Genomic DNA, 72,089 nt, shown 5'->3' with positions numbered 1-72,089 from the left:
ACTAGGCTACTCCTCCACACAGAGCCACTCCAAGTTGTGTCTGTTGCAACTCCTCTCCGGTTTCTCCATGCAAGCTGCCTGTAGTGAGTGTGAGATGATCTGAGATCTGGGCAGACAGCAAGAGAGACGATGAACAGTCCAAGTCAGGGCAGGCGGCAAATAGCAAGACGAGAGGCAATCCGTGGTCTGAGCAGGCAGCAAGCAAGGGAGATCCGAAGAATAATCCAAGTCAGGGCAGGTGACAACCAGCAAAATGAGAAGCAATCCGTGGTCTAGGCAGGCAGCAAGCAAGGGAGATCCGAAGAACAATCCCAGTCAGGGGCAGGCGGCAAACAGCAAGATGAGAGGCAAGGGCAAACCAGGTCACACCAGAAGACAATCCAGGAGCACGCTTCAGGAAAGGGCACAAGGAACCTGTTGCTGAAGAGTCTGGTGAAAGACAGAGCTGCCCTTAAGTAGGGACAGCTCGTTGACATCACTCAGAAATGCTGCTGATTTTTCCTAACGATGGCCTTTTAAAAACAGGACTGCCGCATGCGAGCCTAAGCAGTCTAACACCATGATGTCCCTGGTGCGGCACGGCAGCGTTTCCAGAAGTCGGCTGCGTCATTGGCCGATCAGCCAGGTGAGGGCAGTCAGCCGCAGGATGCGAAAGTGGCTTGCCGAGCGTAATAGTACCCCCTCCTTTAAGACCCCTTCCCGAAGTCTCGGCTTCTTGGGGTGAGATGCATGAAAAGCTTTTAGAAGAACATAAGAACATAAGAAATTGCCATGCTGGGTCAGACCAAGGGTCCATCAAGCCCAGCATCCTGTTTCCAACAGAGGCCAAACCAGGCCACAAGAACCTGGAAGTTACCCAAACACTAAGAAGATCCCATGCTGCTGATGCAATTAATAACAGTGGCTATTCTCTAAGTAAACTTGATTAATAGCCGTTAATGGACTTCTCCTCCAAGAACTTATCCAAAACTTTTTTGAACCCAGCTACACTAACTGCACTAACCACATCCTCTGGCAATAAATTCCAGAGCTTTATTGTGCGCTGAGTGAAAAAGAATTTTCTCCGATTAGTCTTAAATGTGCTACTTGCTAACTTCATGGAATGAAGTTCCCAGGCAGGTTCTCACGTGTTTTCCTCAGGACCAAAACCTTCCCAAGAAAGCAGATATTCCCATTTCTTTTCTCTACCTCATACATCCAACATTTCCCTTACTTGATAGACTTGATCTTCGGATGAGATGTCCGACGGTTTGTGGATTTTTCCGGGAAAGCCATGTAAGAACTAGTGGCTTGAGAAGAGATACATGAAAGACATTATGAATGTCCATGGAGGTAGGTAGTCACGGGTCCAACTTGTATTGTATTGTGCTAGTATTGTGGTGCTAGTTTCATTGAGGGCAGACGAAGCCGAAGATATGGGTGCTTAACCATACTTTATCCCCGGGTTTGAACTGAGGACCTGGTCGACAGTGCACGTCCATGGCTTTTTTTTGCCTTCTGTGCTGCTCTGTAAGGATTTCTTCAGTATGTATCCATAGTTCCTGCAGTCCTTGGGCCAAGAGTTGAGCTGCAGGTGAAGGTACAGATAGTGGTATAGGTATAGCGGAGGTAAGGACTGTTTCCCATACACAATCTGGAAAGGTGAGGCTCTGGTTTCCATGCTAATATGAGAGTTATGTGAAACACTCAGCCCATGGTAGGAGAGCTGCCCAGTCATTCTGACATTCATTACTGTAAGCTCTTAAGAAGGTTTTCAAAGTTCGATTGGTCCTTTTTGCCTGCCCATTGGCAGGATGATAAGCTGTGGTATGATCCAGGTTAATATTACATTTCTGACAAACAGAGCGCCAGTACTTAGCCGTGAACTGTGTCCCTTTATCTGAATTATGTGTTTGGGTAGTCCATGTAACTGGAATATGTGAGGAGACTAACAAGCAGGCCAAACTCAGGTGCGGAGGGAAGGCATGCCAGGAGGGGAACAAAGTGTGCCTCTTCAACAATCTGTCAATAACGACCCAGATTATGGAGTTGACATTGGATAGAGGAAGGTCCACCACAAAATCAGTGGATATGTGCATCCAGGATTCGTTCGGAGGAGGGGTAGTGGTTGCAAAAGTCCCCAAGGTCTTCTACCAAGTTGAGCACAAGTAGGAGAAGATTCTACATAGACTTTTACATCCCTATGCATATGAGGCCACCAATAATACCACTGAAGAAGAACAAGGGTTCTCACTTGCCCTGAAGTCCAACAATTCAAGAGTCATAGGTCCATTTCAGTACCTTAACCCGAAGACTGCGTAGAACAACTATTTTCCCGGGGGTACTGTCAATGAGGAGGCCAGAAGGATATAAGCTGGATCAATCACATGTCTTGGTTTCCTCCAGTACTTCTCACTTTTGAAGGAGCAAGATAGGGCACCTGCTTGGATATTCTTGGAGGCAGGATGATAGCGTATCTCAAAGTTAAAACAAGTGAAGAACAGGGACCATCGATCTTACCGAGCATTTAAGCATTGCGCCTGGTGAAGATGTTCCAAGTTCTTGTGGTCTGTATAAATGGTGATCCGATGTTGAGCACCCTCCAGCCACTGTTGCCATTCCTCCAGTGCCAATTTAATGGCCAAAAGCTCCTTTTTCTCATATCCTATAGTTGCGTTCAGCAGGAGTGAATGTCCATGAAAAGAAGGAGCAAGGATGGAGGATTCCTGAGAACAGAATGCTGACTGAGAACGGCTCCTACTCCTGAATCGGAGGCATCAACTTCCAAGATAACGGGATGAGACGGATCTGGATGACAATACATGGTTTGTGAAGGAAGGCCTTCTTCAGTTCATGGAAGGCCTTGACTGCTTCCTGTGGCCAATCCTTCATGTTAGCTCCCTTTTTAGTGAGAGCTGTAAGAGGTGCAGTAATTTTAGAGTAATGAGGAACGAAACTCGGTAACAGTTTGCAAAGCCCAGGAATCTTTGCAAGGCGCAAAGCCCTGTGGGTTGAGGCCAGTCCAGAATGCTTTGGACCTTCTCGGGATCTATGTGGAGAAACTATGACTCAAGACTATATATCTGAGGAATGGTATGCTCTCTTCCTCGAATATGCACTTTTCAAGCTCAGCATATAATTTGTTCTCCCGCAAGTGTTGGAGGACAAGGTGGACGTGAAGACGATGAGAGAGAAGATCTTTAGAGAAAACAAGAAATTATCGAGATAGATTACCACACAGGAGATCTTGGAATACAGCGGGGGCGTTACCAAATAATCATAATGGCCATCTTGCGTGTTAAAGGCCATTTTCCACTGGTCTCCAGATCTTATATGCACAAGATTATAAGCCCCTTGAAGATCCAGTTTGGTAAACAGTCGAGTTCCCTGAAGATGGTCGAATAATTCAGTGATGAAAGGTTAAGGATAGCAGTCCTTCTTAGTGACGGCATTAAGGCCATGATAGTCTATGCAAAGCTGCAAGGAACCATTCTTTTTTAGAGACGAAGAAAAAGCCAGCTCCTGCGGGAGATGTAGAGGGCCTGATAAAGCCCCAATCTAGGTTTTCTTTAACATATTGAGTCATAGCCGCTGTCTCTGGAAGCGATAGGGAGTAAACCCTGCCACATGGAGGAGTAGTGCCAGGCATCAGATTGATGGCACAATCGTAGGGCCTATGAGGAGGTAGTTCTTCGGCCTTGGTCTTTGAGAATACGTCGGTGTAGTCTGCATACAGTAGTGGTATACTTGAGAGGGTCGTGGCCACTAGCAGCGGAGATGGTGGTCAAACTTGGTCCAAACAGGAGTCATGGCACTACGGGCCTCACTTAGAAAGTTGCAAAGATTCCCAATCGAATTGGGCTGAATGGCATTGCAACCAGGGAAGCCCCAGGACAATAAGATGGATAGCCTTTTCAATGACCAGAAAGGTGATACTCTCTGTAAGAAGAATCCCGATGCGAATATGGAGGGGAGCAGAACTGGTGATAATACGCCCCAGGAGTGGCTCTCCGTGGCTGGAAGAAATAGTCAGCGGATTCTCCCGGGTCCACTATTGGTAAAGCTAAGGAGTGAACAAGCACCCTTGGGATGAAATTTTCCCCTCAGCACCAGAGCCAACAAGGGCTAGTGTGGAGTACTCTTGCCAGTCTGATTTTAGGGTGAACAGACAGGATGAGATGGGGAGCAGGAGAGGTAAGACCCAGGAGCAACTCCCTTTCAGGTCCTAGGTTTGTCCATTTCCCGGTTTCTAAGGGCACTGTGCTAAGTGATGTCCTGCACCACCGCAAGTAGAAGGCAAAGGCCCAAGGTTAAAGCGGTGAATCCTCTCTTCTCCATAAGCTGGGATTGTCCCAACTGCTTCAGTTCCTCAGCTCGTATCATGCTGGGAGTATTAGAGGAGGTTGATGCTGGTTCCACTTGAGGATGAGAAAAGGCAGGAGCCAACAGGCACTGGCTAACATGGCTTGACCTCCCGAGATCGCCGCTGTAGATGGCGATCAATCTGACTGGCCAGGTCGATTCAGTTTGTCTAATGAGCTGGGCAGCTCCCGGGTGGCCAACTCATCTTTAATTCAAGATGATAGTCCCTCCAAGAAAATGCACCGAAGATGCTCCCTCCAGTTTAGTTCGGTGGCTAAAGTCCAGAACTCGATGGTGTAGTCCATGAGCGGGGTGTACCCCCTGGTGAAGATTGTAACAGATCAGTAGCTGCGATAGTGAGTCGTCACAGGCTTCATCAAATACCTGTTTGAAGGTTTTAATGAAATCTGCAAATTTTGTAGTAGAGGATCTCCACGTTCCCAAAGAGGAGAAGCCCATGCTACAGCCTTCCCATCCAGGAGAAAAAGGATGAAGGTAGTTCTTGAGAGAATCAGTGGGAAATTGCGCCGGCTGGATGGGCGAATTGCATAAAGCACTGGTTCAGGAATTCGTGACATTGGGCCAGATCCTCAGTATATCGTGGTGGTACTGGCAGATGGAGCATAGGCGCGGTGGGTTAGGGGTTAGCAGCCATCGGAGGAGTCTCTTGGGGGGGAGTGGGTACCAGAGACGCTGTGGTGTCCAGCCACGTGCTGTGTTCCAAGGAATTTGGTAAAAATTCCAGGCACTGTTGCTGCTGCTGGACTCTTTGAGCCAGACCAGGAATGGCTTGAAGACCTGAGAGATTCGCCGGGTCCATGGCCTCAGCAATCTGTTACTCACGTGGACCCTGAAGCTGAGATGAGATTGGTGCAACCTCACAACCAATCTCACAATACTCTGAGATGACTTGCCAAATTATAATACTTAAAATTGGGAGCACCCATACCTCAATCCTCTAAGGGCATCATCAATGCTCAATAAAGGATCTACGTTCTCCTATCCCTCCAGAATAATGTACTGAGGATTCCATTAATAAGGTGAATATCTTACACAAGTAAGGTCAGTAGAAGATCTGCAGAACATACAGCAGCCTAGGCATTAAAATCATTTTCATTAATGCTATTCTACCTTAGTGAAAAATTGGGAGTAACTTCCTACTATCAAGTTTCTTTTTAAAGTCTCTAATAATATGTTTAATGGTAACACAAGCTTTGGCACAAGGGTTGGTGAAAAGAATGTTGATATATTCAAACATTTTCCCTACAAACCCATATCTATGCAAAACATGCTTTAGAAAAAAGACCAATAAACCCTATCAAAGGCTTTCTTGCATTAAAATCCACAAGCATGGAGTTTTTAGCAATTATCCTATGTCAGGTTTCTAAGGCTGCATGCAACTTATGGAGATTAAATGATTAATGCCTTCCTTAAACAAATTCCACATGATCTGGAGAAACTAATTTGGGCATAATGAACTTTAATCTATTTGCCATGATTTTAATGTAACATTTGAAGTCTACATTTAATAATGAGATTGTTCTGTAAGAGGCTGTATTTAGCATGGGTTCTTCTTAGTGTTTGAGTAATTGCCAGGTTCTTGTGGCCTGGTTTTGGCCTCTTTTGGAAACAGGATGCTGGGCTTGATGGACCCCTGGTCTGACCCAGCATGGCAATTTCTTATGTTCTTATGTCCAGAGAAGAACCCTGAAGGTCCTCACTGTCAGCAGCGGCGCTGATCGAAAACAAGGCACGAGATGATCTAACATCTGGGCAAACAGCAAGCAAGAGAGATGATTAACAGTCCAAGTCAGGAACAGGCGGGTAAACAGCAAGACGAGAGGCAATCCATGGTCTGAGCAGGCAGCAAGCAAGGGAGATCTGAAGAACAATCCCAGTCAGTGCAGGCGGCAAACAGCAAGATGAGAGGCAAGGGCAAACCACATCACATCAGAAGACAATCCAGGAACACGCTTCAGGACAGGACACAAAGAACCTGTTGCTGAGGCATCTGGTAAAAGCCAGAGCTGCCCTTAAGTAGGGGCAGCTCAGTGACATCAATCGGAAGCGCTGCTGATTTTTCCAACCGCTGGCCCTTCAAAGCCAGGACTGCCACGCACGCGCCTAAGCAGTCCAACCCCATGACATCCCCAGCGTGGTGTGGCAGCATTCCCAGAAGTTGGCCGTGTTGTCGGCCGAGCAGCCAGGTGAGGGCGGCCAGCTGCAGGTCGCGAACACGGCTGGCCGAGCGTAACAATAGCAGTTTATGGAATTTTCCTCTAGGAACTTATCCAAACCTTTTTTAAATACAGTTACACTAACTGCTGTTAACCAAATCCTTTGGAAATGAATTCCAGAGCTTAACTATGTGCTGATTGAAAAATAATTTTCTTCGATTTTTTTTAAATGAGCTACTTGCTAACTTCATGGAATGCTCCCTAGTCCTTCTATTATCTGAAAGAGTAAATAACCAATTAACATTAACTTGTTCAAGTCCTTTCATGATTTTGTAGACTTCTATCATATCACCCCTCAGTCATGTCTTCTCCAAACTGAACAGCCCTAACTTCTTTAGCCTTTCCTCACAGGGGAGCTGTTCCATGCCCCTTATCATTTTGGTTGCCCTTTTCTGCACTTTTTCCAGTGCAACTATACCTTTTTTGAGATATGGCGACCAGAATTGCACACAGTATTCAAGGTGTGGTCTCACCATAGGGCAACATAGAGGCATTATGATATCCTTGGTTTTATTTGCCATTCCCTTCCTAATAATTCCTAACATTCTGTTTGCTTTTTGACCGCCACAACACACTGAGCAGACAATTTCAATGTATTATCCACTATGATGCCTAGATCTCTTTCTTTGGTGGTAGCTCCTAAGATAGAACCTAACATTGTATAACTACAGCAAGGGTTATTTTTCCCTATATGCATCACCTTGCACTCGTCAACATTAAATTTCATCTGCCATTTGGCAGCCCAATCTTCCAGTCTCACAAGATCCTCCTGCAATTTATCAAAATCTGCTTGAGATTTAACTACTCTACATAATTTTGTGTCATCTGCAAATTTGATCACCTCACTGACTACCCCTTTCCAGTTCATTTTGGAATTTTCACTCATTCACACATACACCCACTTCCTCTTGCGATCTCAGCTCCATTTCCTTTACCCTGATCATTGCAGGAAAGTACGTCCCTGCCTCTCACTGCTGATTGGCTCATTGTTGCGAACGGCACTTATTTCCGGCGAGTTCGGGCTTTTTATTTATTTTTTTTCAATTTGCAGGTTGCTTATTATTGGGCATTTTTTCTGTCAAGCACATTTTTTTGGGCTTGGTGGGTTGGACATGAGCCCAGCTGTCCCTGTGATTGGTTGCTACTGCCGATGAGGCTTGTCCATCGTCAGAGGAGCACGTGAGCAGACAGGTACTGACGACAAGCAACAGCATCCGGTGACCCAGGAAGATTTTATACAGCACAGCAGGCTTGAATGCTGAAGGGAGTGAAGCACTTAACTGGCAATAATGAAAAAGAAGTACCTGGAGGGGGAGGAGTTTGAGGAGGGCAGACGTGCTTGGGTGGGAAGGGAATGAGTGTTCCCCACAAAATGTCTTGTTTTTGTTTAAATGTCTCGCTGGCATTGTCATGGTTCTAGACTATGTGGAACTGTCTGGTTCATTTGTTTAGACATGGTTTCTTTTTCCCTGGGACTGAAGATCTTTTGATGACATTTTTTCTACTGCTTTTGTTTTAGCCATGATACTGGAAAAGAATGAGATGGTCCTTCTTGTGGATCCAACGGCAGCAGAGACCTTGTAGCACATGCACTATATTTTATTCTCCTTTTTGCTTTTTCTATTTTTATATATGCTTGGGGGGAGGGAGGAGAATGAGGGGGGGGGGGGAGTCGTGCTTGGGGGCAGGAGAATGAGTGGTGGGGCAGACATGTGCTGGGGGGAGGAGAATGAGTAGGGGGGGTAGATGTGCTGGGGGGAGGAGAATGAGTAGGGGGGACAGATGTGCTGGGGGAGGAGAATGAGTAGGGGGGGCAGATGTGCTGGGGGAGGAGAATGAGTAGGGGGGGCAGATGTGCTGGGGGCGAGGAGAATGCGTGGGGGGCAGATGTGCTGGGGGCGAGGAGAATGCGTGGGGGGCAGATGTGCTGGGGGGAGGAGAATGAGTAGGGGGGGCAGATGTGCTGGGGGCGAGGAGAATGAGTTGGGGCAGACATGTGCTGGGGGCGAGGAGAATGAATGGGGGGGCAGATGTGATGGGTGCGAGGAGAATGAGTGGGGGGCAGACATGTGCTGGGGGGCGAGGAGAATGAGTGGGGGCGGGCAGACATGTGCTGGGGGTGAGGAGAATGCGTGGGGGGGCAGCCATGTGCTGAGGGCGAGGAGAATGAGTGGGGGGGGGCAGACATGTGCTGGGGGGAGGAGAATGAGTGTTGGGGGGGGGCAGCCATGTGCTGGGGGGGAGGAGAATGAGTGGGGGGGGGCAGCCATGTGCTGGGGGCGAGGAGAATGAGTGGGGGGGGGGCAGCCATGTGCTGGGGGCGAGGAGAATGAGTGGGGGGGGGGCAGCCATGTGCTGGGGCGAGGAGAATGAGTGGGGGGGGCAGCCATGTGCTGGGGGCGAGGAGAATGAGTGGAGGGGGGGCAGCCATCTGCTGGGGGCGAGGAGAATGAGTGGAGGGGGGGCAGCCATCTGCTGGGGGCGAGGAGAATGAGTGGAGGGGGGCAGCCATCTGCTGGGGGTGATTGTGGGGTGGGGTGGGGGGCAGACGTGCTGGGGGGAGGAGAATGAGTGGGGGGGCAGCCATGTGCTGGGGGGAGGAGAATGAGTGGGGGGAAGACATGTACTTGGGGGGGGAGAATGAGTGGGGGGGGCAGACATGTGCTTGGGGGGCTGAGGAGAATGAATGGGGGGGGGGCAGACATGTGCTTGGGGGAGGAAAATGAGTGTGAGAGGCTGGTTTTTTTTCACTTTGAAAGAGCTACAGCAGTGGCTGAGACAGTGGTCGCACCAGTCAACCATACAACTGGCCTGCATGAGAGGGTGGCTAGATAGAAGCCATTACTGAATAATGAATGCATTGTGAGTTTAAAATTTTACTTTTAGTGCATACTGTCCAGAGCAATCTATGTAATGTCATTTAATCCACAAAAATCTGATGGGCATTTTAGGGGTTAAATACTATTGCAAGCCACTGTTTCCTCCATTACACTCACAAAAGTATTTTTTAAAGTGTTTTCTGTGTATAAATACCTTCTAATAAAAGTAGTTTTAATCTAATCTGTTTTGGGCTTTTCTTGGGCTTGTTTTTTTTTTTTGGAAAATAGTGCTTGTTATTTCATGAAAACCTGGCAACCCTGAGTTAGAAGCTGCAACTGAAAAGAGTTGGTGGCTTCTAGGACCAGAAGGGCTGGAGCTACCATTCCATGATTTAGGACGCAGCTGAGGGTACAAGCCAGGGAGTTGTAATGTAGAGTGGTGTGCCAGAAAGGAAGGAAAGAGGAAAAATGCTGGGGTCATATCTGGAGGAGGGAAAAGTAGTGGTAGTACTAGCGGAGAGGAAGCGGAACAGGGGCAGTTGATATGCATTATTCCTTCTTCCCCTGGGCTAATCCACGAATTGACAACTCAAAAGTTCCCAGCTATGCTTGTGTGCAGTTTTTCCTTAACGTATTCTTTATGGCTAACACTAAGAACATACCCTAAAGAACAGGAAATTAAATACCCAAATCCAGTTATACATAAAACTCGGGGAACCTATATAATATTTATGCAAGTCTTCACCCGACCGGTTATTTAGTTTCTAAAACGACCAGCCTCGCAAACAATCATATGAACAAGATCGAGGAATAGGTGGGGGGCCTATTTCAGACCGTAAGAGGAATAGGTGGGGGGCCTATTTCAGACCGTACGAAAGTGCCCGGGAGAGGGGCACCAGCCCGCTCTCCCACCGAAAGAGACAAATAACTGTGCCCTGCATCCCGCAGGGAGCACAGAAGAGAAGGAGGAATAGGTGGGGGCCTATTTCAGACCGTACGAAAGTGCCCGGGAGAGGGGCACCAGCCCGCTCTCCCACCGAAAGAGACAAATAACTGTGCCCTGCATCCCGCAGGGAGCACAGAAGAGAAGGCCTGAAGAAAATCACACGGATGTGATGCAGCTGACAAGGAAGGTACACTCCCTGCGCAGAGGCTAGGGAGAAAGGCGAAAGGGGGGGGTGGGGGAGGAGGGAGGGAGGGGCAGCCAGCAGGGGGCCTATTTCAGTCCAAAAGCAAAATAGACCTGGGGGGAAGGCAAGGTGGCCGTCCCCCCCCCCCCCCGTCAAAACAAAGAAAGACCAGCCAGCAGGGGGCCTATTTCAGACCGTACGAAAGTGCCCAGGAGAGGGGCACCAGCCCGCTCCAGCCAGCAGGGGGCCTATTTCAGACCGTACGAAAGTGCCCAGGAGAGGGGCACCAGCCCGCTCCAGCCAGCAGGGGGCCTATTTCAGACCGTAAGAGGAATAGGTGGGGGGCCTATTTCAGACCGTAAGGAATAGGTGGGGGGCCTATTTCAGACCGTACAGAAAAAGGAATAGGTGGGGGCCTATTTCAGACCGTATAGAAAAAGGAATAGGTGGGGGGCCTATTTCAGACCGTAAGAGGAATAGGTGGGGGGCCTATTTCAGACCGTAAGGAATAGGTGGGGGGCCTATTTCAGACCGTACAGAAAAAGGAATAGGTGGGGGCCTATTTCAGACCGTATAGAAAAAGGAATAGGTGGGGGGCCTATTTCAGACCGTAAGAGGAATAGGTGGGGGGCCTATTTCAGACCGTACAGAAAAAGGAATAGGTGGGGGCCTATTTCAGACCGTATAGAAAAAGGAATAGGTGGGGGGCCTATTTCAGACCGTAAGAGGAATAGGTGGGGGCCTATTTCAGACCGTAAGAGGAATAGGTGGGGGGCCTATTTCAGACCGTAAGAGGAATAGGTGGGGGGCCTATTTCAGACCGTAAGGAATAGGTGGGGGGCCTATTTCAGACCGTACAGAAAAAGGAATAGGTGGGGGCCTATTTCAGACCGTATAGAAAAAGGAATAGGTGGGGGGCCTATTTCAGACCGTAAGAGGAATAGGTGGGGGGCCTATTTCAGACCGTACAGAAAAAGGAATAGGTGGGGGGCCTATTTCAGACCGTATAGAAAAAGGAATAGGTGGGGGGGCCTATTTCAGACCGTAAGAGGAATAGGTGGGGGCCTATTTCAGACCGTAAGAGGAATAGGTGGGGGGCCTATTTCAGACCGTAAGAGGAATAGGTGGGGGCCTATTTCAGACCGTAAGAGGAATAGGTGGGGGGCCTATTTCAGACCGTAAGGAATAGGTGGGGGGGCCTATTTCAGACCGTACAGAAAAAGGAATAGGTGGGGGCCTATTTCAGACCGTATAGAAAAAGGAATAGGTGGGGGGCCTATTTCAGACCGTAAGAGGAATAGGTGGGGGGAGCTTAATTTCTTTAGAAACTACAACTCCCAAAATGCTCTTGAACGGCCATGAAACCCACGCTGCCGGGAGGCATAATGGACTTTCCCTCTTCTGCATTATGACTGCAGCGCGTCTCACCGAGCACAAGACAAACAATGAAAGACCTGCACCCCCCTCCCCTCATGCTTTACAGAGTGGGCGCTGGCTGGAATTACAGTAGTCGATTCTCACCCCCCCGGGGTTCTGCCTCGGAAAGGCTTTCAAATAAGGCAAAGAATGGAAACAAAGATGAATTCTGAGAGGTGGCGAGAGCAGGTGTTGTGCTAATCTTGCGACAAGCGATCGCACGGCTCAGCATGCAGAATCAGCACTGGCAGCTTGCGAAATAGATTTTTTTTTCTTTCGTAGTTCCTGCTTTCAATTTGTAGAAAAAATTAAGAGACCTTTGGTAGCCTTAAATGCCCTTTTTAGGAGATAAAGCTGCAGGGGGTGGAGCCCGAAGACTTGGGGGGTGGGACAGAGATGTTTCACTGCCTTATTTGGAAATGAGTGAAAAATCTTTTTATCAGGCGTGCTCAGAAGAAAATATGCAGTGAACGCTGAAGGCAAAAGGTAGGAAGAGCAGAAAGAAATTGCAGGGAGTAGGGGATGATGGTGAGATAGGAGATGATCTCGTGTCCAGCAATCAGAGCACAAGGCAATAAAAACAGTTGATGAGTGCAGACAGAGCAAAACATTGAAGTTAGGGGTGGGGGATAAGAGTGTGTGCAAACTACAAGAAAAGGGGAAGTGGTCTAGATTTGCCAACAGCAAAAAGCCACTCTGGCCAGGAAAGGCCCTGCATCCCTGTATGCACCCTCGAGCCCTCCTGTATTAGAAGTGACAGGCTTTATATGCCTGCATCCCTCTGAACACTTTAGTCCTAAAACTGACAAGCTTGGTATTTCTGCACCCCTACCCTGAGGCTTCCTGGCTTACAGGCCGATGCAATATTGTGCGCTGAGCCTAGCGTACAAGTTAACGAGCACGTGGGCGTGCATTTTGGATGTGCAGCCATAACCCCTTATGCAATAAGGGGATTAGTGCTTCCAAAACCCGCATAGCTAATAGCGCTCATCATATGTAAATTCAGGTTGATGAGGCTGTTATTACCCACTTGTGAAACCCAGACCACTTTTTGGGTTACTAATAGGTCATGTAACAGCCTAATGCAGTTAGGGAGCTAATTAGGGGAATATCCATTCATGGACAGCCCTCCCACTGGCAGAGCTGTAATGGATACCCTTGGTCCTGAGGTTTTATAGCAGAGCTCTGAAATAGGTCTGGGGGGCAGTATTATTTGGAAGTCAAGAGAGAGAGGTTGTATTTTTCCTAAGTTGGATTTTGAGCCTACGTAGAGCCTCAGAAACCTCCGAGACTCCTTCAGGATAGGCCAAAGGGGCTCCACTGCTGCATTCTCCCCACTAGATGCAGAGTGGCTGCTCCAGGACTATTTTGGGATTTTGAGCCTTATTTGAGAGGAGCCTTGTTGGAGGCCAGGGCCTTTCTGAAGCCAGGGACTGGGAAACCCAGAACTGAAGATGCTCAGTGTTTAGGGAAGATCTGCCCTACAAAGATGGTGACCCGCTGCAGAGATTTTCCCGACTATCTGAGTTGGAGAAAGAAGATTTTTTTTCCAACATCTGGGAGGAAGTTTTTTCTGCCCATCTTGGGGACTGGCAAGAACTGTAGTTTGCAAGGATTCCTACCACCAGAGATCCCAACAGAAGATTAGTCGACTTACTATGAGAAAAGATCCACTTCAAGGGAGGACACCCATCCGGCATCTGCCAAAGCCCTGAAGGATTGAGACATTAAACTCTGTGCTAAGATAGATTTTTGTGCCATTGGGAGCAGTTTCCCATCCATCCAAGGGGCCTAACCTAGCGGGACCACTGTACAATCTAATCTCGAAGTGGCCTAATAAAGACCGATGCACAGATAGAGAAGAAAAGATCTGTAATTCTGAGAGAAAATGCAGAAAGATTGGTGTGATTTACCATATTTAATTGTGCCATTCAACACAGCTGTATCGGTAAAGCATTATTTTGGACACTGCCTTTGTGGTCCGAGTTTGGTTTGTTTGGCACACAACACACAGCAGAATGAGGGAGCTCTAACACAGCTCACTAGTCACCCTGTACTGGGACTGGAGAGGACTCCTTTCCATCCCTAGTCCGAAGGACTTACACCTTGGGATGGGAGGAGAAGGAAGAGCTAGCCAGGGTCCCTGTCCCAAACAACTTATAAATAACTTTATGTCCTCCTCCATACCCAACTTGTATGCTAAGAAGAGGTTAAGAACATAAGAACATAAGAAAATGCCATACTGGGTCAGACCAAGGGTCCATCAAGCCGAGCATCCTGTTTCCAACAGTGGCCAATCCAGGCCATAAGAACCTGGCAAGTACCCAAAAACTAAGTCTATTCCATGTTCCCATTGCTAATGGCAGTGGCTATTCTCTAAGTGAACTTAATAGCAGGTAATGGACTTCTCCTCCAAGAACTCATCCAATCCTTTTTTAAACACAGCTAGACTAACTGCACTAACCACATCCTCTGGCAACAAATTCCAGAGTTTAATTGTGCGTTGAGTAAAAAAGAACTTTCTCCGATTAGTTTAAAATGTGCCCCATGCTAACTTCATGGAGTGCCCCCTGGTCTTTCTACTATCCGAAAGAGTAAATAACCGATTCATTTCTACCCGTTCTAGACCTCTCATGATTTTAAACACCTCTATCATATCCCCCCTCAGCCGTCTCTTCTCCAAGCTGAAAAGTCCTAACCTCTTTAGTCTTTCCTCATAGGGGAGCTGTTCCATTCCCCTTATCATTTTGGTAGTCCTTCTCTGTACCTTCTCCATCGCAATTCTATCTTTTTTGAGATGCGGCGAACAGAATTGTACGTGTTTATTAACTCCTTCAAAAAAGTGAAGCAGATTTGTAAGGCAAGACTTGCCCTGGGTAAAGCCATGCTGAATTTGTTCCATTAAACCATGTCTTTCTATATGTTCTTGTGAGACTGGATAATTGGACATCCAAATGGCAGATGAAATTTAATGTGGATAAGTGCAAGGTGATGCATATAGGGAAAAATAACCCATGCTATAATTACACAATGTTGGGTTCCATATTAGGTGCTACAACCCAAGAAAGAGATCTAGGTGTCATAGTGGATAGCACATTGAAATCGTCGGTTCAGTGTGCTGCGGCAGTCAAAAAAGCAAATAGAATGTTGGGAATTATTAGAAAGGGAATGGTGAACAAAACTGAAAATGTCATAATGCCTCTGTATCGCTCCATGGTGAGACCGCACCTTGAATATACAATTCTGGTCGCCGCTTCTCAAAAAAAGATATAGTTGCGATGGAGAAGTTACAGAGAAGGGCAACCAAAATGATAAAGGGGATGGAACAGCTCCCTTATGAGGAAAGGCTAAAGAGGTTAGGATTGTTCAGCTTGGAGAAGAGATGGCTGAGGGGGGATATGATAGAGGTGTTTAAAATCATGAGAGGTCTAGAATGGGTAAATGTGAATTAGTTATTTACTCTTTCGGATAAAAGCAAGTTTGCTTACTGTAAACGGTGTTTCCATAGATAGCAGGATGAATTAGCCGTGCTGTCATGGGATCTGTCAATCAGGTCCAGGAGGCGGAGCTTTGCTCTCTGCAGCTGCGCGTGTGTTCCCGCGCAGGAAAGTAACGGAATCTCCTCAGCCTGTGATTAAGCATTAGTGTAGTCGAAGACTTGGTGACTGCCAGGGAGGAGGGTGGGTCAGCATGGCTAATTCATCCTGCTATCTACGGAAACACCGTTTACGGTAAGCAAACTTGCTTTTTCCCGTCGATAGTAGGGCTGAAATAGCCATGTGGTCATGGGAGTCCCAAGCTCCCAATCACGTTGTTTTTGATATATATGTTGGTACGTGATCTTTGACAGGGTGGCAGTCACCGTGGACTGCCACCCTGGAAACTGCTGCGATTGCGTAAGATATTTCCCAGATTTCTGTAAGACTGAATGCAGGAGCTCTTGTGATGGAAGAGATGTTGGTTCCCCTGGAGTCTTAAAAATTTTTAGGAGACCAAGGGTTTCTGACCTAGGGTCTCTCTCTTTTTGGACCTCTAGATGCAGTATTGTGCCCAATATTTCTAGAAATTTTGGGTATGTAAGTTCTTCCGGAGGGGAATACGGCTCCTGAGGTTGTTCCTGCGGATCAGATGGGAATCCCGTAGATGATGATGGGGATGTATACGGTGAAGGAGAATCAAATGATATATTCTGTTTATAACTTGGTGAAGCTGGTCGGTTTGCTATGGGAGATGTCGGAGGCTCCACCGACTGTTCTCTATTAATCTGCGTCATATGTTCCGGAGAACTGTCAGCAGCAATATTAGTCATTTTGAATGATGACTGAAGAGTTTCATAAAAACCTGCCAAGGATTGGGACAATTGATAGAATGCCTCTTTTGTACGAGGGGGCATTATTGCACAATCATCTGGTTCTTGTGACTCACATGCTTTAGGGTGCATTGGTGTGTTCTGAGGTAAAGTAGTGTATACTTTATGGTCCTTCTGTTTTGTGTCGCATATGATGTCCCTCGAATCCTCTGAAGCTATAGAAGCGGTAGAGGAAGCAACTTGTATTACCTCTCTGTGAGAGAAGGTATTTGAAGTTGGTATATGAGATGATTTAGAAATCGAAGGGCTTACTTCCTATGTTGCACTCCTCTTTGCCGACTTTTTGTGGTGGGAGTGTCGTGAGTGCTTATGATAATAGTGTGACGACGAATCTGTATGAGTTCTCCATGAAGATGGTGATCGTTTTCTACGTTTTATTGTAAACTCTGTCGAATCATCTCTCGATGAAAGGGAAGTACCCGAACAAGGTGAGGGTATTGAAGAAGAGGCTGAAGACCTGTGTGAGGGTCCACGTCTTCGTTTCAACTCATTTTGTAATATATGAGATGGGTGCTCATGTATCTTATGCGCGGATTTGGATTTATGCGCGGATCTAGACTTATGCGCATATCTTTCCGTTTCCATACACGCAATAGTGATCGGCGCCGATGTCTCCGGCACCGTGCACATAGAGATGGTTGGCGCCGGGCGCACAGGTGTTGTCGGCGCCATGCGCACAGATGTTGACGGCGCCGTGCGTGTAGAATTTCCTCTGGTTGTGCGCACAGACTGCTTTAGCCCCCTTGCGCGCCGATATCTTCGGCGCCCTGCGCCGTGCGCACAGGGTCCTTCGGCATCGTGCGCACAAGTGTCTTCGGCGCCATGCGCATAGAAATGTTGGGCGCCAATACTTCTTCAGTCGCCGAAGTGTTATGTGCCGGCACGTTTGTATGCGCATAAGGCGCCTTAGGCGCAGAAGTTTTGGGCGCCGAGATTTTTGGCACCACTGTGTCCTACGCCGGCGATTCTGGCTCTTTGGATTTTTGAAAATCCGATGGCCTTGGTCGGCTTGCCACCTCCTTACCTCCAAATTTGGAGGACTGAGGATCCCACAATGATGCCCTCTTTTTTGAGGGAGCCGATAAAATCGCAGGGCCAGGCGACGAATGAGCCTCCGATGGCTCCTGTGAAGCAAAAAGCAAAATGGGGATGTACCTGGAGGAAGTCAACATGGTATCAGTGTCAACAGGGGTTTGAACCTGCGACGGTGGGATGTCTAGGCCAGGAAGGCTGCAAAGGTTATTGGCTTTCCTAGACGTTCTATTATATTTGTTCTGTTTCTTGGGAGACTCAGACACGCCCCCTGCAGTTGTCTGATTGGACCAGCACTGGGTGTGCCCTTTATTCCCAGCAGTACATACCACCATTGTGGGACGGGTCTCCTAGGCCAAGGATCATAGACTGCTGCCATCTAATCCACTCTCTACTGCCACGTCTGATGGACCTCACTAGCTGTATAATAAAAGATCTATTCTCTGTGTTTGAGCATCTGAGTCTAGCCTGGTGCTACAGTTCCCTACGGGGCTTCTCCCCGTGGGAGAATACCATCACTGTAGTCCCTGAGAATCCACCAAACACCTCGAGATCATAACAGTTATATGGAGAAAAAGCTCACGGCAGGAAAGAGCCTGCAGCTCATAGACTCAAAGTGCCGAACAAATTGTTACCAGAAAAACTGTCTTCAAGGTAAGCAGCTACAAGGAAAGAGTATGCAGCGGTTGAAAAGTCAGACCTGTCAAAAACTCGAGGACCAAGTTAAGGACACACAGAGGCACCAGAAGGCACAACGTGGGGGGGGGGGGGGGCAAGATGCTTAATTCCCTGCAAGAAACAGGACACGTCCAGATGGGAAGACAAAGGCCCTGGGACCAAACCCTTAAGCAAACTGACTTGTAAAAATTCCAAAATCAAAAGAATATCCACCTTGAGCGGTCGCTCAGAACTCCAAGCCTTAAAGACCCTCCAAACTCTAACACAGGCTAGAGAAGTAGAAAATTTCCGGGCCTGAAGAAGAGTGTAAATTACAGCAGGTGAATAACTCCACTTCAACAACTAAGCCCTCTCAATGGCCAAACCGTAAGACAGAATTGACAGTAGCCTGAGGGAACTGCCCACCAGAAGTCTCTGGAGATCAGCGTACCACGGCTTTCTAGCCCAATCTGGAGCTACTAAAAGGACAGTATTTGTTTGACTTGCAATCTTCTGGACCAACCTGTTTATCTGAGGCCAGGGTAGAAACGCATACAGAAGGGCACTGCATGGCCAGTCCTGAACAAGAGCGTCAATGCCCATCACTTTTGGGTCCTGCCTGCAACTGTAGAAACATGGAACCTTTGCGTTGTTGAAGGTCACTAACAGATCTAGATCCGGTAGGCCCCAGCAGTTCATCAGGAGCTGAAAAGCCTTGTCTACTAGTTCCCATTCTCCTGGGTCCAAGTTTCTCCTGCTGAGGAAAATCGGCTCTGATATTGTCCTTTCCGACAATGTGAGAGGTGGATATGCTTAAGAGATGCTGCTCCGCCCACTCATGTGTGCATCTATCTCCTTTGACACCTGTTGACTCCTGGTTGCACCTTGATGATTGATGTAAGCCACCGTTGTTGCATTGTCGGACGTTATCCGGACCATCTGAGCCGCTAGCTGCTCGGCAAACTGCAGGTATGCCAACTGAACCATTTGTGCCTCTCCAGTCTGTTGATGTTTCACTGCCGATCTGCTGCAGTCCAACATCCTTGCACTACCGGCTCCTGAAAGTGAGTCTCACAGCCCTGGAGGCTCACATCTGTCATGAGTACCAACCAATCCGGCATTGTAAAGGACATTCCCTTCCTGAGATGACCTGGCATATAACTACCAGTCCAATGGAAGGAGCAGTCTCACTGCATAGTTCTGCAATGAGATCGATCTAAGTTTGGCTGTAAAACAATATTTCAGTCCCACCAACAATCAAAGCTGAAATGGAGTATTTCCCCAGATTCTGAAAAAATGTTTGAAAAAAATCCCCATGACTGAAATTAGGGCCATAAATATTTACCACAGTGAGAGGTTTACCATAGAGAATGCCCTCAAGGAGAATGTATCTGCCTTCACAGTTTTATAAGAGTGATCCACCATATAAGGCAAAGATTTATGAATGAGGATACAAACACCTCTGATTTTGTAATTATAAGCAGCAAAAAATATCTGTTTGACCCAGTATCTATGGAGCTTGGAGTGTTTTTTAGTCAAGTGCGTTTCTTCACCAGAGTAGAGATGCCTCTTACAATTAAGAGTACCAACTTAATATCCACACTCATGCTACATGTGCAATATAATAATCTGAAAAATATACCCAGTGATGTACCAAGAAGTAGGATACCCAAGCATATATAATAGAAAGACAAAAACTTCAGTAGAAAAGCAGTTTTCATTTTGATAAGCCATAATACACACCAGTGAGTTTTTCAAATTTATAAAGATAATCCCAACTACCCAATATACCCCAAAAATCGCTCCTCCCCATAGCCCAAAACATCTACAGATCATACTGCTGCAAATAGACCAGCATACACAGATAGCTGAATTAAAATATCCAAGTAAAACAATAGTAATAAACAGGATAACCAGTATGTAACAGAGTGACCCTGTTTTCCCCCTTTTATGTGCTCTGTGGGTGGGATCCTGCAGGCAGGGAAGAGTCCAGAGGGCAGGACCAGCTGGGGAGCATAAGGAGCCAATGCAAAACAGTGCACTCAGTTGAAGTTGGACGCACGTCCACCACCCCTTATGCTATAAGGGGATTAGCGTGTCCAAAATGCATGTCCAGAAACTAATAGCGCTCAACACATGCAAATACATGTTGATGAGGCTATTAGCTATTCTTCCCAGATCCAAAAAAAAATATGTGCTCGACCCGCACATTTTTATGCTCAGAAAAGAGTACAGAAAAGCAGAAAATACTGGGATAATGTCTCTAATATCCAGACGGGTGCCCACCTGAGCACAAGTAATCATCAGACGGTATGGATTGACATCGCAAATAAGATACAGAGAAGTCACATGAAGATCCAAGTTTGGAATGTCACAAATACGGACTTTGACAAAATGGGGATGTACCTGGAGGAAGAACTAGAAGACTGGGAGAAAAGGGGCGCAGAGGAACAACAGTGGGCCAAATTAAAATGAGCCATTACAAAGGCATCAAATCTATATGTTAGAAAAGTAAACAAATGTACAAGAAAAAAAACCTGATTTGGTTCTCAAAGCAGGGTGGCTGATAAAATAATGGCAAAAAGATCAGCATTCAGACAGTATAAAAGATCCCAAAAAAGGAACACAGGGAAGAATACCTGGCAAAACTGAGGGAGACAAAGAGAGAAATCAGGAAAGCAAAAGCTCAAGCAGAAGAAAGGATTGCCAAAGAGGTAAAGAGAGGTGACAAAACATGTTTCAGATATATCAGAGAAAGAAAGAAACCCTGAAGTGATATAGTGAAATTGAAAGGTGACAAGGAGCCATGTATAGAGACAAAGAAATGTCAGAAATATTAAACAAACACTTGTTTAGTGTTCATTAAAGAAGTCCCTGGAGAAGGTTTGCTGCTGGTTGACAACACTGTAGAAAGGAATAGAGTAGACACAACTCCTTTTACAGAAGAAAATGTATGGTAAGAGCTACGAAAACTGAAAGTGGAAAAGGGCAAGGGGGCCGGATGAGGTGCATCCCAGGATACTAAGGGAACTCAAAGATGTCCTGGCGGGTCCGCTGAATAACCTGTTAAATAGATCCCCGGAAATGGGAGTGGGCTGCGAGATTGGGAAAAAGGGGTGGTTGTGGTCCCGCTTCATAAGAGTGGTAGCAGAGAGGAGGCTGGAAATTACAGGCCAGTTAGCCTCATCTCGGTGGTGGGAAAATTAATGGAGACTCTGCTAAAAAAAATGATAGTGAACTATCTACAATCCTGTAAGTTGCTAGACTTGAAGCAGCATGGATTCACGAGGGGAAGGTCCTCACAAATCTGATTGATTTTTTTGATTGGGTACTAGATAATTGGATCGAGGAACAGTGCTTGATGTGATATATTTGGATTTCAGCAAAGCTTTTGATATGGTCCCGCATAGGAGGCTTGTGAATAAAATGAGAGGCTTGGGAGTGTTGTGGATTATAAACTGGTTGACTGACAGGTGACAGCATGTAATGGTAAATGGAACCTACGCTGATGACAGAACCGTGTTAAGTGGAGTGCCACAGGAATCAGAATTGGGATCAGTTCTGTTCAATATCTTTGTAAGCAACATTGCAGAAGGGATAGAAGGTAAAGTTTGTCTATTTGTGGATGGTACTAAGATCTGCAACAGACCAGACACACCTAAAGGAGAGAATGAAAAGAGATTTAATAAAGCTTAAGAGTGGTCAAAGATTTGGTAGCTGTGATTCAATGCCAAGAAGTGCAGAGTCATGCATATGGGATAAGGTAATCCAAAAGAGCTGTATGTGATGGGGGTTGAAAGACTGTTGTGCACAAATCAAGAGAGGGATCTTGGGGTGATAGTATCTGGGGATCTGAAGATGGTGAAGCAATGTGACAAGGCGATAACTAAAGCCAGAAGAATACTGGGCTGCATAGAGAGGAATAACCAGTAAAAAAAATGTGGTGATAATACCCTTGTTCAGCTATTTGATGAGGTCTTACCTCAAGTACTGTGTTCAGTTTTGGAGCCCTTATCTCAAAAAGGATAGAAACAGGATGGAGGTAGTCCAGTGAATGGCAACAAAAATGGCATGCGATCAGTTCAGAAGACTTATGAGGAAAGACTGAAGGATCTGAATATGCATACTCTGGAAGAGGGGAGGTACAGGAGTGATATGATACAGACCTTCAGATACCTGAAAGGTTTTAATGATGGGCAAACATCAAACCTTTTTGATTGGAAAGAAATCAGTAGACCTAGGAGTCATGAAATGAAACTCCAGGAGAGGACAACTCAGAGTCAATGTCAGGAAATATTTCTTCATGGAGAGAGTGGTGGATTCCTGGAATGCCCTTCTGGGGGAGGTGGTGAAGACGAAAACAGTGAAAGAATTCAAAGGTGCATGGGGGTAAACACTGTGGATCCCTAAATGCTAGAGGATGCAAATGAAGAGAAGAGTTCATGGGGGTGACTTGCTGGTGTGGTGATTACTACCCTTAACCAATAAACCTTCATACTGTTGATACAACTCCAACATTGCTCTCTGCTTCAACGGCAGGGGGAAAAGCAAATTTGGATTCAGACAGCAACTGACTTTACAATTTGGGGAACTGATAAGCATGGAGGTAAGCCGCACAGAGAAGCAGTGTTACTACCCTTAACAGAAGGCATGGGATTACTACCCTTAACCAATAAGCCTTGATGCTTTTGATGCAACTGCAACATCGCTCTCTGCTTCAATGGAGGTGGGATGAAGGGATGGCGGGAAAGAGGAATTTGCATTCAGAGACAACCAACATGAGCCGTGACTTTTTTTTACAGTCTGGGGTACTGATGCCCAGACATTAGGGAAAAAACACAGCCAAGTCTATAAGCAAAGCACGAGACGAAGCACTGACTGATATATGGGGGTAACCTGCACAGCGCAGCAGATACTACCATGGGAAGCTTGCTGGGCAGAATGGATGGACCATTTGGTCTTTTTCTGCCATCATTTCTATGTTTCTAAGATGATTTCCTAATGCTCCTTAACAGATGATGCAACCTGTGCTATTGTCTCCACAACGATCCCCAATCTGGAGTTAATCTGCTTTATGAGTTTAGAAGAAAACTGGTCTTAAATATTTTTTAAATACATCAGCAGAGGCACTAACTCCACTTCTCATCTTCCAAAGAGGAGTCTTCACTTAATGCAGATGTGCATTTTTCCTTTGCAGAGGTACCACAGGCTCCTTGCTATTAGGCAGCCTTTGCTGCAAACATTTTAGGAATAGAGCTCTTAGGCAATTCCTTAACCATGTCCAGAGACAATTAGAAAAATGGCAGCAGCAAAAAACAGAGAGTTAAAAAAAAACAAAACCAAAAACACATATATATATATATATCTCTAAGACAAAGCAGGAGCTGAGCAACCAGATGTTGCGCCCTTCAGTGCATCATGTGGTCTCTCACCTAAAGGCTTATGAGATTTATATATATATCCTTATAGTTCATATTCCACTGACTCAGGTACAAACTTAGTGATCCTTATACTTTGCATTAAAATGGGGACATGTTTAGGAAAATAAATTATATAGCACCTTGTGCTAGAAAAAAATAATGTGCAAAGCACTATTTTATTACATCACGTGATATTCTTTTGGATTATAAAAGCCCATCTCCTGCAACTGCTCTTTTGAGGTTTAGAAAGGAGTTGGTGAAGTGAGAGGAGTATAAAGGAGCTCTTTGGATTGATTACCTGAACGCTTTCTCTTGTCTTTAGCTGTTGCCCTGTTTGTTTACCTTTCCCATTGTCAGGTGCAAGAAAAGTGTGTATGTTTGTTAGAACATAAGAAAATGCCATACTGGGTCAGACCAAGGGTCCATCAAGCCCAGCATCCTGTTTCCAACAGTGGCCAAAAGCTTGACTAGTACCTACTTTTCAACTCCCACCCTTTTTCCCTAAGCTGGATTCAAACTCACAGCCCCTGGCACTGAGAGGACCAAGCCCTTACTGACCAGGCCACCAGCACACAGATGGTTGTATCAGTCTTGTTTGTCATTTTTGTTTAGAGAGTGAAAGAGAGGAGTGTGTGTGCGTGAAAGGTGCAAGAATGGAGTATGGAAGGAATGGACGTAGGCATGAGAAGAATATGCATGGGGCAAGTGTGGTTAGGGAGGAGAGAGGAGAGGTGGGTCAAGTGAGGTGGGAGGACTGATAGAGGGACAGTGGTGGCAAAGTGGAGGGGAGAAGGCAGGAAAGAGGATAAAAGTGAGGCAGAGAGAACATAGAGAGAGGGAGGGGCAGTGAAAAGAGCAGGAGGAAGAGGCAGAAGAGATGGTTGGGAGTTGGAGGGAAGAAGGGAGGGAGAGAACCTCTCTGGAAGTGGCAAACCAGCCTGGAGGCAGCCTATAAGAGAGCAGGTAGTGTTTGTGAGCCTGCAGGGTTTCTACTGAAGATAATGAGCTGTTGATTCAGGGTGTGCTAGCTAATTATCTTTCCAGTGCTTTTTGGGAATCAGGCAGCCAACATTTCTAAGGCAGCAAAAAGCCAGATATGGAATAAGATTGCAGACCACATCTACGTGCGTGGTTGCATTAAGAGGAGCAGCGAGCCGGTGGTGCATTGCTTTCGTGACCTGAAGGCACCAGCTGAAGGACAGGGTGGCCAAGAGGAAGATGTATGCCAAGGAGACAGGAAGAGAAGCATAGAGTCCTATTGTCCTTACAGGGCAGTGTCCAAATGGGCTTGTTTTGTATACACCTCGACAGGAATGATCCTCATTCGTAAGTCTGGGTATGTTGGGAATGATTTCAGTCTCTCAACTTTATTGCTAATGCCCTTCTTATTTCTTATATTGTGCCAAAGACAGTCTTCTTCTGGAGTTCATAGGATGTAATTTTTGATAGGCAAAATATCAAGGTGCACTTGGAAATTCGTTTTCATCAGGTCAGTGCCACCCAGTATAATTGAGACTATTCCATCACATTTTCTTGGTTTCTGACTGCATCTCTTGGTACTTAAGGATCTATGCTTTCTCCATACAGTCCACAGAATAGTCGCTGGGTATTGACATCTCTATAAACAATGCTGTTCTTGTGGTTTTTTCCTTCACAATATCCTCACTCCTATGGAGGAGCGACTGATGGAATGCCTGGGTCAAGATGCATTTGAGGGCCTGTAAGCAAGTTTAGGGGTGCAGGGACCTGTCTGCTACAGGACAGTCCCAGTTCACCACCCACTTTGCTTCACGATCCTAAGCTCAGGAAAAAAGACAACGTGTTCTCCTCAGAAACAGAATTTTATTTATCAGATTTGGCAGGACTTAGCGTTTAGAAGATAACAACAATTCCTGTCTCTAACATCCTGGCCACTAAGCACCAATTTACCCTAAGAAAGTTCTGTACCATGGGTGGTTACAACAAGCCATAGACCTTAGCCTGCTTATTATATTAATACTTATGGCTAACTTACTTACCCCTGGTCCCAACTTCAGGTGATATCCCTCTGTTTACCTCTGAAGCAGACGCTGGCTGGAGGACTGGAGAATGTGGGCAGGGGAGACTTGATTCCTGGGTTTGGTACTGGTGGTCCAGGAAAGAGACTTGCTTCTGGCTCTGGGGCTTGCTCTTGCCCTTTACCATCTCAGACTCCGGGTCACTCTCCAAACCTGAACAGGGCATCTCCTTTCTTCGGTCTCCTGGCCACACCTAGTCTGGTCTGCTTCAGGCTCCCCTTTCGCTCTTCAGGTTCTTCTCCTTATTTGCCCCATCTTAAACTTTCCAGGAGATAAATATACATAAGCTCATGCGTAATCACATGGTGGATGGCGAGTCTTTTCCCCCCTTCCTATTTCTTTGGGGGGGAGGGGGGTTCCTGCCACATCTTGGACCAAGGCTGTATGCCAGAGTGTTTTTCTCCATCTCAGACACTGCCCCCCCCCCTCCCTTTCTTTCAAGTCCTTCTGACTTCTGGACTTACCTTGGCTGGTCCCGACTTCAGCTAAGGAGCTTAGCTGTTGCATTTCCTTCTGTCATCTTTTTATTTACACAGGAACAAACAAACAGGCAGATCTTAATAAAGTATCCTTCAGTGTAAAGTTCTCATCTGGGCAAGATCTCTTCTCTTTCACTGATAGTATTTGGGGTTTTTTTGGCCTGCGAGTATGTCTGCATACGTCTTTGGCTATTATGATTCATATTTGGTGTTTTCCATGGTAAAACATGGGATATCTCTCTATAGGCCTGTCAGAGGAGTTTGACACTGTAGTAGAGATGGCAGTTATGCTTTACAGACTGATCTTGGAAGGGCTGGGACATCAAAGATGATGTTTTTCATAAGATAGTCACTCAAAATGTTATGTTTGGCAGTCTGCGGGCTGCTCCCGTAAACCGGTGCACTTGCCTCCCCAGCTGGGCTGTACCCACTGGCCCCCGATGCAGCCAAACGCCATCAGCTTGCCATGCAATGGGACGCCATGCTCTGACGTGGCAAAGCGCCACCAGTGCTCCAGGACGCCGCAGACGCCAACAAGCTGTGCGCCTCCTTAGGCACGTGCATGTGCCCGTCACCTCATTTAAAGGGACCATAGTGAGAAAAGCCCCGCAGCACCTCCTGATGACAACACTGGTTCAGGCCTATAAAAGACTCTTGCTCTCTCCCTCACTGACTCAGCAGTAGGTCCAGCTATTTCTTAGAAGTGCATGTTGCTTCCTAGCATTCCTGTTTGTGTTCCAGCCTTGTCTCCAGTTCTTTATCCAGCTTGTCTTCAATTCTTCGTCCAGTCTCCATCCACACTGCCTGCGTGTTCTTGCCCTTGCCTTACTGCTGCTTCCATCTATCCTTCCCTCTTCCCCTCTGTTGGACAGACACTTGGTTCTGACCTCTGCCTGCACCTCTGATACACCTGACCGCTGTCTACCTGACTACTGCCTGCACCTCGGGTATGCCTGACTGCTGCCTACCTGTGACCTTAGCTATCCATGGATCTTCCCTTCTGCCATCAGCAGAGACCCTACCTAAGTCCTGCCAGCCTTGGCATCCAAAGGCGCAACCCAAGGGGAACGTGGGCTGGTGTAGGCGAAGGTCCTGAGCGGTCTTCTTTGCCTAGGTCCACCTGCCACTGGTGCCAGCCTGCAGGGATCCTCCCTGCAGGTAGAATCAATCTTGCCTCAGCTCAAGGGTTCACAGACGTAACAAAAAACACTAGCTGTAAACAAAACAATGTTTTCTCTATCTTTCAATTTTTCAAAAAGGGACAATCGTGGAAAAAACTCTGAAACAATTCTTTCAGAGAAAACCATTATTCTTTGTAATCATATTCCCATTTAAACTTATTATTTTCTTAAATCAATGTGAATTTATAAAAATCACTTAATGTGTCAATATTATTTTTTTAAGTGCACTTAGTAGGATAAGCACATCCTTGATCTTGCAGACAGCACCCGACATGGCTCTGTGTTTCATTCTCTGCTGCAGAAGTGCAGTCAACATGGTATCAGTGTCAACAGAGGTTTGAACCTGCAACGGTGGGATGTCTAGGCCAGGAAGGCTGCAAAGGTTATTGGCTTTCCTAGACGTTCTATTATATTTGTTCTGTTTCTTGGGAGACTCAGACACGCCCCCTGCAGTTGTCTGATTGGACCAGCACTGGGTGTGCCCTTTATTCCCAGCAGTACATACAGTAAGGTGAGGGGAAAGAGGCTATTTTAGCCAAAAAAAAATCCTTCAAAAATTGGAAGAAGGATCCGACTGAAGAAAATAGGATAAAACATAAGCATTGTCAAGTTAAGTGTAAAACACTGATAAGACAGGCGAAGAGAGAATTTGAAATGAAGTTGGCCATAGAGGCAAAAACTCATAATAAAAACTTTTTAAAATATATCCGAAGCAAGAAACCTGTGAGGGAGTCGGTTGGACCATTAGATGACCAAGGGGTTAAAGGGGCTCTTAGGGAAGATAAGGCCATTGCAGAAAAACTAAATGAATTCTTTGCTTTTGTGTTTACTAATGAGGATGCTGGGGAGATACCAGTTCCGGAGATGGTTTTCAGGGGTGATGAGTCAGACGAACTGAACGTAATCACTGTGAACCTGGAAGATGTAGTAGGCCAGATTGACAAACTAAAGAGTAGCAAATCGCCTGGACCGGATGGTATGCATCCTAGGGTACTGAAGGAACACAAAAATGAAATTTCTGATCTATTAGTTAAAATTTGTAACCTAGCATTAAAATTATCCATTGTACCTGAAGACTTAAGGGTGGCCAATGTAACCCCAATATTTAAAAAAGGCTCCGGGGCGATCCGGGTAACCTTAGACCAGTGAGTCTGACTTCAGTGCTGGGAAAAATAGTGGAAACTATTCTCAAGATCAAAATCATAGAGCATATAGAAAGACATGGTTTAATGGAAGACAGCCAACATGGATTTACCCAAGGGAAGTCTTGCCTAACAAATCTGATTCATTTTTTTGAAGGGGTTAATAAACATGTGGATAAAGGTGAACTGGTAGATGTAGTGTATTTGGATTTTCAGAAGGCATTTGACAAAGTCTCTCATGAGAGGCTTCTACGAAAACTAAAAAGTCATGGGATAGGAGGCGATGTCCTTTCATGGATTACAAACTGGTTAAAAGACAGGAAACAGAGAGTAGGATTAAGTGGTCAATTTTCTCAGTGGAAAAGGGTAAACAGTGGAGTGCCTCATGTAGTTACACGATGTTAGGTTCCATATTAGCAGCTACCACGCAGGAAAAAGATCTAGGCATCATAGTGGATAATACTTTAAAATCGTTGGCTCAGTGTGCTGCAGCAGTCAAAAAAGCAAACAGAATGTTGGGAATTATTAAAAAGGGAATGGTTAATAAAACGAAAAATGTCATAATGCCTCTATATCACTCCATGGTGAGACCGCACCTTGAATACTGTGTACAATTCTGGTCACCGCATCTCAAAAAAGATATAGTTGTGATGGAGAAGGTACAAAGAAGGGCAACCAAAATGAGAAAGGGGATGGAACAGCTCCCCTATGAGGAAAGGCTGAAGAGGTTAGAGCTGTTCAGCTTGGAGAAGAGACGGCTGAAGGGGGATATGATAGAGGTCTTTAAGATCATGAGAGGTCTTGAACGAGTAGATGTGACTCTGTTATTTACACTTTCGAATATTAGAAGGACTAGGGGGCATTCCATGAAGTTAGCAAGTAGCACATTTAAGTCTAATCGGAGAAAATTCTTTTTCACTCAACGCACAATAAAGCTCTGGAATTTGTTGCCAGAGGATGTGGTTAGTGCAGTTAGTGTAGCTGGGTTCAAAAAAGGTTTGGATAAGTTCTTGGAGGAGAAGTCCATTAACGGCTATTAATCAAGTTTACTTAGGGAATGGCCACTGCTATTAATTGCATCAGTAGCATGGGATCTTCTTAGTGTTTGGGTAATTGCCAGGTTCTTGTGACCTGGTTTGGACTCTGTTGGAAACAGGATGCTGGGCTTGATGGACTCTTGGTCTGACCCTGCAAGGCAATTTCTTATGTTCTTAAGGCATGTTCAGAAGACACACAATGCTGGTTCAACAGCCATTTTGGCATCTGCCCTGCAGAAGCGCTACCCGTTTGTTTCCTGATATCCAAGCCTTGCCTTATCTAAGTATCCAAGCCTTGTTCAGTTTAAGTATCCTGTTTCCAGGGTACCTGCGCATATATCTGTGTACAACACTTCTTCATATAAACCTTTCTGCTTCATAGTTCAGTCTCCACAGTGTTCTGCTTGTGTCCAGTTCTAACATTCCTGTTCTGTATCTCTCCTGATGATTCCCCAGCTTCTGTCCTGCCTTGCCACCGTGTCTCCACCCTGCCTCTCCAAGTAGCGCCTTCCCTCCAGGGTGGTTCTGGTTGCCAAGCCCAGACATCCATAACAGATTGAGCCAGCCCAAACCTGAGGCAAGGGTGGCACAGTGAATTTTTTCTTCTTCTTGTGAATCACATACCCCATGTGAAGAAGTTTTTCCTACAACAAATTTATAACTGTGGATTGCTTTCTTGTGTCTGTGACTCTCATTGAGAACAAGATCTGTACAGAAGTGCCTGTTCTGCAAGACCTCTAGGGTATGATCACTAGCTATAGAGATATGATGAGCAGATAGCCCAGATCATGCGTGATTCCATGCTGGCGCTCCAGTTTTCCGAATGGGCTCTTTATTTATTTATTTTTTAGATTTATATACCGCTAATCAAAATTTCTTAGCAGGTTATAATAGATACAATCATAAAATTACAATATAATTAACATAAGTTGAAATAACTACAACAACATTTCACTTGTTACAGACCACGCAGCATAAAATTAAAGTATTAGTGATTACTGCACAGCTTCCTAAATTATCACTACAATGCTGCAATTGTTAAAACCTTAAAAACTTAGCTTAAAAATATAAAATGGAATAAAATGTAAACATTTAAAAGTTACAATGAAAAATGAAAGAAAATAAAAAACAATACTTATAAAACCTTCCAGCAATATTTGCAGTTTTGAATGATATTAGCCTAGCTTTCAGTTAGTCAAACTCCCGATAAAATCAGCAAATCCTAAGGTCAGAGTCGAAGCCAGGGTCAGAATCTGGGAAGTCTAGCTGAAGGGATTAGGACAAGACAAGGAGACAAAGCAAGGCAAAGGCAAGGCAGGAACAGGGCAAGGGCAAGGCACGAACAGGGAAAGGCGACAATACAGGCATACCAATATGCAATGGGACATAAGGTACACCAGGAAACCTATTGCTGAGGCAAGGTGGAGAAGTCCCAGGAGCCCTATATATATGCTGAGCTGCTGACGTCATCAGTGGGCATTGTGGGCATGTCCCACCGTGGGCCTTTTATTCTGTAGAGGGCAGGTGTGCGCGCACCTAGGAAAGCCAGGACGAGCAGTGGTCATGGTAGCATCCAGCCTTAGAAGAGTATTTGCCACATAGCTAATCATTTTCCCTACATTATGGAAATCTTTCTGTACTTTATGGACACCATTTCTAGCAAGGTCATTGGTCCCCAGATGGATGATAACATTGATATAAGAAAGTAAGAACTCTTATATCAATTTTATCATCCATCCCGGAACCAATGACCTTGCTAGAAACAGTATCCATAAAATACAGAAAGATTGCCATGTGTCTAATCTTTTTCCCTACATTATGGAAAACACTGTTGCCTTTTCAGAAGTATTACCTGTTCATAGAAAGCGAAAGGAAATGTTATACCATATAGATAATTTCAATGCTTGGCTCAAAACCTGGTGTAAAGAATGTGGATTTGGATACATTGGAGGCTGTGGCCGTGTATGGAGCAATAAAAGATTATATGATAAGGATGACCTACATTTGTCAATGGCAAGAAAGAGGATGCTAAGTGAAAAATTCAGATCATACATTATCAGGCATTTAAACTAGGGAGCAGGGGTGGCAGGAGGTGGTCAGTGAATTTGGTATGTCACCCCTAAACAAAACAGGAAAAGGGAAGAGTAAAATCAATTAATTAAAAAAAGCAGAAAAAGGTAACTTCAAAGAGCAGCTGGAAAACTATGACTACAAATGCTCGTAGTCTGGGCAACAAAATCGCAGACCTGCAGGCCCTAATGGTGGAGGCGGACTTGGACATTGTTGCTGTTTTTGGAGACCTGGTTTACTGATTCTCATGATTGGGATACGGCCATCCCAGGCTATAACTTGCTAAGATAGGACAGAAAAGGGGGAGGAGTAGCTCTTTATGTCAAAAACAATATCCTAGCAACTAAATTGCAAGGGATGTGGGGAAGAGAAGAAGCATCGTGGACCATCCTAAAAAAAGAAGATGGTGCTTCCATTTTTATTAGTGTGATCGACAGGCTACCAACTTAAAACAGAAGAACTGGACAGAGAACTCATTGAAGACATCCAAAAGGAGGGAAAGAAGGGTGAAGTGTTTCTCGTTTGAGATTCTAATCTGATGATGATTGGAGTAACACTTCTGCAGAATCTACAAGAAGTAGAGAGATAGTGGATGCCCTTCAAAGGGCTCTGTTCAAACAAATGGTAATGGAACCCACGAGAAAGGGTGTAATACTCGATCTGTTGCTCACTAATGCTGATAATGTCTCTAATGTTTGGGTAGGGGCTCACCTGAGCATCACTGATCAACAGACAGTATGGTTTGATTTTGTAAATAGGACACAGAGAAGTCACACGAAGACCCAATTTTTGAATTTCAAAAATATGGACTTTGTCAAAATGGGGATGGACCTGGAGGAAGACTGGGAGAAAATGTGTGAGGTCAAGTTAAAAGCAGCTATTACAAAGGCAACAAATCTATATGTTAGAAAAGTAAACAAGAGTAAAAGGAAAAAGAAACTGATCTGGTTCTCTAAGAAGGTGGCTGAAAAAATAAAGGCAAAATGAACAGCATTCAAGAAGTATAAAGGATCCCAAAAAAAGAAACACAGGGAAGAATATCTGTTAAAACCGAGGGAGACCAACATTGCTCTCTGCTTCAATGGCAAGGCATAACAGGGAATTGGATTCAAACAGCAACCAATGAGGGCCCTGACTTTTACGGTGCGGGAAACTGATAAGCATGGGGTAACCTACACGGTGCAGCAGATACTACCATAAGCTTACTGGGCAGACTGGATAGACCATTTGATCCTTTTCTGCTGTCATTTCTATGTTTCTATGAAAGCAAAAGGTCAAGTGGAAGAAAGGATAGCCAAAGAGGTAAAGCGAAGAGACAAAACATTTTTCAGATATATCAGTGAAAGAAGGGAGATCATAAATGTTATGCTCACCGGCTGCGGGTTCTCATGGCTGGCCTTACTCATCCGATGATGCGCTCAGGCGGTTGGGACAGCCCCGGGCCTCCTGACAGTGGCGGGGAGTCACTGCTGCTACTGCTGTGCTCCTTCCGGCTGTTGAGCTGGCTGCCTGATGCCCTTGACTTTGCAGCCCTTGACTTTGCGGCCCTAGGCTGCCAGGCCAACACCACGGATCCTCCTCCTTCGTAGCAGCATGGATTCACCAGGGGAAAGTCCTGTCAGACAAATCTTCTTGATTTTTTTTGATTGGATGATTAGAGAATTGGATCAAGGAAGAGTGCTCGATGTGATCTACTTGTATTTCAGCAAAGCTGTTATGGAGGTGGACCTTTGGCCCGAGGTGGAGTTGACACTATCCGTGGGGAGGCCCTCACAGGTCCCCACCATCGGGAGGTGGAGCAGAACGGGAAGCGGAGGCTGACTGGAGCTTCGCCAATATCAGCCCTCGTTCCCCACAGGTTGAGCCCCTGGGTGCCGGGGCTGGCTGGTCTTAGGCAGGCCTCCGCATGGTTGATCCCAGTGAAGATTTCAAGGCAGGGAGCCAGGAAGCAGCAGAGACGCAGGGTCCGAAGGAACTGAGTTCAAGACAGGGCCTGGATCCAGAAGCCCAGACAGGCTGAGGCAGGCTAGCAAACAGGAACAGGTTAAGTCCAGGCTTGTAAGTTGGCAAAAGCCTAAGAAAAGCCAAGTCCAAACAGACAGCTGGAGGCAAAGTCAAGTTCAGGCTGAAGTCAGGGCAGGCGGCTGGAGACAAGGTCGAGTACAGGCTGAAGTCAGTACAGGTGTTGCGTCCGTCGCTGCTCGATGCCCTCACTCCGCCCTCTTTACCTCTGTGGCGACTCCCTCCGGGTCTGATGGACGGTTAGCTGCCACGGTGTCTTCTTACCGTCTCCCTCCGGCGTCCCCGGACCGGCACGATGCTGCGGATCCACCATATTCCTGATGATGCTGGAATAATTGATAGCCTTAGATACTCGGATTGATTGTCGGCTCCGAGACAAGGTGAAGGAATTCTGGCCTAAGGTGTTAACGGGGTTGAAACAGGCCAGTACCCCTGCACCTCGAATGGGCCCAGTAATTCCTGCTGTTGATAAGATGAACCGATGCAACTTGGTCATGGTCGCTTGACCTCAAAGGAGAGAAGATTTTGGAAGAAACGCGGCCTGTGCCTGTACTGTGGTCAGCCCAGCCATGATGTCTCTACATGCCCCATTCATCCGGGAAACGGAATGGCCTAAGTCCCATGGGAGGACTGTTCTTGGGCCATACTGTGTTATCTCCTCCGCCCTCTCGTTCAGGCTCTGTGACCTCTGAACCAGCTTCGGTTTGGACCCCTGCCCTGGTGGACTCAGGGGCAGGAGACAACCTTATTCTCAGACATATTGTGGAAGACCTGAGGAGTCCCTTTGTCAAATTAGTAGATCCATTATTGCATCACAAATTGAAGTGGGCTTTGGATGTTCATTTACATTGCCACTTCTCTTGAGGATCTTAATGACGTCCACAGCCGTTCTGCTCCTGGCTGCTGATATTCATAGCGGTTGCTATGTTCGCCATGGCTAGATGGCGCTCTACATCTTTACCGTCTTCACGGACTATAACTTAGAGATATCTGCTACGATTGTTTCACTTGGAAGTCGTGTCTGAAGCTTTACAACACTATTAGATCCGAGGAAGATATCTCTAGCTACCAGCCTGTTTGATTTGCTGGTGCTGCCACCATCTCTCTTCCAGCTTCTTAGGAAGAGTTATCCAGAAGAGGGTTTTGGACGTACCCCAACATTGCCACTTCTGTTGAAGTTTCTGTGACGTCCATAGCAGCTAGATTGCTGCTGAATTCAACACTTCATCCAGTTACCTTACTGAAGAAGTTACCCTTAGAAGTGAGGTTGGACGTACCCCAACATCGCCACTTTCACTGAAGGTTCAGTGACGTCATAGCAGCTAGATATTGCTGCTGAAGTCAACACCGCATCCAGTTACATTACTGAAGAGTTACCTTTAGAAGTGGGGTTGGACGTACCCCAACATGGCCACTTCTGTTGAAGTCACAGTGGTGTCTATAGCAGTTAGCTATTGCTGCTAAATACTACCATCTCTCATCCAGCATCTTCTACTGGAGAGTCATCTTTAAAGTGGATTTTGGTCATTCTTCAACATCACCACTTCCACTGAATTCCTCAGTGATGTCCACAGCAGCTCTACCCATTGCTGCTGATATCATCAATAACACTCTCAAAGATTCTTCCAAATCTCAAGATCCATCTGTCACCATTGCAGAAGACGAATTAGAAATCAAGATCAAGAGATTTTGGATGTTCGTAATAGAGGCAAGATTTTGAATACCTTCTGATTTGGGAAGGCTTCGGCCCCAATTTGATCACTTGGGAGCCTCAGACCAATATCTTGGACAAGGAGATGCTTCATGAAGTTTCACCTCGCGCATCCTTTGAAACCTAAGCCTGGTACCCGAAGAGGAGATCGCCCTTTCAAGGGGGGGTACTGTTGCATCCGTCGCTGCTCGATGCCCACACTCCGCCGTCTTTACCTCTGTGATGACTCCCTCCGGGTCTGATGGACGGTTAGTTGCCGCGGTGTCTTCTTGCTGTCTCCCTCCGGCGTCCTCGGACCGGCACGACGCTGCAGATCCGCCATGTTCCTGATTATGTAGGGCACGCGCGCTCCGACTGATGTACCAGCAAGGGCGCGAACCTCGGGGGTGTCTCCCTGAGATAACATCATCCGCTTCCAATATAAAAGGTCTCAGAATTTGCTAACACATCGAGTTAGCAAGGGTTACTCTACCTAGGCAATTCTGCCTCCTCGGACTTACCAGGGGTACCCGCTCCTCAGGGGCCTCGCTCTCTTTTCTTTATTTCAGATTGCCAATAGGAACTGGTACTCGCTCCTCGAGGGCCCATGTTCCTGAACACTCTGAAGATTCTCTACTGCCTGGAAGCTATCGCAGATACAGACATTTGTGAGTTACCACTGCTCTCTCAGAGCTTTCCCTGGAACCAGATACTCACTCCTCGAGGGCCTAACTCTTTCCAGCTATGAGCTTCCTAAAGACCTTATGTGAGTTTTGTCATCTAGTTCTGGCTATGAACACAGCATACACTGTCTACTCACTATCTATAGTTTCTCTACAGCTCAGCAACCCTGGGATCGCTGTTCCAGTACCTGAGGGACTTCAGCCCTGTCCGGCATATCAGCTCACTACTGCCACCTCTGGTGGTTCCACTAACCTGTCTAATAAAAGAATTATCTGTGTCTGTCTCCGTACTCAAGCCTAGCCGGTGGTCCCTCTCAGGATATCCTCCTGGGGGTGCAGTCATCTGCCATCGGCCCAAGGATCCACCTATCTACATTCCTCTACAGCTGAGTGCCCTCTCCAAGCACTCCGCTGGTAACAGATTGCTACTCCTTCTCCATTAGGATTCTTCAGCAACAGATTCATAACAGATTGCTACTCCGTAGTCTAAACCTAACAGATTGTTTACTACCTCCTCTACAGGAGCTGAGCATATCAGATTGTTACCTCCTCCTTCCACAGGAGCAGACTCATTACAGATTGCTAACTCCTCCCTTCCTCAAGAGTTGAAACCTAACAGTTTGCTAATTCCTCCCTTCGTAGGAGCTAGTTCATAACAGCAGGTGGCTGGAGACAAGGTCGAGTACAGGCTGTAGTCAGGGCAGGCAGCTGGAGACAAGGTCAGAGGTGAGCAAGGGTCAGAGCCAGAAATCTGTCCAAAGTGTGGTCAGGAACAAGCGAAGATCAGGAAACTGGTACTGGAACTCGGGAACTAGAACAGGAACACAGGACTGGAACAAACAAGCAAAGGGGCAGGAAACAGGAACACGAAAGAGTAGCAACTAAGCACACAAGAAGCATGGAGACCTGTTGCCATGGCAAAGACCAGATGGCGGGGCCTGCCTTAAGTAGCAGGGCCCGGCGACGTCATCATCCGGGGCCGCAGGAAGATTTCCCGCCGCGGCTCCTTTAAGGTCGGGGAAGGTGTGCGCGCGCCTGCCTAAAGCAAGGTAACTGGAGCTACATGGTGGTGGCGTCTCCCTCCACGCACGTGGGGAGACCCGACTGGGACTGAACGCCGCAGGCCAGCTGGAGGAACATGGGGACATGGGAGGAACGTGAGCGCGTAGGCGGCTGCCTACCGCTGCCAAAGAGGAAAGGCCAGGTCTGGGACCCAGGCATTGGGGGTGAGTAGGGCCTGCTGCGGCTGGGACACGCAAAAATGTTTTTGATATGGACCTTCATAGGAGGCTTGTGAATAAAATGAGAATCTTGGGAGTGAGGCCAAAGTGGTGGCAAGGGTTATAAACTGGTTGACTGATACGGGAGAGTGTAATGGTAAATGGAACCTGCTCTGAAGAGAAAACCGTATTAAGTGAAGTGCCATAGGTTTCGGTTTTGGGACATGTTCTATTTAATTTCTTTGTGAGTGACATTGCTGAAGGGATAGAAAGTAAAATTGTCTATGTGCGGATGATACGATGATCTGCGATAGAGTAGACACACCTGAAGGAGTAGAGAGAATGAAAAGAGATTTTAAAAAGCTGGTAATAGAGGTCAAAGATTTGGCAGCTGACATTCAATGCCAAGAAGTGCAGAGTCATGCATCTGGGATGTGGTAATCCAAAAGAGATGTATGTGAGGTGGGTGAAAGACTGATATACACAGACCAAGAGAGGAATCTTGGGGTAATAGTGTCCTGAGATCTGAAGATGGCAAAGCAAGGTGACAGAGCGATAGCTAAAGCCAGAATGCTGGGCTGCAAAGAATAACCATTAAGAAAAAGGAGTTGATAAATCTCTTGTACAGGTCCTTGGTGAGGCCTCCCCTCAAGTATTGTGTTCAGCTCTGGAGCCCTTAGAGACAGGATGGAGGTGGTCCATAGAATGGTGACCAAAATGGTATGGGGTTAGTATCAGAAGCCTTATAAGGAGAGGCTGAAGGTTCTGAATATATATAACCTGGAAGAGAGGAGGTGCAGGAGAGGTATGATACAGACCTTCAAATATCTGATAGGTTTTAATGATGCACAAACATCAAACTTTTTCCATTGGCAAGAAATCAGTAGAACTAGGGGGTTACGAAATGAAACTCCAGGGAGGATGACTGACAAACAATGTCAGGGAATATTTCTTCATGGAGGATGGTGGATGCCTAGAATGCCTTTCCGGAGGAGGTGGTGAAGATGAAAACAGTGAAAGAATTCAAAGGGGCATGGGATAAACACTGTGGATCCCTAAAGGCTAGAGGATGGAAATGAAGAAAAGAATGCATGGTGGTAATTTGCTGGTGTAACGGTTACTACCCTTAACCAATAACCCTTCATACTGTTGATGCAATTCCATTATGGCTCACTGCTTCAATGGCAGAAGGAAAAGGGGAATTGGATTCGAACAGCAACCAACAAGGGCTCTAACTTTTATCATCTGGGGAGACAAATAAGCTTGGAGGTAATTTGCTGATGTGGCGGTTACTAATCTCAACCAATAAGCCTGACACTTTGATGCAACTCCAACATTGCTCTCTGCTTCAACGGCAAGGGGTAATGGGGAATTGGATTCAAACAGCGAGGGCCTTGACTTTTACGGTCTGGGAAACTGATAAGCAAGGGTATAACTTGTAAGGAGCAGCAGACACTACCATAAGCTTGCTGGGCAGACTGGATGGATCATCTGGTCCTTTCCTGCCATCATTTCTATGTTAAAAGAGCTCAGCTGTTTGGTGGCATCGGGGTGAGAAAGGCGGCTCGTGGGATGGCCCCACAAACTGCCAACTGTAACAGTACCCCTCCTGTAAAGCCCCCTCCCCAGGCTTCCTGGGGAATTTCTTGTGGAATTCTTCTATAAGTTGGGGGGCTTGTAGACTGGAGGCTGTCTCCCAAAAGTTCTCCTCGGGGCTGTAGCTTTTCCATGCAATGAGATAGTGTAACTGGTTACGAACTCTTCAGGCATCCAATGGATTGCAAGATCCGAGGCAGCATAGTTTACCAGAGGTAAATCTTGTCAGATGAATCTGATCAATTTCTTTGATTGGATGCAGATGTATGCCCGCCGGACATTGGCAGTGTTTCGGCGCTCTGCGCCTGCTTCAGGAGCCAGATAAATAAGGCGGCATCCAGAAGCAAGTCACATCATACAACTCGCTGGCCCCTGAAGCAGGCACAGAGTGCTGAAACACTGCCAATGTCAGGCAGGCATACAACTGCATCCTATAAAGAGACATCCATCATTAAGACCATTCAAGCCTGTCTGTCCTTGGACAGCGCGAAGATAAGTTGGAAGTATTATTGGAGTAACAGATAAGATGTATTGCATTGTTTCATACAGGAGAGTTGACTTGGAATAGAAAATTACAGCCATTTTTAGACTTAGCATACAATTGTGCAAATGCAACATTGTGGCTTTGAAGAAAAGAAAAATTGAAAGTTTAAAGTTTAAACACCATAGCACTGTATTACTGGCACATATTTACAAATATAGAGCAAAAACAGTACCTGCTTCTTTTGGAGTCTCAACCGTTATATGTGTGAGACTCCTTATAGTGATACCAGACACCAGAGTTTTCTCAGCAACACACTAAATCCCTGGGTTTTTGTATTCTTCAGGGCATAGTAGTGGATTTACAGATGCTTTTTTTTGTTTATTTTGCTTTATCACAATAGCTCCAAAGACTCCAGCTACGGCTCAACTGCTTGCCTCATTTTTTCCCTGACTGGGGCATGCTGCTAGCTCACCATCGCATGCAGCTGGGCCAGGACCAGAGAGAATGGGAAACATGATGGATGGAGACATCCCCTCTGGCGATGCTGGTACATCAGTTGTGGTTCTCTGTGCTGTTGCTAGCTACACACTCTGCCTTTATGTGCTGCAGTCGGCTGTCCTCCTGTCTAGCTCCTGTCTCCCTCCAGGTAAATTTGTACTGCTGCTATAATAGGGGGGTATTTCTAATACTTCTGTTCTTCAGCTTCCCCTGGAGCCGATGCAATACAGTGTGCTCAGCTGACGCGGGTTGAATAGGCGCCAATCAATCCCCTAATGCAATAATGCAACCGGTATGATTTGTATATTATACAAGAATGTCGGTATATAAAAAGTAAAAATAAATAAATAAATAAATAAGGGGACTAGCGCATATTCAACACGCATCCAACGCGGAGTGAATCTAAAAACATAAGAAATTGCCATGCTGGTTCAGACCAAGGATCCATCAAGCCCAGCATCCTGTTTCCAAAAGAGGCCTAACCAGGCCACAAGAACCTGGCAATTACCCAAACACCAAGAAGATCCCATGCTACTGATGCAATTAATAGCAGTGGCTATTCCCTTAGTAAACTTGATTAATAGCAGTTAATGGACTTCTCCTCCAAGAAATTATCCAAACCTTTTTTGAACTCGGCTACACTAATTACATCCTCTGGCAATAAATTCCAGAGCTTAATTGTGCGTTGAGTGAAAAAGAACTTTCTACAATTAGTCTTAAATGTGCGACTTGCTAACTTCATGGAATGCTCCCTAGTCCTTCTATTATCCGAAAGTGTAAATAACTGATTCACATCTACTCGTTCAAGACCTCTCATGATCTTAAAGACCTCTATCATATCCCCCCTCAGCCGTCTCTTCTCCAAGCTGAACAGACCTAACCTCTTCAGCCTTTTCTCTGTACCTTCTCCATCACAACTATATCTTTTTTGAGATGCGGCGACCAGAATTGTACACAGTATTCAAGGTGCGGTCTCACCATGAAGCGATACGGAGGCATTATGACATTTTCAGTTTTATTAACCATTCCCTTCCTAATAATTCCTAACATGTGAATGAGGCTATTAGGCATTCACTCCCGATGCGGAAAAAAATGTGCGTCCAACTGTCATCTATTGACACCTGCCTGGAGCAGGCGTTAATAGCTGAGCGCATCTAAAACAAGTACAGAAAAGCAGAAAAAACTGCTTTTCTGTACTGCAACCTACTTTATATCGTTATGATATTAATAATATCATTATGATATTATTAATATCGTTATTAATATGATATTGTTATGATATTAATATCGTTATGATATATTAATATCGTTATGATATTAATATGATATTGTTATGATATTAATATCGTTATGATATTAAGTAGGATGAAAAATTCAAGAAACAAAAAGTTAAAAAAAAAGACAGTCGGGTTCAGGAAACGGATGCTCGATTGACAAGCGCTGGTTCCTCAACCCTCGGCGTCAGTTTTCCTTGCCGGTGGATGGCCGAGCCACGAAAACGTGACCCCCTAATTTTAATATTGTATGGCACTTTAAGAAAGCGGGTGCTGACTGTTCAGCGCCCACTTTTTACACTAATTTATTGCATCCCTCTGTTTGTTGGGACTTGGGCAGTGCACCTCAGGAAAAAAGGCGGGCCAAATGTGCATGTGAATGGGAGAGGCTGGGTAAGAAAGCATGAGCATGTTTGCGTGAGAGCATGTATATGAGTGGCACAAAAATTTGTGTATGTGAGGGAAAGTGTGTGTGTGACAGAGAGCTTATGAGAACGTGTGCGTGAGCAGGAGAGGGAGAGCATAAGACTGTGTGTATATGAAAAAAAGAAAATGGACCTATGAGGGCCTGAAGAGCTGGAACTGGAGGCCTTCAGTATGGTTCGTTTATGCAAATAAGGGGTGGGGGCACTTTCTGACCCCGCGCCCCAGTCCTCAAGTGTCCAGGTATGTGGAAAAGTTGGCCACCCTAGTGATGACTCAAGCGAAGGGAGGGGGGATGTGTCCCGACTCCCAAACCTGCCATCGATCTGAGGCGTCGAACTGGCTAAGGAGCACGAAGTGGAAGCCTGGACGACTTGTATCCTCGGTCGGTTCCCTCGGGCTTCAAGCTAGGCCCCCAACCACTCTGGGTGACATACTGGCGCAGATATCACAAGGAAAAAAGCCGCTGTGACCTGTGCCCAGATGCCGGCCGCCCTAGCAAGAGCGGACGTGCTGCACAAACCACCGCTTCTGGCCAAACAGCGTTAATGGAATGGAGCGCAGCGGTCGAAAAGAATACAAAAAAAAAATAAATAAAAAGGTCGCACGAAGCAGCCTTTAGCTAACGGAATGCGAGGGGGTGGCATGGACCAGTTCACGATGACTCACAGCGCCACAAAGAAAAAAGAAAATGCTTCAATACCCAGGCCACATCGCGTAGTGAGCTCGGCAACTGGCCCCGCCCCGAAGCAGGCAGGGGCGCGCCTGCCGGGGTTAAAACGGAAGGAGTAGGGAGCCGCAGCCAGCGAGCGAAAGAGAACGGTATTAGCTTCTCCTCATCAGTCCAGCAGGCATGGTGAGCTTTCCTCCTTCCTAAACGGGCCTTTTTTTTGTCTTTTAACGGTATTATGCCATTTCCAGTTGTATTCTTTCCTACTTTAGCTCCTTGTCCCTGCATTCTTGGTCCTTTGCTACCTTTATTAAAAAAAATGTATTCACGCCATCTTTGATCTGTGTTAAATGTAGTGAGGGAGGGGGTGTTGAGGAAAGAAATATAAATGAAAATGCATTTGTTCAGTAGAGTGCGAGGCCCCTTTCTCCGTAAGCGATAAAGGAGAAGTAACGTCGCACTCCCCCCTTACCGGGGGGGGGGGGGAAAGAGTGGTTTTATTTGATGCCGGTTTCTCTCTTCCTCACCTGATGTGAAGACCCGAGGGAAGGGCAGGATTGGAGCGATTTCCGCCTCCTTCCCCCCTCCCCCCCCCTTTCGTCTGTGCTTTATAGAATAAAAGTGTTAAGGGGGAGTCATTCCCTGGCCTCCTGTTGGGAGACAGTAGATGGCTTGTTTTATACCCGATAATATCTGGATCTACGTCCCATTTATACGACTCTTTTTGTTTTTTCGTCCTGTCATTTTGACGCTTCTGGTGGTAACGCGCGTGCATTCCGGGGAGGGGTTTTGGTCAGCGCATGCGCGGTGTTTTCGCGGGTTGTAGGTGCGGTGCGTGGCTCAATCGGGGGACGTCTCTTCCAAGCTCCCAGTAACTATTGACCTGGCGCGTGACAGGCTGGGGGGAGGGGAGGAGCTGGCTGAACTCAAGGTGCTATTGTAGTACCTGTTCGCGGGCTTTAGGCGTTGTTACGTGTACTTCCGGTCGTGGCAGGGCGGCCCCGGGGCTTGTGTGCTAAGGAAACCATGGCGCGGTTTCCGTTGGTTGTTTCTCCCCTGATACCAGCAGCGGGAGTAGAGCTATTCTTAAACTGTGGCGTGACCGCCATTATAGGAATTGAACCGCTACACGGGGGAGAGCTTGGACACTTTGTAAGACTGCTTTAGAGAGAGAGAGCAAACCCCAGCCCATTGGCTTATTGTCTAAACAGGCACCTGAGACAACAGCAGTCAAGGTTTCAGGCGTGCCCACGGTGGCGGAAATCCGTTTTGATTTGTTTCACAGCCAGTTGCAACTTACCGCTAGGCTTCACGTTAACTATCCTAGGGGGTCGATGCAGAAAGTGGGTGCTGAGTATTCAGCGCCCCCAGGCCCCTTTCCTGGGGGTGCGAAGCAATATTTAAAATGGGGCTCCTGGTGACTAGGAGGCGCTAGGGGCGAGGTTAACCAACGCGCAGGCACCCCTGTCTGACCTGCCTTAAGCTTGTCAGGGAGTGAATAAATCGATATTGGTGTGGGGCACTTAATGACTTATTTTCTCCTTCACTTATTGCTGATTGGTCTGTTCACTGACAAAGTGAAAAGGACCAATGGCAATAAGTGAAGGAGTAAATTAATATTAAGTACCCTACACGCTATTGATTTATTCACTACTTACCGGGCTTGGAAAATGGATGCTGAGTTTGTGTCCCTCTTACTAAACACAGCCAGGAAACAGGCTTGTCAACTGTGTTTCCCACAGCTGACTACCGTTTTTTTTACTCTTACTTTTTTTTAGATTTGTTATTCCTATTTAATATTCTAACCGTATTTAAATAGGAGGCTGTACAGAAAAGCAGTCTTTTCTGCTTTTCTGTACTATTAGGAGCACTCAGCAATTAACGTCTGCTCCAAGCAGGCATTAAATTCGGAGTGAAAAATGTCTTAGATGCACTTATTTTGCTTTGGGAGTGAATAGCTTATAGCCTCATTCACATGCATTTGCATGTGGTGAGCTCTATTAGTTTCACACTGCATTGCAGTGCTAATCCCCCTTATTGCACCTAGACAACCTGTGTCCAACTGTAGGTTCTAAGTGCGCTCAGTTGAACTTGCTGTATTGCATTGGCCCCCTATTGTATAGCAAGTTTTGCCTTGAGTGTTTTAATACTTCCACTGTAGGTTGTTGTGCTCCTTGTACAGTCTGGCTTGGCTTAAATCATTGGAGGTCTCGTTGCTTGCTTACTGGTGGGAAACTACATTTAAAGCCTGGCAGTTTGTTTTGTGAGGCTTATACACCTGCCTAAGGGCTCGTTATCTAGAGGTAGTGTTGCCGCAGAGCCCTTTGACTATTAATCCACCTATGCTCAGATATTCCTTCTACTCTTCCAAGAAACAAATCCTAAATCTGGAACTGGCTTGGAGTACAGGAAACTATAAGGCTTGGAACCTAGCATGATCCTAAAATTAGTACTCTGCCTGTACTGCTTAAGTTTAGTTGTAAGAATGAAATCTGAAAGCAAAAGGAATGTGAGTAATAGAGGGAAGTAGTATGTGTTGTATTTCTTCAATCACTTTTTGAAGCACAACCTTCTTTAAAAGGTGACTAAAGATATTAGCTCACAATTGCAAAGTGCATGCCTATTCTCCTAGAGTGGAGGCATAGCCTAATGGTTAGACTTGAAGGCTGGAAAGCCACTGTTGGAAGTCCTCCTGCCATGCCTTACTTAACCCTCTTAAGTTATACTTAACAGGCTGCTACAGTAAAGTGCATTTGGCAGTCACACAACTTGCTGATGCAGCAAGACATTCCGCAAAAAAACTTGCATGCAACAAGGTACATTTATTAGAGCTCTTGCATGGAAATTCCTTGTTAATGATGGCATTAGCTATTGGCTCCTATTGCCAAGAGGTGTGCTGTCGTACCTCCATGTCTCCTTTCAGGCCAGTTCAATAAGTGCGGGCGAACAGGTGCTTCGTGTGCCGAGCGTGCGTCCAGACACGTCTCCTGGGCGTGTGATTCTGATTTTAAATAAGGGGTTGTGCTAAAGGAGGTGCTGGGGACAAGTCAACTTTCTGAACCCGCTGATAGACATAGGCTAGGAAAATGGATGCCGCTAAAATTGAGTGTGAGCTCTAACCTGACTGGCCAACACATCTTTAAAAAAAACATTGTTTTATTTATTTTTACATTTTTGGTTCCTCATCCTTAATATCAGTAGGATATTTAAGTTGGAGGGTGTACAGAAAAGCTTCTGTAAACTTTTGGGCAAGCATTAATTTCTGAGTGTAAAATGTGTGGATTGGCCATGAATTTTACTTACAGTATCTTAACAGCCTCATCAACATACATCTGCATGTGATGAGTACTACTAGATTCCAGGGGAAGTTAGCAGCTTGTGGATGTCAAATCTCATGGCCAAGCATGCTGAGCACACCTTACAGTATCTGCCTGCTAGTGCTGGAAAACTTCTAGTCTGAGATGGAGTAAAGTTCCAGGGCTAATGTTAGTCTACAGGTGGAAACTGGAGTTGATATTTTTCTGCAGAAACCATGTTTGTGAAATGCCTTTTTGTGCACATGCATAAAAAGGCTTTCTGCACAGAACATCTCTTCTGCACATAAACTATACTTTATATGCAGAAAGTGATGTGTACATACAAACCATGCTTTCCATTCACTTAGCTTCTTGTTTTGTACAAAACTTCGTTTGTGTTTCCGAATTCCTGATGCATAGGAACCTATGTTTATTACAAGTACAAAAATGTTAAAGTGGGGAAACCTTTTCTAGGTAACTTATTTTTTGTACTTATACGCTGAGGAATTCCTGGAAAAAATAAAGCCCAAAATGAAGGACCCTACTGATACTCTTAATTAATGCAAGCAAGCTAATGTATCTTCTGTGCTAGGAAACTGAGCTGAATTTAAATGTTCAGCTTTTTGCTTTGGCCCTAGACTAAGCTAACTGGGAAATACCTGTAAGTATCTGACTGTAATCTTGTGAAGTGGCTGACCAATCATGAAAGGAGGAATGTCAATGAGAGAAAAACCCATAAACATCAATGCAGGTATCGCAAGAAACTGATGCATTAACTGGCTGTTCCCCCCCCTCTATTATAAAAGATGCTAGCTGACACAATTTCTTGTTTTCTTGATGTGGCAGGCCTTTTTTGAGCCTGAAGTAGTAAATGAGTCATCTTGCTTGAGCAGCTGAGGAAACTTACTAGTGAGATGACTGGTATAAAATTCATTAGCCTATTAATTGGAATGGAATAAAATAATTTAAGGTGTGTCGACAGTTCTCATTGACAATCAAATGTAAAAGAATGTATCAGTTTTACTGCAAGTTTTTTGTTCCTACTTGGGAGTTTTAAGCAGCAGACATACTATAATAGGCTCTTGACTGACAGGATTCAAATTAGAAGATTGTGACAGCCAGCATACTGCAGACACTAGGAAGAAGGGTCTTGCAGTCTTTGAAGTAAGCCTAGGGGCTGATGTAGTAATGGGAGTTAAAACTGTGCTGAAATGCAGCACTACTCATGGGGGAATTCTGCACACAACTTAAAATTCTGTAAACTTTATATTGGTCAAAATAACACAATTTACAGGAGTCTTAACACTTTTTTTTAATTAATATAGAAATCTTATTACTTAAAGATACAGGGAAATTCTGCAAGAGTGTCCCTTCCACTTACTCTCCCTACTCCCCTGGCCACTTTGGCCTCTCAGGCCCCAACTCCTTCCCCTGACAGTATCTTTCCCTTCCACTCTATTGAAAGTCCCAGAGTTTGACCCCATTCTCATTGCTGCCCCTCACATGCTCCCTCACTCTAATACACATATACACGCCCTCATATAGGTTCACACACACATCCCTCATGCAGGGCCCTCTTTCTTGCATAAGCATCCACACCCACACAGGCTAGCACCCTCACATACACATGAGCTCCCAATCTGTCACACTCCTTCACAATTTCCTCATATAAGCTCCCTCTGAAACCTACACTCAAGCATATCCCCCCATGCTGTCACCCTCTTCTCTCTCACACACATTCTTTCACCAGGGCCTTCCATCTTCGCTGCAAACGGAGCACGTCCCGCAGCACATGGGACGCACTCCATTCGCAGCATGCCGGGGACTCCTACTATTTTCTGTGCAGAAAATGGCAGTTCTGCACGGGGGGGGGGGGGGGGAGATATTCTGTGCTCCACAGTAGCACAGAATTCCCCCATGACTTATCAGCACACACTTTAAAAAGTTTAACTCCTGATGCACTAAGCTAATAGTATGCTAATGCATCAGGAGCTAAAAATGTGCTCACACTGGAAAATGCACACAAACAACTTAAAATGTGGGCTTAGCACAGGCTGAATGCACGTCCTAAATTCAGGAGTGGGGGAATCTCATGATTTATGCACACAACATTATCATGCCCACAAATGCTTTCAGTGCAGAAAGTGTATTTATTAGCAGAACATACTTGTATGTACAAAGCATGTTTTCTGCGCATAAACCTCAATTACAGGTGTCAATTTCTGCACATAGACTGACAAGTGCCAGAAACTTTACTCCACCTCTGACCAGGAGTAAAATTTCCAGTGCTTAAAAACCTGAGTTAAGGCAGGCCACCCCCTCTGCATTGGGAAGATGATAGTTATTTGCATGGGATTTCCATGTGAGGGTGTTAAGCAGGACACAGTTCTACACACTCTTGTGCCCAATGCTCTTTGCTGCATCAGGAGTAGCACTTGCACACTATTGGTCAGATACCGTTAAGCGCTCAGCTGAGCGTTCTGTTTTTTACCCATGGTTGGATGCAAGATTTTGATGCATGTCCACTACCCCCTTATACAGTAAAGGGTTTAGTATGTAAAAAATGCACATAACCCCCCCCCCCCCCCCCCCCCCCCCCCCCCCCCGGAAACAGCTTCAACATGCATTTTAATGTGATGAGCACTTAGGCACCCTGGATACTGAGAAAAAATGTGCACCTAAGCCACACAGAAAAGCAGAAGATACTGTTTTCTGTACACCCTCTGACTTAATATCCTAGCAATAAGTCGGAGGAACCAAAATGTAAAAAATAGTGCCAGCGGTCTGTTAGGAAAACAGATGCTTGTAAAACTGGCACTTGAAAAATTGAGTGTTTCCTGAATCCATTAATAGCTCTCTTCTGGGTTTCCACTGCCAAGGAGGCATAGGGATGCCCTATTGTCTCTAGTGCCTCCTTTTTAGTGCAACCCCTCACTTAAATACAGGATTGTGTGCTCAGGAGAGGTAACTGGGCATGCATTGGGAGTGTGGGCTCTCAACACAGCACCCGTGAACCTTACTGAATTGTACTGAGAGTAGAACTGTGCTCTACTGAATGCACCTTATTGCATCAGCCCCCTAGTTTGGTTATCAGGACTGTGCTTCCGCTTCTAAGCACAACAATTTAAGCACACTAGTGTGGATATTGATTGTTGGCACAACACTTTAGGGAATGAAGTTGCTTCTACCTTGGATTAACAGAAGCATGGTTTGATCCTTGAACCAGATGAATTGAATTTTGCTTTGATTACAGGCTCCAGTATATGCAAATTTCTCATCCATATTTGTTATGGATATGTTGAGAACCTCCTAGCTCTGGAATCCCCATGGCAGGCTTGGATAACCTGATTTAGTTCCCAGAATTGATTTTGACAGCCTTTACAACTATTTAAGGGACAAGCGTTCTGAAGGTGTCTTAATTGAATGGTGTGTGCATGTGTCTGTAAAATTACTGCCACTTAGAAAATGCTGCTGGAATCAATGCACAGTGGACAGTTTCATATTACTGGGCCCACTTAAAATCCTTTCTGTAGCATTATTAGCCTTTAAGAGGAAGCTGAATCACAAAACAAGGAAGTCCTGAGGCAGCATCTGAAAGGGTTAAGACATAGGCCTATTTCCATCTAATGTTACTATTCTGTGGGTAATGGTAACTATGTATAACAGATTTTTAGGTTGTAGACCTTTGGGCACTCAAATTTCTTTGAGTACTTGAGCTGTTTCAGTTCGACAGGTTGCCTCTGCTGCTTGATCTAAAATGGTACTGTTCATGTAACTTACTGTGGTATCTGCCTGTTATGCAGGCTTAAACATGAAAATCTCTCCCAAGGGTCTAGTTCCTAAACTGAAATGTAGAAGATCAAGTTTTAAACTCACAGAGCTCATGCATCTGTTACATGGTGCTGTATAAATATTCACATGGTTAATCCTCTTCCCTCAGGCATTCTATCTTCAGAGCAGAAGTATCAAGATTGTGTGGGTGGGGAATCTTGTAACAGTTTAACCCAGTATGGCTTTCTGCATATTCACAATTCCTATTTAGGAGGCTTCATGTACTACCTTTTTCAGTCAGGGCTTCCCAAACCTGTCCTGATGACCCCATAGCCAGTCAGGTTTGCAGGATATCCATTTGCATATTATAGGTCTCTAGTACATGCAGACTTCTCTTGTACATATCTGTAGGCATGCTGAAAATCTGGTTCTGGGGTTTCCAGGACAAGTTGGTAGATCTGTTGTATTGGATGCAGATACATCTGAATAATCTTTATAGATATCCTGAGAATCATTGATCTAGTATAGTGTTTCTGAACCAGTGTGCCACAGAAAAGCCACACTACCTGATGCTCAGGCCAGCACCTGAACTCTGTATCTTTACTCCTGGGGAAATTCTGTGCACAAAAACTGAAAATTCTGCAACCTTTTTTTATATTGGTCAAAATAACATTTACATGAGTCTTTAACTACATTTTAAATTACAGAAAAGTTGTTAATTCACTGTAAGTGTCCCTTCCACTCACGCTTCCTACTCCCCTGGCCAGTTTCCCCTCTCAGGCCCCAACTCCTCCACCTACCAATATCTCCCCTTCACCTCTAGACTCAACCCTTTCCACTCTATTGCCAGTCCCAGACTTTGACCCTGTTCTCAGTTCTGTTCCTCCCTCTAACACACACACACACACCCTCATAACAGGCTCCCTCACATACGCATAATCCCTTTTTCATACACACGAGCTCCCAATCTCGTACACATTCCTTCACAATCTCCTCATAGTCCCCCACCCCCTCTCACACATTCTCACTGGCATGCTGCAGGACACACTCCACAGTGAAGATGAAGGCCCCCCCCACATGCCGCGAACAGCACACCAGGTCTTCATCTTCTCTGCGAAAGGAGCAAATCCTGTGTGCAGTGGGACATGGTTTTGTTTTTTGTTTTTTTTAGCATGCCAGGGTCTCCTCTGCTATTTTCTGCCGTGCTGAGATGCCCCCCCCCCCCCCCCCCCTATCGCGATGGCTCTTGTCTGTGTGCTTCCGGTTTTGGCGGGAAGAAATCGGCAAGGCGACAGGGGAACTCTGCATTCCACAGTGGCACAGAACTCCCCCAGGAGTATATCTTGCAGCAACATTAGCAGTGGCTCTCAAACTGATAGGAACTCCTTTCTGAGAACACATGTAAGCATGCATGCTGTGGTGTGGGCAGCATGCAGGGTATGAATAGCTAGGACTCATTTGGTGCAGCATACGCAAATACCAGTGGATAAACTGACAAAAGCCAGAAAGATGCTTGGCTGAAGAGGAATGGTCAAAGGAAAGAGGCAATACTGCCCCTGTATAGGTCCCTGGCAATACCTCATTTAGAATACTATGTACAATTCTGAAGATCGCACACATTCAAAAGGATATAAACAGAATGGAGTCCAGAGGGTGCCTACTAAAATGGTTGGTGGTCTTTGGTTTAAAGCATATGGGAATAGGCATAAAAATCTTAAGTATGTACACACTGGGGGGGGGGGGAAAGGTGAGAGGAGAAATGATAGCAACATTCAAATGTCAAAGGCTTCCATGGAAAGGAGACTAGAACAAGGGATCATGCAATGAGGTTGAAAAGGGGTAGACTTGGGAGTAATCTTAGGAAATACTTATTTTCCTGTCTCTAGCAGGCTGAACTATCCATTCTGTATGGAAGATGTCAATGGCATCCTCTAGGTAGAGCTTTCTCAGAAAATAGTTTAAAAAAAAAAACTGTGCGGTTCCCTTCCTGCACAATTCAGGACATCCTCAGTCTGGTTTTTTTTTCCGCACACCATTTGCACACTGAGTTTTTTTTCCTCTGAATTTCTTCAGACTTTTTTTTGTCATCCATTGCCGTTATGGCACCAAAACCCTCTGGCTTTAAATATTGCCAGTGTGGGGAAAATTCTCACAGAAGGACATTATTATTTATGCCTAGGGCTGGACCACAGCCAGTCCTCTTGCCAGGACTGGTCACATGTCCTCCCCCCCCCCCCAAGGCCCAAAGACAGCATGCCAAGAAGATTGCAGTCCTCTGAACAGACTCTGGCTCCTATGCCCCAACACAGAATCTCTCCGTGCACTCATAGCCCTGACCAGGCAAAGCAGAAATCCAAGTCAAAGCGGGCATCTTCCTTGGGCCCTCTTGGGGAAACCTCAGGGTCAGTGCCATTCCACTGTTCTTGAGCCCACTACGTCTGCATTGAAGACATGCCAAAAAAGTGAAATCCAGCAGGCTTGCATCAAAAGGATGGCTGCGACAAGTCCTCCCAGGCCAAGGAGAAGGTTTCTGGCATATTGATCAGATGCGCTGCTTCAATTGAAGAGCGCCATCAATCAGTTGACATAACCACTCAATGCACCAGAAGCACATGGCACGCACACATTCAAAGTACCAGAAGCATTCTGATCAATTGACACTTATTCTAGGGACTCTGTGCATTCATGAAGGGACTTGCAGAGCCTGGGTGCATGATGGTCTCAACCAGTCCTGGTGCCAGTCACTGATCCACCCCTCCTGCCTCCCAGTCAGTATTAACATCAGCAGCTTTCAAGGAGGTGCTGGAGCAGAGTGTCCAGCTGGTGGTGGAACAAGTGCTGCAGGGCATCAGGCCTATGGTACAGACAGTACCAATGCCCACACTCTCTCCTTTCAGGAGCCACTGCTGGAACAGTGCATTTATTCACCTAGCTGGCATCTGCTCTTCATATGCCATCAATGCTCAGTGGGTCACTGCTTCTCTCACCCAATACGAGGCTTGTTGCCAATTACTCAGAGGAAGCTCCACCAAGGCCTGTAGCCCCCCATCTAGCTTTGGTGCCAGCCTTGGCAATGCTGCCAGTGCCCATGCCTCTGGACAAAGGCTGAGAACCTAGGGCCACATCCCCTGTAGACTCCCATAAGGATGAGGCTCCATATGACACCCCCCCCCCCCCCCCCCCCCCCCCAGGGGATGACTGTGCAGATTCCTTTTCTGAGGATCTCCCCTCAGAGCCTTCTACCAGAGGACTGGGCCATCACCTGCAAAGACTGAGGCAGTTGGGTAATTGCCAGGCTCTTGTGGCCTGGTTTAGTCTCTGTTGGAAACAGGATGCTGGGCATGATGGACCCTTGTGGTCTGACCCAGCATGGCAATTATGTTCTTGTCCCTTTTCAGTTGACAGAGGAGGATGCCAGGCACAAGGTGTTGGAAATTCTCCAGTTTGTGGTGGTCCCAGTGCACAAGACCCTTAAGTTGCTGCTGAGGATCTGGGACCACCCCTCTAACTCCCATGAACAGGAAGGCAGATGAAATTTACCTAGTCTAGAAGACTAGATTCAAAAAGCATCAGCTGCCACACCAATCGGTGGTGGTCATATCTGCCCTTGAGAGCAAAGTACACTCAAACACCCTGGCACCCCTAGGAAGAATCACAAAGCAATGGACACTCTTGGGAGGAAAACATTTCAGGTAGGACCATGCTCATTGCCCACATAGTCTCCTACCAGCTCTATGTGAGCCAATACTCCATGTCTAGAAGCAGCTGCCTCAACAGCAGCCTGGACACCCTCATGTCACTGGTGCATGAGGGTTGTACAACCTATGATGCTTTCAAAACTGCATTACAAGTCTGTGCCCACAGAATGGCATAGCTGCAGGCCTCTGATCTCGGAGCGGAGGTACAGGAAAGACTCGCTGACTTTCCATGCCCGGGAGAGAATATCTTTGGTAGCCTAGTTGCAGGACCACCATGAGACCATCCAACACTTCTGACCTGCCCTCATTGGCAAGGCAGAGGAAGTCTCTTTACCACTAGAGAGAATACTATTCTCTGGCCCCTTGCTCCCATTCACAGCAGGTGAGTTCCCATGGACATCCCAGCAGGGGAGAGAGCTCCCAAGCCCCAGTCAAATCTTGGGAATGGGATTTTGACTGGATTGTGGGAGCAGAGATGCTAGATCCCCCTCAGGCTGCAGTTCTTCATTGATCAGTAGGTTCTGTCCATTATCTGTCTGCCAAGGGTATGAATTAAACCTATTGGGGGACCTGCCAAATTGCTCTGTCCGTTTTGGGTGCCAGTAGTGCATCAGGAGGTATTGATAAGGGAGCTCTCCACCCTCTTAATGGCCAGAGCAGTCTAACCTGTCCACAAGGCAAAGAGGGCAGGAATACTACTCAAGTATTCCTTATTCCAAAGAAAACAGGAGGACTCATCCCATCCTAGACCTGAGGGTCTTGAACAAGTTTTTTTAAAGAGAAGTTCAAGATGATTTCCCTGGGCATCTTGATTCCCCTCTTACGAAAAGGGAACTAGCTATGCTCTCTTGATTTGAAGGATGTGTACACTCCACATTGAGATCTGAAATACTTCTGTGACTTGGAAGATTTGTGGAAAACAGCACTTCGAGTACAGTGGTGCCAGTCAGGCTAACATCTGCCCCATGTGTCTTCACAAAATGCCTGGCTGTGGTGGGGGCACATCTCTGCAAGCTGGGAGTGTTTTCCTTTATCTGAATGATGCACTCTTGACCTGCCAATATCAGGCAGGAGCCACTCAGTCCATGTACTTGACAAATCCTGTGACTTAAACACCTGAATGATTAACTACCCAGTCACTTCAATTGGGACTTCATAAGAGCCCTGCTAGACATGGCTCAGGCAGAAGCCTTCTTGCCACATTCCAGGGTAGTCACCTTGAAGTTCATGGTGGCAGTGATTGAACAGAGCCAGCAAGTGTCAGCTCAGCACATGTTGAGGCTTAGGCCACATGACTGCAACCATTCATGTTGCTCCCTTGGCATGTTTGCACATGTGCAGAGCCTAATGGACCCTGAGGCTGCAATAGCACCAGGCCATGCAGAGCCTCCAGCATCACATCCAAATCACCCCATCTCTCTGGGACTCTGTCATGGTGGTAGATACTCAAATTTGGAACAGGGAATATCTTTACAAAGTCCCCCTACCCAAATCATCCTTATGACAGATGCATCTACCTGGGGTGAGGGGCTCCATGCACAAGAAGCATGTCAAATAAATTTCCTGTAGCTCCAGGTGATCAGATATGCACTGTGGGCTTTCAGAGATCAGTTGTCCAGATCCAAACAATCAAAAAGGTATATAATGTCAACAAGCAGAGAGGCTCTGGATTGTACCTCCTGTGTCAGGAAGTGATCCAGGCCTGGGTCATGTATCTGGCTGGAACAGAGAACATAACCGTGGACAAGCTCAGTCATGCTTTCGGACCCCACAAGTGGTATCTGGACCCAGGGGATAGCAAACCAGATATTTCACCTCTGGGGAGCCCAGATGTGGATGTTTGTATCCCCCGTAACAGAAAGGTGACTCTGTTCTGCTCGATCTGAGTGTCTCTGGTCCTGGTGGCTTCCAGAAAGTCCTACAGTACAAGGTTCTCCCCTTTGGACTATCAGCTGCACCTAGAGTTTTCACCAAATGCATGATAGTGGTGGTGGCTCATCTCAGACAACAGGATATGACCATCTTTCCATATCTGGACAATTGGTTGATAATAGCCTCGACTCAAGACATCTTGATCGACCACCTCCAGGTGTTAGAGTGCTTACAGGAATTGGGGCTGGTGATCAACTTTCAGAAATCTCATCTGCAGCCAACAAACTCTACAATTCATCAGAGCTTGACTAGACACAACTCGGAACAGAGCATACCTGCCAAAGGACAGGGCAATACAAATGTCAACTCCAGTTGCTGAACCTAACTCTGAGACCTTCGGCAAGACAAGCTTTTTTTAATTGTACTAGGTCACATGGCAGCAGCCATTTTCATGGTCCCAAATACCAGGCTACATATGCAATGCCTGCAGTAGGGCTTAAAACATCAATGGAAACACTCTCAACCATTGACAACATCTATTATTGACATCCGAGATGAGAGGACATAGCATGGTGGCTCCTGGACTCCACCCTTTCCAAGGGAGCATTGTTCAGTCCCACTCACAACACAGTATTGATCACCGATGCATCCCGCAAGGGATGGGGAGCACACCTTGAAATTTACAAAACACAAGGTTTATGGACAATGTCCGAACAGACCTTGCAAATTTATTGGAACTCGGAGAGATTCAAAATGCACTTGGTGTTTCAAGACCACCTGAAGGGCCACAAGGTCATGATCTACATGGACAATCAGGTGGTGATGTCTTACATCAACAAACAAGGAGGGTCCGGTTCATGGTCCCTATGCAAGGAAACCCTAAAATCTTCGAACACACTCACAGACATTGTATACATTTGCAAGCAACTTACCTACTGGGCATAGCAAATACAAGAGCAGACAGGCTAAGTCGCATCTTTCATCCTCACGAATGGGCTCTCAACTCAGAAGTAGCTCACATCTTCATACAATGGGGGACACTTCAATAGATCTCTTTGCAATGGAAATCAACACTCAAGTTTCCAACTTCTGCTCAGTATGACCCAGCCCACTCAGGATGCCTTCCTCAGCCCGTGGACAACAGGCCTTCTGTATGCCTTTCCGCCCATACCACTCATTACCAGGATAATTCAAAAGTGCATAGCAGACAGCTCAACTGATACACATAGCCCCAGACACCCATGGTACAGTTTCCTTCTATGACTGTCCATCAAAGGCCCAGGTCTACTGTTCCAAGAACAGGGGATGCTTCTGCACCTGCTATACTCATCTCTCCATTGGACTGCTCACCCGAGCTACTCATGGACTACCTTCATACACTATAATACACAGCTGGGCTAGCAACTTCATCCATTAGAGTTCATCTTAGTGCCATAGGGGCATATCCTAGGAATATTGTTAACTGGGCTCTCCAATCACCCCTTGCTCTCCCCTTTCATTAAAGGGCTAACTCACCTACATCCTCAATCTCCAACTATTTGTCTTTCGACCCAAAAGACCTGGACTACCAGTGGCTAAACACACCATCTCCAGCTGGATAGCACAGAGCATCAAATTCTGCTACTAGAAAACTAATCTACATTCTGTTCCGAAAGCTCACAAAGTCAGGGCAGTGACTGCCTCCATGGCACATCTCAAATGTACAACCTATAGGCATTTGTAAGGCAGCTACATGGTCATCGCTCCATACCTTCACATCCCACTGCTGCCTTGATCAACAAGCAGCCACTGATCCGAAGATAGGGCAAGCAATCCTGCAGTCTCTATCCTCCTGTCCACAGTGACTGCCACACTAATATGGATCACGCAAACATACACATCACGGACAGCGTGATTGGGAGCTTGGGACTCACATGACAGCATGGCTAACTCAGCCCTGCTATCAATGGGGGAAAAAGCAAGTTTGCTTACTGTAAACAGTGTTTCCATAGATAGCAGGATGATTAGCCATGCTGACCCTCCCTCCTCCATGGTAGTCACTGTCTATTCAACTAAGTTGAAGCTTATTCAGACTGAGGAGAATCTTACTTTCCTGGGCGAGAACACAAGCGCAGCTGCAGAGAGCAAAGCTCTAGGATCTGCCTCCTGGGCCCTGAATGACAGGATGAATTAGCCATGCTGTCATGGGAACTATCTACAGAAACACCGTTTACGGTAAGCAAACTTGCTTTTTTGCAGAAGGAAAATGTTTACAGTTCATATCTCAATTGGTTGATAAGGTCCAAGTTGTCATAAGAACATAAGATTTTCTGTACTAGGTCAGATGGAGGTCCCATATTGCTAATGCTGAGGGATAAGTAGTGGCTTTTCCCAAGTCCATCTGGCTAATGGTGTTCTCCAAGAACTTGTCCAAATTTCTTTCTTTTTTTTTTTTTTTTTTTTTTTACGCAGCTATTCTGGCTGCCTCTGCCACATCCTCCAATGAATTCCAGAGCTTAATTGTGTATTAAGTGAATTTTCTAAGACTAGTTTTAAGTGCTACTTGCTAATTTCATGGGGTCCCCTAGTTTTTGTATTTGAAAGACTGACAGGTCCACATTTTTTATAGCCTTCTATTGTATCTTCCCCCATCCCCAGCTGTCTCTTCTCAGAGTCCTAACCTCTTTAGCCTTTCCCCATAGGGGAACTGTTCCATCCCCTTTTATCACTTTGGCTGCCCTTCACCATTTCCAGTTCAGCTATATCTGTTTGATATAACAACCAGAATTGTGCATAACACTTGGAGCATTCTACCTCTCACCTCATTTTGTTCTCCCTTTCCTAATTCCCAACATTCAGGTCGATCCAGTAAAGTCCGCGAGAGCGGGCAAATGCCCGCTCTCCCGGCGTGCACACAGGCCCACTCGCCTGTGTGTGCGATACTATTCCAATGAGGCCTGGCGGTAGAAACGGGCAAAAGGAGGCGCTAGGGTCCCTAGCGCCTCCTTTTTGACAGGAGTGGCGGCTGTCAGTGGGTTTGACAGCTGACGCTCAATTTTGCCGGCATCAGTTCTCGAGCCTGCTGACAGCCACGGGCTCGGAAACCGGACGCCAGCAGAATTGAGCATCCAGTTTTCAACTCGACAACCGCCGGCAGACTTCAAAATTTTTTTTTACTCTTCGGGACCTCCAACTTAATATCGCCATGATATTAAGTCAGAGGGTGCACAGAAAAGCAGTTGTGGTTTTTTTTTTTTTTTGTATTTTTTTTACTATTCCAGTGCCGGAAGAAATTCTGGGTAGGTGCTAATTTCTGAAAGTAAAATGTGCGTCTTGGCTGCACATTTTACTTTCTGAATCGCGCGTGAATACCTAATAGGGCCATCAACATGCATTTGCATGAGGGCACTATTAGGTTCAGCGGGTTGGATGCGCATTTTCCGCCCCTTACTGGGTAAGGGAAAAAACACGTCCAATGACAGGTTAACATTGCGCTCAGTCGGCCTGATTGTTTGCCACTTTGACTGCTGAATACTGAGCTGAGGGTTTCAAAGTATTGTCCATATACTCTTCCTCAGTTGAAACTCCTAGATATAGAACCTAATGTATAACTTCAGTGTGGGTTATTTTTTCCCTATGTGCACCAGTTTGCGCAGTCTCTCAAGGTGGTCTTGCAATTTCTCATCTGCTTATTTCACATCTCATAACTGTCATCTGCAAACTTTAATCACCTTGCGTGTTCCCTTTTCCAGATCATTTAGCATCAGTCCCAGTACAGATCCCTGAGGTACTCCAGTTTACATTTTTCCATTGTGAAAATGACCACTTAGTCCTACAGTTTCCTATCTTTTTAATTAGTTTGCAATTTACAATGGAACATTGCCTCTTACCTATGACACTAAACATTTCTCATGAGGGACTGTGGGTTTTCAGAAGGCATTTGACAAATATACTATATCCATCAGATTATCACTATCCACATGTTAAGCCCTTAAAAAAATAAATAAATAAATAGCAAATTGAATCAAGAATTCCCCCTTGTTGAAATCCATGCTGGCTGTGTACTATAAATATCATCTTTATATAGAAGCTACAATTCCTGGCACTGAAGTCAGGCTTACTAATCTTTGCCTGGAGCCATTTTTAAAGTTCAGTTTTATATTTTAGCTAGTCTTCAGGTACAATTTTAATATTACAAATTACTAGTAGTCTAATTTCATTTGAGTTCTTTCAGGACTTCTGGAGTGTAAATCTGGACTGGACCAGGCTATTTGCTGCTTTGTAGCTTCATGATGCCCTATTCCCTGTACATACCTGGATCAGTCCAGACAGTGGGTTATATCCCCCGACCAGCAGATGGAGTCAGAACAGAGTTTGAGAGCGTCAGCATATAGAGTAGTGCACCCTCTGCTGGAGCTCAGTATTCTTCTGACTCCAGCAGATGTGAGCAGGGGGATCCACTAGCTCCCCCAGATTGACAGGGTTTCTTCATTTTTGGTTATTTCTTTCTTTTTCTCCACAGTATTTCCCTGTCTTATGTTTCTCTTCTTTTTGGATCCTTAAAATTAAAAAAAAAAAAAAAGACTTTTCAATTTTTGAGGTGGTGTGTGTCTGTGGCTCTGCCTTCTCTATTCTGTACTCCTTTCCTCTTCCGTTGGGGTAAGTGGAAGTTTTTTGAGTTTCTTTCTCCACAGGTTTGCTTCTTTTTGGTGGTGCCCCGTGGATGCCGGTGGTTCCGGCCGCTCCACGCGTCGTTTGTGGGTCCCGTGGTTCGCAAGCTCCGCCCACAGATGTGTGCTCAACTGAAACGGGGGTTTTCCCCCGCAGTTCCTGGACCCCTTCGGCGGGTTGTTAGGGCCATTCCAGGCCCCCCCCACGGCACTAGCTCATTTTTGGGGCCCCCCCCCCCCCCGAGGCTTTTTTCCCGGTGCTGACATGCCGCGGTCCTCGGTGTGAGGCCTGCAGCAAACCGGGGAATCAATTTCTGAGGGAGGGGCTTTGTGAGCGGTGCTTCCCCAACGGGGAAGGCACCCTGCAGTCCTCCGGTGCGATTTCGGACCTGCCTCCTCCTCAGCCCGGGTGGCGCGGGCCGGCCACGACTCTGCCTTTGGCGGGAACGGCGGCCATTTTAGGGGCACAGCGTGAGACGGACTCACTCCCAGATGCAGACAGGATTGGTTGCACTGGCTCTCAACAGGCTTTACCCCCGGCGGGGGGTTTGCCCGACCGGGGCTCCCAGGACGGTCCCCCCCCAGGGATTCCAATCAGCCCCCCGTTTTTCTCACCTGATTTTATTCTGGCAATGCACATGGCTTATTTACAGGGTATGGGAGCGCAGGTGCTGAATCCCCTGGGGCCCCTCCCCCCAAGGTTCCTAAACTTGCTGTTGGTCTCACCGCCTCACCCGTTACGCCTGGATCCCTGCCGGGTCCCTCTCCCGTGCCACCCTGGCGTACCACGGGGACTGCTTCGCCGGTGAGAGACGACTCCCCGGAACCCCCGGAGGTGCATCCGGATGGACATACGGAGGGGGACGACCCTTGAGCCCTACAGATTTTTCAAAAAGAAGAGCTGGATGAACTTATCCACCATATTCAGGAGCTGGACCTCGACCCGCCAATCCCTGTGGCTCCTGCTGTCACCACCTCTTCTCGCAAAGGGGATCCAGTACTTGCCACCCTCCGTCCTAGGGCAAGGGCTTTCCCTATCCATGAGTCCTTCCTACAGCTTCTCACCAGGGAGTGGGACACTCCCGAGGCGTCCTTGAAAGTCACACGCGCCATGGAAAAGCTATACCCGCTCCCTGAGGATTTTTTGGATCTTATCAAGGTGGACTCAGCGGTGTCAGCAGTGACCAAGAGGACGACCATCCCGGTCACGGGTGGAACGGCCCTGCGGGATATGCAGGACTGTAAACTAGAAACCTTCCTCAAGAGGGTCTTCAAAGTCTCCGCCCTAGGTATGCGGGCCGTGATGTGCAGTTCGCTCGCGCAAAGGGCCAGCTTACTCTGGGTACAGCAGCTTCTCACCTCTCAGGAGTTGCCCCCCCGAAGAGGCCGCCCAGGCAGACCGTCTGGAATCTGCCATAGCATACGGGGCGGACGCCTTGTATGATCTTTCGCGTAATGGTGTGGTCCATGGTTTCGGTTGTAGCAGCCCAATGGCTCTTGTGGCTTCGCAACTGGGCGGCGGATGCTTCCTCCAAGTCGATCCTTGGCTCCCTCCCCTTTCGGGGAAAGTGTTTATTTGGAGAGGACCTGGATCAGATCATCAAGTCACTGGGGGCAAATTCGGTGCATCGGCTGCCGGAGGATAGACAGCGTTCCTTCAGGTCTTTTTCTTCCGGTAGAGCCAGGGCACAGCGACGTTATAGGTCTTACCGGCAGTCCGGTTCCCAGACACAGCAGACTAGATCCCAGCCTTGGTCTCGTTCCTTTCGTGGGTGGAGGCCCGCGAGAGAGGGTCCAGGGCAGGGAAATCCGCCCACAAAGTCCTCCCAATGATGCCAAAGGAGCCCACTTCTCACCTCCCTGGATCGGAGGCCGCCTTATGGACTTCTACGAGGAGTGGGCAGTTATCTCCACGGACCAGTGGGTGCTGGACACCATAAGAGACGGTTACGCCTTGGAGTTTGTCCGCCCCCTGAGGGACCGGTTCATCTTCTCCCCCTGCGGTTCGCATCTCAAGAGGATAGCGTTTCAACAAACACTAGACCGACTGCAGGAAATAGGGGCCATCGTTCCCGTCCCCTTCGAGGTGGGCTTGGGCCACTATTCCATTTACTTCATCGTTCCCAAAAAGGACAGTTCCTTTCGGCCCATCCTGGACTTGAAGGAGGTAAACAAGGCCCTCAGGGTCAGCCGGTTCCGCATGGAGACTCTTCGATCAGTGATTGCCGCAGTGCACAAGGGAGAATTCCTCGTTTCACTGGATCTCTCGGAAGCATACTTGCACATTCCCATCCTGCCGGCTCACCGGCGGTATCTTCGCTTCAAGATTCTCAGTCAACACTTTCAGTTCAAGGCGCTTCCCTTCGGTTTGGCGACCGCACCTCGGACCTTCACAAAGATCATGGTAGTGGTGGCGGCGGCCCTCCGCAAGGAGGGTATCCTAGTATATCCGTACCTAGACGACTGGCTGATTCGAGCAAAGTCCTTCTCACATGGTCAGACCTCAGTGGCCAGAGTAGTACAATTCCTACGCTCTCTGGGCTGGGTGGTGAACCTTCCAAAGAGTTCCCTTGTGCCCTCGCAACACCTGGATTTCTTAGGAGCGAGCTTCGATACCCGGCGGGGTATGGTGTTCCTGCGCCAGGACAAGGCGCAAGCCCTGAGGGAGCACGTGTCTCGGTTTTCGGCTTTGGAAGAACCAAGCGCCTGGAATTATCTGCAGCTCCTGGGAGTAATGGCCTCTACCATCAACATGGTACCCTGGGCGTCTGCACACCTGCGTCCACTGCAGGCGTCCCTGCTATCCCGTTGGAAACCAGTCTCCCAGGAATACCAGGTGATCCTGCCGCTTCCACCATTAGCCAGGAAAAGCCTGGATTGGTGGCTTGTCCCCTCGCATCTGGCTCGGAGTCTCGCTCGAGGTTCCCAATTGGGTGGTGGTGACCACTGATGCCAGCCTCGCAGGATGGGGTGCAGTCTGCGAAAGAAGCGCCACGCAGGGAACTTGGACGCCAGAGGAGGTAAAGTGGCCGATCGCCTGGAAACGAGAGCCATGCGTTTCGCTCTCCAGCGTTTTCTTCCCCTGGTGCGACACAGAGAGGTGAGGATCCTCTCGGACAACGCCACCACCGTGGCCTACATCAATCGTCAAGGGGGGACAAGAAGCAAGCATGTCTCCCTCGAGTCAACTCCCCTGATGGAGTGGGCAGAGAGCAATCTCGTCCAGATAGCGGCCTCTCACATCGCCGGGGTGGACAACGTTCAGGCGGACTTCCTGAGTCGTCAACAGCTAGACCCCGGCGAGTGGGCTCTCTCAGAGGCAATGCATCTCATCGTCCGTCGTTGGGACTCCACGCCTCGATCTAATGGCAACCTTTCTCAACGCCAAGGCTCCACACTTCTTCAGCCGCAGAAGAGAGCGCAGCGCGGAGGGGGTGGATGCCCTCACCCTTCCGTGGCCATCGGATCAACTGCTCTATGTGTTTCCTCCTTGGCCTCTGGTTGGCAAGGTTCTCCGCAGGTTGGAACATCATCGAGGGACTGTAATTCTCGTCGCCCCGGAATGGCCCCGTCGGCCATGGTTCGCAGATCTACTTCAGATGACGGACGGCCCACTTCGCCTGTCTCATCTTCTGTGTCAGGGGCCGGTATTTTTCGAGCAGGCAGAACTCTTCTGTCTTGCGGCCTGGCTTTTGAACGGTGCCGTCTCCGCCACAGAGGCTACCCGGAGACAGTGATCTCAACGATGCTTCGTTCCCTCAAGTCTTCGACCTCCGTCACTTATGTTCGAGTTTGGAAGGTCTTCGAAGCCTGGTGCTCCGACCGCGGGGTCCAAACCATGGAGGCGACTGTCCCGCTGATCCTTCATTTCCTACAGGATGGTCTGGATAAGGGTCTTGCCTATAATTCACTCCGGGTTCAGGTGGCGACCTTGAATGTCTTGGTACAGAAGGACTGCTCTCTACCCCTTCAGCTGGATATCGCACGTTTTCTGAAGGGTGCCAAACACCTACGGCCACCGGTCAGGGATCCTTTCCCTTCTTGGAGCCTCAACTTGGTGCTGCGACCGCTGTCGGGGCCCTCCTTTTGAACCCCTGAGGGGGTCCTCCCTCAAGGACCTGACCCTCAAGACGGTTTTCCTGGTAGCCATCTCTTCTGCTCGCCGGATCTCGGAGCTCCAAGCCTTGTCCTGCCGGGACCCTTATCTGCGTTCCTCCGACTCCCGGGTTTCCCTTCGTATGGTGCCATCCTTCCTACCAAAGGTGGTCTCTGCCTTCCACGTCAATCAAACGGTGGAGCTTCCAGCATCCAGGAGCTCTCCGGCTCCTGGACGTCAAGCGTGTGCTGCTCAGTTACCTGGAGGTTACCAATGACTTCCGGGTATACGATCATTTGTTTGTCCTCTGGTCAGGAGCGAGGAGAGGTTCTCAGGCATTCAAGACGACTATTGCGCGCTGGATAAAGGACGCCATCTCATCGGCTTACATTGCGGCGGGGCGGATGCCGCCTCGCAGCGTGTCGGCTCATTCCACGCGATCCTAAGCAGCGTCCTGGGCGGAATCTCGCTCCGTTTCCTCCCAGGAAATCTGCCGTGCGGCGACGTGGAAGTCGTTGCACGCTTTTTCCAGACATTACAGACTACACCTGGCGCCTCAGTACACGGGTTCTTTTGGCGATCAAGTTCTTCGAGCAGGTCTCTCAGGACCCCACCCGGTTTAGGGAAGCTTGGGTACATCCCACTGTCTGGACTGATCCAGGTATGTACAGGGAAAAGAAAATTATTCCTTACCTGCTAATTTTCGTTCCTGTAGTACCATGGATCAGTCCAGACACCCGCCACTAGGGGTTTCATTAGGTCCTGCTCGGATTCTTCCAGGTAACTTTCATTCTGTTTCTCTGATTATTGTTGCTGTTCACAGCTCCTCACAAGTTGACTGTTGGTGGTCCCGTTGACCGTTTTGTTTACTTATATCTTTCTCTGTTCCTTTTTGGGGACGGATCTGGATCCAAAATGTTGTGTTTTGCTTTTGGGCTTTGCTATGCGTAATACTGAGCTCCAGCAGAGGGTGCACTACTCTATATGCTGATGCTCTCAAACTCTGTTCTGACTCCATTTGCTGGTTGGGGGATATAACCCACTGTCTGGACTGATCCATGGTACTACAGGAACAAAAATTAGCAGGTAAGGAATTTTCTTTTATATCATCCAGGTTCACTGATTTTGTTCTTACAAATCACCATAAATACAACTTCTGGCTCTGGTATCTCCCAAACATCCTCTTTTATGTAAATACAAGCAAAGAATTCATAGTCTCTGCTGTGAGCTGGTCTTCTCTAAGTGCTTTATTAAAACCCAATGACTCATTCGCATCTTCCTGTTACTGGATATATTTGAGAGGCTTTTGCCTTGTCAGTGTGTTGTATCTTACTTGGCAGTGCATGATGCTTTTTTTCCATCTTCAGTTGGATCTCTTCAGGAATGTCAAACCTATCCATCAGGGTGGTACAAGTTTTAGAGCAGATTCCTTCAGTCTTGTTTAGAATATCTGTGTGCTCTTTACTTCCAGTCTTAAGTTCATCTGGCACCAAAAGTTGAAATCGGACAAGTACAAAGCTCACAGCACTTGGCATTGTGGTCAGTTTCTAGGTTTGGTGGCAACCTTGGATTTGGTTCCATGGGTCAGAACTCGCATGTGACCCCTGCAGACTTCTCCACAAATCCAGTATTTAGTTCATTTTCCTTTCCTGAAACTGAGGTAGAACCTGTCCTAGTGGATAGTCTCCCTGAATCTTTGCAAGGGAATGACTATAGACCCTCCTATGAGTACTGGTGCAAACTTGGAGGGCTAGGGAGCCCACTGTTACGATCTGTGTTCTCGAGGGCTCTGGTCAAGAGAGGAGTCCTCTTGGTCCATAAACAGGTTGGCAACCAGGGCCATCAAGCTAGCTTTACTGCACATCCTGGCCTTAGGGTAAAGCATTTTGCATACTTTTAACACTACAGCTGTTGCTGATGTGAACCAACAAGGGGGCATCCAGAGCCCATTGGTGGGCAAGGAAGTGAGTCTTATTTTGCTGGGCAGAACAGAATCTTCTGCAAATCTCAGAAATGCATTTTTGAAGGAATGGTCAACATTCAAGACTTTTATCAGCAGGAACATGCTAGATCCCAAAGTGGAAGCTTGGCCAGGAAGCCTTCCAAGAGAGGATAATGGAGGTTCCCTTACATGGAACTGATGGTGACTCCTAAGAATTCCAAAGCAGTTAGATTTCAGCAGAATAAGTGCTCTGACTCAGTTGTGGCTGGAGGGCAAAAATCTGTTTCATCCTGGAGGGAATAATCCAGATGTTAGGTGCTAACTGGACCTGCAGTGGCTCTGGTTTAGCCAATAAGGCCATGATATGCATATTTTGGTAAGGTTGCAGTTTGGCCTCTTCATTGGGACTCTAGGCCTGATCTGTCAAACTTCTCATGAAAGATCACTATTGCACGAAGTTTCCTTTCAGCAGTGACTCTACCCTATTAAAGGCCTGTAAGAATTCTACTCTAGCTCATATTTGGATCTGGTGTCTCTCTCACTCTTTTGAGGAATGCTGAAAACTGTCCCATGTTCCCTGATCAGATATTCTTGTTTCACTGTTTCTACAAAAATATTTAATTTAGAATATTTCCTGCAATAGGGGTTTAATCTAGGAAGTATTGGTTTATCACCCACCCAGGTGGATGGATGTGGGATTTGGCCTACTACAAAAAGGGCTCTGCCACATCATGCTTCTCAAACTTGTTTGACCCTAATAAACTTGGCATGCCTGTTCCCAAGAGTACCTTATCCAACCGGATAGTGGACTATATTCATTATTGCCACGATCTTGCCAGAATTCAGATCACTCAAAAGCTCAAGTGAGAGCTGTGGCCACTTTTACTGCCATCTCCGTGTGAAGTTCCTCTTACATTTGTAAAGCTATGTGGATTTTGGTGCACTCATGTCCCACTACTGTCTGGACAATAAACTCTGGCAAGAAGTTTGAAGTCTTATTTCTACTTAATCATCTCTCCAAGGGAGCTTAGATTGTTTCTATTTGCACTCTGCTTGGGACTCCTTACTAATGGCAGCTAATTCAGCCTACTTATCAATGGGGGGGAGGAAAGCAAACTTGCTTACCACAAACTGTTTCTGTAGATAGCAGGCTGAATTGGCCATCCTCAATACCAGCCCACCTTGTAGAGTTGCATACATATGTTAGCTTGTGACAGACTGAGGAGGTTTGAGGCAAGGCCCCTGTGACATAGTAAGGGCAAAGGCCATCTGTGCCATTCTGATTACCAGCAGCAACGGCCCAAGTGCAGGAGATCGCTCCTGGACCACCAGGGACTTTTGGCAGGTCTTGGTGGGGGGTTGTACTTTAAATTTAAAGTGGTGGATGGGGGGTTTGGGGTTCCCCCCCCCCACTAAGTTTTCTGATCTGGGGAGTGGACCAAAATGGCCCTCCCCAGACCCAAAAAACAAAATAGGGATACAAGTTATGCACTCCCTAATCTGCTCCATAAGACGCACAAAGCCAGTTTAGCGCACCCCCCCCCCCCCCCCCCCCGAATCCTAGGTGTGTCTTTATGGAGCGAAAAATACAGTAACTTTCACAATTCTCTAGAGGTGGGTGGAGGGACAGAATCCCAGGGCCCTGACTAACCTCATTCCTTTAGTGAGGTGACGAATTAAAGCAAACTTACTAACCTTTCTGCATATTGAGTACACAGGCTTGCAGAAGCAGCTTGTAGTATAGCAATATATGCTATCCCAGGCTCTTCCCTTCCCCCCCACCCCCCCTTTGGTCTTGCTGGTCAGTCTACTGATATTTTAGTGCTGTACTGGAATATTCCAGTAATCTCGTATTTAAACCAGTATTACTTGCTAACAGTTTGATTAGCCCCAGGCTGTAGGATCTTGAAGCTTTCAAGTATTGTTAGTAGTTGCCATTGAATACTGTGTGTATTTGGATGGCATTGCTACAAAGTGACATTAGGCACATGTAGGAAGAGGCCTTGGTAATTGCTGAAGTTCTGGATTTCATAAATATTTCTAACTTCGGCATCTGAGAAGTCTATTGTGCTATAGCAGTGGTCTTCATTAATTTTAAAGCCAGGGTCATTTTTGCCTCCAAAGGAGCTGAAAGAGGGCAGACATCTTTCCACCCAGGGCCTCAGGCCAACATTACTGGTTGGTGGGTGTGTGTGCAAATGTCTTGTCTGTCTCTCTTCTCAGTCCTGTTTCAAAAAAGAAAAATTACATTTTGTTTACCTGCTGAGGGGGGGGGGCATGGTGCTGCAGAGCTGCCACCACAGGAAGAAAAACAAAGGCAAGCTGGGTCTGTCAAATCTTTGTGTGTGGGGGGGGGGGAACGACACAAACTGGGGAGGTCAATGGTAGCTATCCACAGGCCTTTCCTTGACAGTGGGTTATCGCCAAAGACTTTGCCAAGTGGCACAGTAGGAAGCTACTGTGTAGGAACTGTCCCTTACACAGAGGAGGCTGGTAGAAATGGGGCATAAGCACTTGCCCCCTTCCTGCTGAGATTGTCACTGGCTACAATCGAAGGTAATGGTGGATGTGTTTTGACAGCATTGTGGGCCTTGCCAAAAAAAACTTTAAACTTCAGCAAGTTCTAATGTTGCAGCCAGTTTCTTCATATTCCTAGTGTAAAAAGACTTCACATGGCTGAAATTGTAGCAGCTGCCCTGATAGCAAACTGCATCTTACACACATCTAACAAAGGACTTTATATTTTCTCTGTAGGCCTCGGGTGTAACTGTCGCAGATGAAGTCATTGCTCTCTTCAATGAAATGAAAGTGTGGAGATCAACCGACCAAGCAGGGAAGAAGAAAGCTGTGCTATTTTGCCTGAGTAGTGATAATAAGAAGATTATCATAGAGGAGGGCAAGGAGATTCTAGTGGGAGACATTGGCAAGACAGTGGATGATCCCTACCTAGACTTCGTTAACCTGCTGCCCAAAAATGATTGTCGCTATGCCCTTTATGATGCTAACTATGCCACCACAGAATCGAAAAAGCAAGAACTAGTCTTCGTCTCTTGGTATGACCTTTTAAGGATTTCTTTATAGTAAGTTGGGAAAAGCTGTTGCTCAGTAAATTGAGCAGGTATGAATGAGGGCCTTGGCATCATGTGACCTCTCCATTGGGATAGCACATGAAATGGGCACACTTTGACTTAAACTTGGGTTATTTATCATTGTTTCAAAGACTCCATGGTGGAATTGGTGGGGAAGATCCTATAAGTAAAGGTGTGACCTTCAAAGTAGGATGTTCGGAGTGACTAAACTTTTACTTGAGGAGGAGGTCAGAGATAGTGGTTTTCCAGCCATAGCCAAAACTTTGCTTTTTAAGTAAAAACAAAAAAAAAAAACCTGCCTATTCTATTCCAGTCTTCTGTCTTGCTATTTGCTTTATATAACTTGCAGGTATTTGCCTGTGAATAAGCACAACCCCACTTCGGAAAAAGCTGTGTCAGAAATGATGATCCTTGGACATTTAGTTTCTGACCTGTATTTGATTTTGCTGCATGGGATCAAACAAGTTAATGGTGGCAGGTAGTCAAGCTAAATCTCCTTGTGGAATATATCCTTACACTTTTTTGGCTTTCTCTGGAAAAGGTGGGTTGTCTGACTTTACCAAAATGTGCCAGTATAGGGGATATAGATTGTGGTTTCATACTTGAAGTTGGCATTAAATATACCTTTGGGTCCAGATGTTACTTTCCAAATATAGTCCTATTTTAACATAAATGACAGACCCCCATCTAGCCTGCCCAGAGAAGTTTTTCAGACTTGTAACTCTTATTCTGTGCAGGTTACCCCATTCATGTTGCAGATAGGATAATGGTTTGACAAAAAAAGTAGATTTTTTTCAGACTTGCGATGCTAGACTGTTCCTATATTTGAGTTTTTTATATACAGTCATTCGGTAGAGCCATCATAACTGTTTACAAATGAACAGTATCCTCAATTTGTTAGTCTAGACATGAAACTTGTCCAAGTAACAAGTGGAATACCTAAAGTTCAGACACTACTCTACTCTGCAGAGGGTGAACCCTGCCCTGTTGTGGAGAGATGGGTGTTCCAAGTGTAAGGGGTGTGTTTTTTTTTTGGGGGGGGGGGGGGGTTTCCCCAGTAGTACTAGAACACATGTCTTGGGAGTGTTACATTTCTTAGCTCTAGAATGCGCTGCTATGTAACTTGCATTCAGTGCAAGAAAACGTGAACAAACTGCTTAGTACTTTACCTTCTAAGTGTGGTTTTTTTTTTGGTTTTTTTTTTTTTTCCCCTCGTGCTCTTAGAGCTTCTAGCTCATTTGGAACCAGGGCTAGGAACTGTCTCAACTTTAAGCAACCAGCTGGTGGTGATAAAGGGTCCAGACAGAAAAAATCACTCAGGGATTTGGGGGGGTTGGGTATTGAGGAATATACTGTCTCTGCTTTCCTGTTTAATAAAAAATATTACATTAAAACAAATCCCCAGGCAGCTGAACCAAAGGCTAATGATGCCTGATTCCAGGTGAACTGGAAACACTGAAGGCCAGTTCCAGAAGACAGCACAAGGAAATCGCTCCTATATGGGTGACAGAAAAAGCTAGGAAAGTCCAAGAAATGGGTGTGTGAATATTTTAGAAATCTGGTGCTGCCATTTTGTTTTCATAGCTCTTTAACATACTAGGCCTTTCATTTTTTTCCCCCCTTTTCAGGGCTCCAGAGGGTGCATCACTGAAGAACAAAATGATTTATGCAAGCTCACAGGATGCCTTCAGAAGGAAATGTCCAGGTAAACCTAACTATTGGACTTTCTCCTCCATATGTGATCTGCTGCCTGCCCTGTTAAGACAGGGAGTGGAGATGGGATTAAGTATTTGCCATGAAAAAGATCACCACTTGTTCATCAGATATCAATGTCCACCAAAGACATCTATTTTAAAAATAGATTTTGGTGCTGTCCTAGTTCTGTACCAAGCTGCTTCCCCTAGTGCAATTTGCACAACTCCCTAAGATAGCGTAGCTCAATTGCAATTAAAGTAACCAAAATGTATGTATAAGCCGTATTTGCCATTGCAGATTTTAAATATATATGTCAGTGTTTACCAAGTCTGTCTGAGGGACCCCACAACCAGCCTGGCTTTCAGGATATCAGAATACATTCATTAGAAACATGTACTAATCTTTTTCATACATCTTATGGAAAAACTCAACTTGGCTGTGGGGTTCCCAGGACAGCTTTTATTTTAGAGCTGTCCTAATCTTAACCCTTCTCTGTCTGCAGGTCTCAAGCATATATGGCAGGTGAACAGCATGGAGGACATGAAAGACCGTTCATGTCTGGCTGCTAAGCTTGGCGGTACTGTGATCACGCTGGAAGGCAAACCATGTTGAAGACACACTGCCACTTGAAATGTGGAGGCTCCATTAGAAAGTCTCCAAGCTACATTTTATTTTCCCTTTGTGGTGGGGAAGGATGGGTAGGATTCCTAATCATGTTCAGATTTCAAAATGATTTTAGTATGTTCTGCACTTTCTACATTCCCCAATTCTTCTCTTCCCTTCTGAACCAACTTATCTACTTTTTTTTGTTTAAATCCACAATATAGCTAAAACCTCCAGTAGGTTTTTTTGAATTATTTGCCAAATCTGATTTGTACATGTGGGTTTTAAACTTCTTGCAAATTATCTGCCAGGCCTTGGGTTGAGTGGAATAGTGTATGCAGTCTGAGCTTGTTCTGTTTGTTTGGCCCAGGATATTTCAGATTTTTCAGAAGCAAATTTTGATGTGGCAGGATATTCCATTGAAGTGTTGTCATGCCTCAGTTTAAAAGTAGCTGACGGCATCAATTGTCAGCTTGACTAAGAGCAAAAAAACTGGTTGTGTAAGTCGAGACATGAAAGTTTCCTCATGTACAGACATTTACCATCCAGTAGCCAAAGTTGTAAAATTTCTTTAATTTGCTCTTAATTCCACCTTTTTAAACAGACCAAATTTTGTTTACCTATAGTTAGACCACAAAGTGTTAACACTTGTTGGTCTTGCTCTAACTTTGCTTTCTAATCAGATTTAGAAAATGTTTCTCCATTTTGTACTGAAGTAGAAATATATTGCATGATATCAGGGTGATTATCTGTTTACTTGTTTGCATCAACCATTTGATGTTTAATTTGGGACACAGTTGCTTATGTGATAATCTCCTGCACACTTTTTTTTTAATGCGACCAAATTTCTCCTCAGCCCTCTATCTCAAATATTGGGGATGATGGACCTAATTGCTCAGACTAGTGACTTGTTTGTATGTAGTATTGTATATAAATGGCATATTGAGTCTGTAAAAGATGGGATGGAAAGTTTTTTACCCAGCCTTTCAGTGGAGTTACTAATATGGATGGAGCACCAGTAAAAAAAAACCCTTCAATAAAAATCATTAATGCTAAATCATTCATGGCTTGTGGATTTTCTTTTGATTTTCCTACTTTTTTCGATTCAAAAACATGGGCTGGCCATTCCATGCTGCTTATTAGTAGATTCTTTCAGTAAGCTGAACTAGTGTATAACTAGTTTTTCATACACATGGCATAATGGGACATAGCCTCTCATAAGGTTGTTAGCACACAGGTTTAATATGACTGCATAACAGGTTAACATTTCCTAGCATGTAGCAGATGGACTTGGGACCAATGGGTATAGGGTACTCCTGATAGCAGTTGGAGACCAGATTTCAATCTGAAGTCTGCCCTAGTACATATACCCCTGCAGGAAGTGCAGCTCTTCAGTATTTTCAGTCTCCATAGCAGTTAGGGACTCTATGC

The 72,089-nt window shown here is 46.3% G+C and overlaps 1 protein-coding gene across 1 annotated transcript; it reads left to right on the top strand.

Moving 5' to 3' along the window:
* The first annotated feature begins 41,982 nt into the window (after window positions 1-41,982).
* LOC115097279 (cofilin-2-like) lies at window positions 41,983-71,718 on the top strand. Its single transcript, XM_029612954.1, has 4 exons — window positions 41,983-42,133; window positions 68,026-68,324; window positions 69,989-70,065; window positions 70,558-71,718. Exons 1-4 carry the CDS (start codon window positions 42,131-42,133, stop codon window positions 70,665-70,667), a joined length of 489 nt encoding a protein of 162 aa, XP_029468814.1. The 5' UTR covers window positions 41,983-42,130; the 3' UTR covers window positions 70,668-71,718.
* The last annotated feature ends 371 nt before the right edge of the window (window positions 71,719-72,089 follow it).

This window comes from Rhinatrema bivittatum, chromosome 8 (assembly GCF_901001135.1).
Source record: "Rhinatrema bivittatum chromosome 8, aRhiBiv1.1, whole genome shotgun sequence".
Lineage (NCBI taxonomy): Eukaryota > Metazoa > Chordata > Amphibia > Gymnophiona > Rhinatrematidae > Rhinatrema > Rhinatrema bivittatum.
The sequence above is the reverse complement of the archived record's forward strand: the minus strand, read 5'-3'. Positions and strand labels throughout refer to the sequence as shown.

What these genes read in the sequence shown, in the direction of transcription:
- LOC115097279 (XM_029612954.1), top strand. An exon ending in GAACTAGTCTTCGTCTCTTG is followed by an intron (nt 68,325 to 69,988) that starts GTATGACCTTTT and finishes CCCCCTTTTCAG; the next exon opens with GGCTCCAGAGGGTGCATCAC. An exon ending in CTTCAGAAGGAAATGTCCAG is followed by an intron (nt 70,066 to 70,557) that starts GTAAACCTAACT and finishes CTCTGTCTGCAG; the next exon opens with GTCTCAAGCATATATGGCAG.